At 34.7% G+C, this 72,089-nt stretch overlaps 4 protein-coding genes and 1 long non-coding RNA gene across 5 annotated transcripts; 4 read left to right on the top strand and 1 right to left on the bottom strand.

Annotated features, from left to right (window-relative positions):
* Nucleotides 1–15,006: 15,006 nt before the first annotated feature.
* LOC107774239 (uncharacterized protein At4g22758) lies at nt 15,007–18,078 on the top strand. The gene is made up of 3 exons (XM_016593729.2): nt 15,007–15,565; nt 16,402–16,612; nt 17,682–18,078. The coding sequence occupies exons 1-3, from the start codon at nt 15,233–15,235 to the stop codon at nt 17,912–17,914; spliced, it is 777 nt and encodes a 258-aa protein (XP_016449215.1). The 5' UTR covers nt 15,007–15,232; the 3' UTR covers nt 17,915–18,078.
* Nucleotides 18,079–18,483: 405 nt separating this feature from the next.
* Nucleotides 18,484–22,002, top strand: LOC107774237 (uncharacterized). Its single transcript, XR_012704515.1, has 2 exons — nt 18,484–19,885; nt 21,683–22,002. It is a non-coding gene; the product is annotated as an uncharacterized LOC107774237 (long non-coding RNA).
* A 4,034-nt stretch (nt 22,003–26,036) lies between these two features.
* On the top strand, nt 26,037–30,216 carry LOC142162012 (uncharacterized). The gene is made up of 3 exons (XM_075218310.1): nt 26,037–26,258; nt 29,242–29,300; nt 29,856–30,216. Exons 1-3 carry the CDS (start codon nt 26,037–26,039, stop codon nt 30,214–30,216), a joined length of 642 nt encoding a protein of 213 aa, XP_075074411.1.
* Nucleotides 30,217–44,709: 14,493 nt separating this feature from the next.
* LOC107774235 (ATP-dependent Clp protease proteolytic subunit-related protein 2, chloroplastic) lies at nt 44,710–49,445 on the top strand. Its single transcript, XM_016593726.2, has 9 exons — nt 44,710–44,869; nt 44,974–45,017; nt 45,111–45,183; nt 47,053–47,173; nt 47,283–47,420; nt 47,556–47,672; nt 48,602–48,670; nt 48,748–48,843; nt 49,083–49,445. Exons 1-9 carry the CDS (start codon nt 44,796–44,798, stop codon nt 49,218–49,220), a joined length of 870 nt encoding a protein of 289 aa, XP_016449212.1. The 5' UTR covers nt 44,710–44,795; the 3' UTR covers nt 49,221–49,445.
* Nucleotides 49,446–50,105: 660 nt separating this feature from the next.
* On the bottom strand, nt 50,106–54,757 carry LOC107774234 (AT-hook motif nuclear-localized protein 1). The gene is made up of 5 exons (XM_016593725.2): nt 53,994–54,757; nt 52,440–52,507; nt 51,781–51,912; nt 50,835–50,996; nt 50,106–50,661 (listed from the first exon to the last, which is right to left on the bottom strand). Exons 1-5 carry the CDS (start codon nt 54,382–54,384, stop codon nt 50,419–50,421), a joined length of 996 nt encoding a protein of 331 aa, XP_016449211.1. The 5' UTR covers nt 54,385–54,757; the 3' UTR covers nt 50,106–50,418.
* Nucleotides 54,758–72,089: the final 17,332 nt, after the last annotated feature.

Raw genomic sequence — 72,089 nt, 5'->3', positions numbered from 1 at the left:
TAATTCCTATAATTTTTATTGACTGAATCGAATTGTTTATGACTAGATTTGAGAATTTCGGGCACGAATTCGCGAGGCAAAGGCTTGTTGGAATTTAGAATTGGTTGCAAAGCGAGGTAAGTGTTTGGTCTAACCTTAACTTGAGGGATTAGGAGTTGTGTCCTATCTGTTATGTGTTATTTGTTGAGTACGACGTATAGGCATGGTGACGAGTATCTATACGTTGGTGTCAAGCATGCCCGTGAGTCTTATACTTTGATTAATCTGACTCCGTTTCGTAGTGTATATACTCTATATGATAATTTCTATTGAGGAATATGACTTGTGGAAGTATTATTGTTTTGATGTTATTTCCCTTGCCGGGATGTTATTGTTTTGATGTTGTTTCCCTTGCTGGGATTTGATTGTTGTACTATTGTTCCCTTACCGGGATTTTATTGTGATTTCATTTATTTCCTTGCCCTTATTTCTTGTGATTGTTGTTTGGGTGAGGAAGAGTGTTAAAGCACGAAGGGTGATGCCGTATATGATTTTGTGAGGAAGAGTGTAAAGCATGAAGGGTGATGCTGTGCCGCATGATGTACAATTCCGTGCCGATTATATTGATTTTATGGTGAGGAAGAGTGTAAAGCACGAAGGGTGATGTCGTGCAGTTTATATTGATTCTTATGGTGAGGACGAGAGTAAAAGCACGAAGGGTGATGTCGTGCACTTGTCCTTGATTTTTCCTGATTCTAACTGAGTTATGTTGTCCTGTACGTTTATTTACTGATTTTCCATTATTACTTGATTTAATTTCGATGTTATAGATTCCCTTACCCTATTTGCCTTGTGTTTGTTGCTTGGGTGAGGAAGAGTGTAAAGCACGAAGGGTGATGCCGTGTATTGTTTTGGTGAGAGAGTGTTAAAGCACGAAGGGTGATGCCGTGTATTGTTTTGGTGAGAGAGTGTTAAAGCACGAAGGGTGATGTCGTGTATTGTTTTGGTGAGAGAGTGTTAAAGCACGAAGGGTGATGCCGTGCACTTTCTGTTTGCTGTGTTTACTTATTATTAACAATTCAAGTGTATTAACTATTTAGATCCCTTTACTGTTGTGATCCTTTGTGTTGGAATCCATAGTGTTTACAATACCTCGCCTTATTTTTTTAATATGTTCAATACTTCAAATTTCAAGAATTGTTACATTTTTAACTCAATTGATTTCTCAACTAAAGTTTCCTTAAACCGTTTGAGGTTGTACTTTACTTAAAAAGGAATTTCTACTATGTTTTAATTTATTAATTTCTCGTATTAAAGGTAATTATTCCTTCAATATTGTACTTTAATTGAAAATGGCATTTTCTTTATCAAATGATTTCTAAAAATAACTTCAGCTTTTCTTGTTGATTTCCTAACTGGGTTGGAAGTTGTACTCTACTTTATGTTAAGTGAAGGAGGCTCCTTGAACATTCTTAATTGTATTGGGTTATGGAACCTATGAGCTGAGTAACATAAGAATATTGTTATGCAATGTGAGACAGAAATATGTGGGCACAAGGTGCCGGGGAAAATATTATAGTTTTATTTAATGGCACATGAGTTGTCCGTGCGGTTGTGACATAAATATGGGCACGAGGTGCCGTGAAAATATAAAAATGGGCGAGACCTATATTATTTATGATTATGAAATGAGGTGTCACAAGGTGACCTTTACTCGAACGAATTATATTCGAAAGATGCTTATCTGAAAGATATTTATTTGAAGGAAATATATTCGAAATATATTTATTGAAAAACATATTATCTTAGAGATTATTACTTGAAGGATTTATAGGCGAAAGATTTATATTTGAAGGACTTAATTAATTGATTGCACTTGTATTTATTATTTGTTGAGAAGCATTTATGGTGTTCTTGTCGCCTGCTATTTATATCCCTGGTTGATCATTGTTGCCATCATTGTGATGTGCTTCCTATTATTTTTGTACGCTATCTTGCACAGGTTTATTTGGTAGTATGGTCTTAGCCTCGTCACTACTTCGCCGAGGTTAGGCTAGGCACTTACCAGCACATGGGGTCGGTTGTGCTGATACTACACTTCTGTACATTTTTGTGTACAGATCCCAGTGCGGTAGACTTCGGACCGCAGTGAGATTGTTGTTTCTTGTTCATCAGGCGATCCGAGGTAGTCTTGCAGGCATCCGTAGGCCTTGACGTCTCCTTCTATCTACTATTCCTATTTCTTTCATGTATTTTCAGAGACAATGTTGTATTTCTTTCTTTCAGGCCTTTATTTGTAGTACTCCTAGACAGTCTGTGAAGTTGTGACACCAGTCTTGGGTAGATTTGTTATGGATTGGTATTAGCAGTATTATTAAATCTTTACAATGCAGTCTTCTGCTTATTCAATTCTACTGCTATCTAATTATTGGCTATTAACCGTTATCAGATTAAAAATGGAAATAAGGTAGATAGTTCAATTGGTTGGCTTTCCTAGCTTTTACTAGTAAGCGCCATCACGACTCCCGAGGGTGGGAAATCCGGGTCGTGACACTACACTTGTCCCCTCTTGCGCAGCTTTCATTTGTAAAATCTAGCTTTATCTCTAGGGTGTTTCAATATGTGTCTAGTCAAACTACTCGTACCGCTACGGTCTCCAGTAAATTTATGAACTAGTTGAGACCCTCAAGTTTTACACTTAGCCTTATTTTGTTCTCTTAGTTGAGTAAAAAAGTGCCAAACAAGAGATTTTTCAGGCCGTTTAGCAGGTTGCCTATTAAAAGTAGGGGTTACTACAGGAGGGTCAGGCGGGGCATCATTTGGGTTATTAACAGGACTAGTAGGTGTATCATCTAAATCCGATTGCGTTTCATCTAAATCATCATTTTCAAAGATAGTTTCATTAGGATAAAGAGCATTCATAACTTCTTCATTTAATTGTTGACCTGGTGCAACATCATGGCAAAATTGACTATCGAAAAATTGAAAACAAGGGTTATCACTATCAAGAATAACAGGTGGAGGAAGACGATTAACAGGTCTGGGTCGGGGAGCCGGGGGAAGAGTAGTAGCTTGGCTACTAGATTCACCAATTTTGGATTTTCCCTTACCGTTACCACCAAAAAAAATCAAAGGAAATTGCATATTAATTATAATTATACTAAATAAAACTAACAAAACTATAATATTAAAACTTAAGAGTTGGAACGAGTTCAGCGAATTGACGAACAACTTCTTGAAAATTGAATATCGTTGAAGACTTGAATACTTCAATTCACCAAATTCACAATTTTTCACGAAATTGCAATAATAAAGTAAGCAATTATAGAAGAAAATTAGAGAGAAATTGATGAATTTGTGAGTAAAAATGAAAGAATGGATGGGGTATTTATAGCTGAGAATTGGTAAAAAGTGTAATTATAAAATGTTTGGGGTAAAACAAAGTTTGGGGGCCAAATGACTATTTTTTAAAGTGCCAAATGGTTAAATTTTGATGGCCAACGGCTAGATTTTAAAAATCTGACCGTTGGTCATTTTTTTAAAAAAAATTGTCATTGGGGCCCATTTGGCCTGGTTGAACCGGCCCAGGCCCGCCTGCCGGACCCGGGCTCACGGGCTATTTGGGTTGAACCGGCCCGCGGCGGGCTTATGCACCATTAGAGACCGGCCCGCTTGAATCGGCCCGTTTGGCATGCGGTCCCGGGCCGGGCCCGAACCACAATACAGCCTTAAGGCTCGATAATCTATTGATTGGACATAAGCCTTCATTCTTTCTTTCCAATGGCTATAGTATTGACTATTGAAGTACGGTGGCCTTCTTGTTGAGTATCCCTCTTGAATTATGGTTCCAATAATTTGATGACCTGCCATGGATCTTTTCTTACTTGCTGTTAAGCAAAAAAAATAAAGATGTGAGACCGGCTCTGATACCAATTGAAAGTACAGGGGGTGAACTGTAGCCTTTTTAAATTTCTAGTCGACTAATCTTCAGACCTAGTCGACTTATACGGAGACAGCCTGCACAGAACTGTTAGTCCTTTCGATTTAAACAAGTGTTAATCACAATAAATAGTAAAGGAACAGAATATGATATAAGAGCGATAAAGTAAATGACACCAGGAATTTTATACTGGTTAGGAACCAATGTGGTATCCTAATCCAGTCCTCTTGGGTTGCAAGAGTGTTATCTTTTAGAGCTCTTCGTAAATTGAATTGAGTACAGCCTTTGTGATTTTTCAGCGATCACCACCAACGCTGACAGGGTTGGTTTTCACATGCTCACCAACAACGACCCTTTGGTTTTCACTCGCTCACCAAAGAAACGAACAATGACACAACCTCTAGGACACACTGCCTCTCCAATATTTTTCTGTCTCTCTTCTCTCTTTTGGGTACACAGTAAATCTACTAAAGTGAATTACAATGCTTGTTAAAAGTAAAATAAAGAACTTGTAGTTGGATAGACAATTGTATAGAAGGTTGCGTGTTTTCTTCTTTCCCAGGCTCTCGTTTTTATAATCTTCAATAGCTTCTGACGTTGGGCTTAATTTTGCTGATCCCTTGATTTATTCAATCAAAAGATTTTCTCCTTTGATTGAGTAGATACCAACGTGACTTCCTGATGAAGTGTCTTGCTAATGAACTCAAATATATTTCCAATTTGCTGATATTCTGGACTCCATGCCTTAAGCTCATTTGATTTCTTTTTTTGTGAAGTAGACAATATTATTGTGTATCCATAAAATGAGATCTTCCCATTTGAAGTGTTGTCAACAAATGCACCAGTATATATTGAATTTTTCTTCCTTGAAAGAGCTTGGTGATTCTCTGCCTTTGATCTTGGAGATATAATTTCTTACTATAATATTGTAGTAAGAATATTCCATACGTAGTAGATCTTGTCCAAAACTTTAGGAAGCATTCTTCCATAATTCTCCAATATTCCTTTAGTAGGTCTTGAAAAATAATCTCTTTTCCATAAAATAGATGGTACTATACCCATAATATATTTTCTTTCCATAGAAAATATATTCTTCTCCTATTATATTAAAAATATTCCTTTCTTGATCTTGGAAAATAATATCTTTCCATAATATAAATTGTACTACATCCATAATATATTTTCTTTCCATAGAAAATATATTCTTCCTTGGTTTTGTAGTATCTTTTCCATGTAGTATCTTCCTTCCATAAAATAATAGATCTTCTCCATGATTTTAGCAACTTTCCTTTCAAGATGTTGAAACGCTTTCCATCCATAAGTTCCATAGATTCTTTTTCTGATATTGTAGTAAGTCATTCAATATTTGAAATTTCACTTTCAAATATTATTCCTTCTAGATTAAATCTCTGAAAATAATCTTCCTTGATGAATTCTTCACATGATATTCTCTTTCCCATATTTGTTTGGATCTTTACCAATATTTTCTTTCCTGTACAAGAATAAGATTACCACAAGTAAATATTCTTTGATTAATAGTTATTTTGTTTTGTTATCATCAAAATTAATACGTGAAACCTTGAAGCTAATATCGTTCTCCCCGTTACTACTTCTTTATGTGTTGTACTGCTGTATTTCATCATATTGTGTTGGTTGTTCTGTGTTCGGAATGATCATGGAGTGAAATCAGACACTTAGTCTCTTATTTGGAAGCTTAAGTTGGAAAAGTCAACCGGATGTTGACTTATGTGTAGAAGTTCTCGGATGTGAATTCTGATGGTTCGGATAGCTCCGTCAGGTGATTTTGGACTTAGGAGCATATTCGGAATGTAATTTGGAGGTCCGTGGTAGATTTAGGCTTGAATTGACGAAATTGAAAATTTGGCATTTTTCGGTCGGCAGTGGAAATCTTGACATCGGGGTCGGAATGGAATTTCGTAAATTCGAGTAGCTCCGTTGTGTCATTTGTGACGTGTGTGCAAAATTTCAGGTCATGCGGATGAGGTTTGATAGGTTTTTGGATCGGTTGCGGAATTCGAAAGTTTGGAAATCCTTAAGCTTGAGTCCGAGGGTGATTTGGTGTTTCGATGTTGTTTTGAGTGTTCTGAAGTTTGGAATAAGTTTGAATAGTGGTATATGACTCGTAACTTCAAAATACTATAATTTGACAAGGTTAAATACCTAGTTAGCCCCTTAAACTTGACAGAATTTGTAAATTAGACACTTCAACTTAGTTCGTGATCAGTTAGTCACTCTTACTTGACACATTTATGTCAAGTGAACAATCGGGTTTGACAATCTATACGCGTGAATGACAATCACAGATGGCTTGTTAAGCTAACAAATGAAAGGTAAAATAAATAAACAGACACTTAAAGTTGGCATGAGCTGTCAACTAAACACTCAAACTTACCAAGTGATCATCTAAACACCTCTACTTGACTGAGGTTTGTCTCATGAAGTTCAAAATTTTTACAAATGAAACTCTAGCATAATGTGCCGGTGTTCGAAAATTTCTTTCATGTGATATATCAGTGGGAGATGTTCGAAAATCCCTTCATGGGAAATCTCTATCATGATGCATATAATCTTAAATGGGAACATCTCAACTCATACTCTATATTAATATCCATTCAGGTCTGTCAAAAGTTCTACTTGAAAGGTAAATGGCATTTCCTAGTTTCACTTCTGTCAAAACTTTCTATTTGACCATGGCAAAAAGCGAATCTGATGAAAACACGAGACTTCCACACAATGTCACGTTATATTTCAGTTAAACTATGGTCATTGTCTATGCACAAGACATAGTGATTTGTGGTTATAATTCATGGTTTAGCACATTATATGCCTTGCGTTTTACATGCTTTAATGTTAAACTATACTTTATTTAAGCATAGTGGAGTCTATTTTATATGTAGGTGTATTGAAAATAAAAGTAGAGCTAAAGGGATGCTTAAACGTTGAAAGTGCGCTCGAGAACGGTGAAAAGGAGAAGTCGGGCAAAAGCCAGCTCGACTAGGCTTTAGCCTGGCGAGGCTAGCTTAAAGCCAGGCCCAACCAGGCGTTAGCCTGGCGACGCCAGCTTAAAGCCAGGCCTAAGGCCAGGTCCAGTCCGAGTTCTGAAGGTTTTAATTATTTCCCGGCTTGACTAGGAGTTGACCTACACGTTTAGGGTTTGCCCCAAACATATAAATAGACCCAAAAATGCCATTTTGAAGGACTTTTGCAACCGGAGGCAAGAATAGCTCGTGGAACACTACTTGGGAGTTCAAATCATTGATTTCTACATCCCTCTATCTTTACTCTGTAATTTAATTATGCAAATTACTTTGAATATTGTTACTATGAGTATGAGTAGCTTAACTCATAATCTAGGGTTTTGATGGAACCTGTTGAAGGATGATTTTCTTGTTACGTTAATATATATTTGCCATAGTATTCTCTCCATTTGTTCAACTATATGCTTGTTGTTGTTGATTGAAGGGCCCTCAATTAACCGTTCCTATTTAGTGTGCATTACTCGGGAGAGAGTGCATATTTAGGTAGTTGTTGAACATCATCACTCCTAACGTATATGAGGGATCAATACGAAGGGTTTAAAGGTGGGATTAGGGATAACGAAACCTTGGGTACGATCTAAGTGAGTTGTATTTAATGCTAGCTAGCGTAATTCGGGAGGATATGTCTAGTATATTGTTGTAATTACTCGGAAGAGAGTTACGCAGTCAGAGTGCTCATGATCGATAGAGAAAACTTAGGCAAATTTATAGCAAACGTAGCGGACAAGATTCCGACAATAAGGAAAATCAGAACCTTAGATCATTCCCATCTTGTTTACAAACCGTTAGTAGTTTGTTATTAATTATTGCATTTTCATTACGTAATATTTAGTTAGTAAACATCCAACCTATTACTTAAATATCTATGAAGATTGAATACGTGAATTTGTGTAAGTCCAATAGCTGTGATTGATTGGTTAATTTCCTATGGGATTCGATTCCGGACTTGTTAACCGGAATATATTTACAGCGACCTATTTATCCTTTTTATAAGGCATAGTTGGGCGTGATCACACAATAAACATGTATCAAACTTCAACCAAATACCCTTGTTCTTGAGTTAGGATATAACATTGACACTCTTTTACCTATCTAAGGATAGCAAAATTTTCTATAAATCAGATTTTTGCTAAGGATGTTCAAGATTTAAAATATATGTATAAAAAGTAATTTTTGACCTATATATGCACTATAAAATTTTATATACACTATCATTTTTCGACGAAGGAAGTTGAACTTACCACTACCCTTTGCTCGTATTGTTTGTAGGCTTGTGAATGGTAACACATACATATACTGCTAACAAGCAGCAACAGCTAGCAACACGGGGGTCAAAGAACATAGTCTGCACCATCTTCATGATCTTAGACTACGTAAAGTAAAATATTTAAAAAAGACAGTTCCCCCACATTACTGAGAAAAGGCATTACTACAGCTTGACTAAAAGAGAATTCACACTGTGAGACTCTGTATTTCTGATTACAAAACAACACAAGCAATTCAATAGTGATTCATTAAAAAGATATATTTGCATACTATTAGAGACCTAAATAGTACCAAGAAAGATCAACTGGAATTGAATTCAAAAAATAATCATCCGTTAGAGAATATTACAATGAAAGAGCATAAATAATTCCCTAAACTTTATCTTGGTAAGGCAGAAAACATAAATAAATGGCCAAACCTAAATGACTTGAGCTTCTTTTAATCTAAAATGCACGTAATGGAGGTAAGTGCAATCCCCTTTTGATATCAGAATGACGGTACAACCCAAGTTGGGGGACAAATAGGACTAAGTGAAATGTCAGGATAAAAAGATCCAACTATCAGTAAAATAAATGTTATTAGGCATCACTCCTAAAAACTTAGAAGTGTCAATAGAAATTGATGCATTACATCCCAAAAAAATGGCTCTATGTCCCAAGATTTTAATATCTTTTACTTCTCTATTGATTACATCTAGTTCCCGGACTAGAAATTTATAGGTCTTATAACCTGTATTGGGTCCATCATAGATCTTATGGCCAGCATTAGGTCCATCTAATTTCTGATATTCAGAAAATTGTGCAATTAATAATAATTTACCTGATTCTTCAACTAGATATAGATGCTTTCTAAACGGCCAAATTATATCAGGAAGTTCTGGCCAGTTCATTGTTACTTTCATGATACGGGAAAACGGTGAAGAGAACAATAAATTTGCTTTTGAGGACATTTATATAGGAGCTTAATATAATCCCGTTTGGACAAGAATTTGGAATCCAAAATAACAGGATTTCTCCATCTGTCAAACCCAGTTCGAGTTGCTTTTGGACTTTTTTTACTTTAACTGAATATTGGGGTAACAATAAAATATGCTACGCTTCATCTTAGGAATAATAAAAAGTTGAAATAGTAAAAGCGTGAAACGTCGTAAGTATATGGAAATACTTAACGTTAGTAAGTCTAGAAATAAATGGGAGAGAATTTTCCAAAAGCTAAAATCAGAAAAAGTCAATCATAAATTCACGACCACCACACTGAACTTTTTGTTTAATTAGTTACAAGAACTAGGAACCATTGCTAATAAGTAATTAAAGTTTTTTAACTTTCTTTCCCTTTTGACAGGGAGTAATAATGACGTGATTTAGAAAATAGAAAAGGAAACAATATGACGAGATGAAGCAAAATCTTCGTCGGCAACCGTCCTTTTCAAGTTAGGAGTACAATTTTTGTTCTTTTTTTACTTTCCTTTTCTTTTAGTGGTATACAAATTGGAGAAAAAAAATTCAAACTTTGACTTTTTCATCCTTTTTTTATTTCTAATTTTCAGAAAATGCAATTTGCCCAACATTGAGAAGGAATGCTCAGAGTGAAAACTTTGGGAAGGTCAAAATACAAAGTAGAACTACAAAGAAGCCAAAGGATATTAATATACATATAAAATAAAAGTTACCTAATTATATAGTATAATTTTTTGATAAATATAAATTGACACCCCTGGAAAACATGTGGCTCTGCCATTATGTACCCTTTTAAAACGTACAGTCAGACCTCTCTATAACAACATCTCTATATAACAATCATTCACTATAAAAGCCAAATTTTTTCTGAACCGAGTTTTATATTATATTATAATATATGTCTTTTATAACAATACTTTACTATAGCGGCCAAAAAATATCGGAACAAACGAGATTGCTATAGAGAGGTTTGACTGTATAACTAAAATTTGAAACTTTTTTCTTTATATACCAAACATCTTTTTCGCATTTTGGCAATGCAAAATTGCTTACAGGGGCGGACCCACCTTATAGTAAAGGGTTCAATTGAACCCGCTGTCGCACCTCCTTTTTCCGCCCCCGCGAGGGTACAAGGAGTTTTTCCAATTAAAGGACAATCGAAACATGATTTGTTTGTTTATTTCAGAGTCGCCACTTGGGAGATTTAGGGTGTCCCAAGTCACCAATTTTAATCCCGAATCGAGGAAAAGAATGACTCCATATTACAGTCTGCGAACCAGAAATCCGGATAAGGAATTCTGTTAACCCGGGAGAAGGTGTTAGGCATTCCCGAGTTTCGTGGTTCTAGCACGGTCGCTCAATTGTCATATTTGGCTTATTTATCTGATTTTAATACAATTATGAACCGATGTGCCAATTTTAACTCTTTACCACTTTATTATTATTATTATTATTTTAAAAAAAATTGTGAACATCGTTTAAAACATGTCTTTGGATTACGTCACATGAAATGCACCCGCAATCCGGAACACATTTTTATTCAATGTTTTAGGATTTAGATTTGGGTCGCATGAAATGCGCATCCGAGTTTAAGAAGGTAAAATTAATTAAATCGCGCCTAAAGAGTCTAGCGTATCATTATTTTGGGTAGGACCGTGAAATTTGCTAAAACGGCTCCTCCCTAATTCTAAGCGATTAAATGTACATTTATTGAGGGCCCCGCAATCTATACATTTCATTAAGCGAGGCTCATCTCATTTATTTGGACAAATCTTAAAACGACTACATTTTTCTATAAAAATGAGTCTCTAAAATAAAGAAAGAAAATCCTAATTTATTACTAGCTTTTATTATTTTAAGAAGACATGACATGCTAATTGCTTGATTAATACAAATATTGATGAAAAAGGAATTTCACTCTTAATTTCGAAATTATAAATAAAATAAAAATTCAACAACTAATATTCAAAATAAACAAATATAGCTAGATTAAAACTCAGCATTGTTATTTTTTAAAAAAAAATATTGAGATTAATTATTCACAATCATTTGAAACTAGATTTAACCATAATTACTAAAGCTTATTAGAAAGTTTATTAGACTTAAACGTTCTCTTAATCTTGCTTAAGCTCAAGTCATGCCTTAATGCCTAATTTACGATGTTTAATTTAAATTCGTGTCTTAGCTAAATTTAGCTACTTGTTCATGATCAACCTATAATCTTGAAGCCTTCATAACTAGTGAATTAACCTATTTTGCCGAACTGATTTATTACAGACTAACTTATGATATTATTTTCTTATTCCAGTTATTATTTAGTAATTCATGAAATAGCTTAAATACAATCAACAAAAGGAACAAAGAAATAAAAACGAAATTAAAACTTCAAATTTTCATTCTTCATATGTATTCACGCTTCATATTTCGGATTACAATAAACAGCTTTTCAGTTGTGTACCTGATATTGGAAGCAAAAGAAAATGAATATGAGAATCAGCAACAGCAGTAAAATCAGTACAACACAGCAACAATAGCCCAGCAACAGTAACAACCCAGTAACAGACCGGTGGAGTAGTAATCCAAAAAAAAAAAAACAACAATTAATTCTGATTTCAAACAACAAAAGAAAACAGAATATTTTTTTTTTAGTTTTTTTTTATATTTGAAAGCTTAAATATTTTTCGGAATTTTCTATCTCTTAAATGTTCAGCCCTTTTCTCTCTCTTATTTTCAGATTTGTTTCTCTCTCCCGTTTTTTTTTGTCTGTGTATTTCTCCTCTCCCCTTTTATTTGTCTTCAAGACTTCACATATATAACACATCCCATAAACCTTTTAATCAATTAAAATCAACCCATTTTCTCTACCAAACCCATTATCTTCCCACTCATCCCCATTATATTAAATAAACATATCACACCACCCCATTATATTTTGTCTCCCATGCTTTATTTAAAATAATGCAAGATTCCCCTTTAATTTAAATCTTGTCCCCCTTTATATTAAATAATCATATCACAACCCACCCCATTTCATTTTGTCCCTCATGCTTCAAATAAACAATTTCAAAATGTACAATTCCTAAACTACCCCTTCCGACCTTACTGAAATTACCAAACTACCCCTAAACGTACTACAAATTTACCAAACTACCCATCAGCTATAACACATCAATTAATCAAACTTAACCAAAATATAGACAATATGATCAATTTCTAACAATGTTCAAACAACAATATGAACATGGATGAACATCATAACAACAATATCACATGAACACGATTTTAACAACATTTCAACAACAAATCACATGAACACGAATTGAACAACAAAGAACAACTAAAATTTGATTGAACAATATTTTAGCAACAAACAATCCTATTTTCGGATTCAACAACAACAACAATCAAAGTATGAAGATTTCTAAATTCAATCATATTGAACTTAAAATCAACTCTAACAACATTACAACAAACAATTCTTATATTAAACTTAAAACAAGATTATGAGAACAATTCAAGCAATAATCATAAATGGTAAACAAGAAATCAAACTATACAAAATTCGGATTCAAGATCATCCAAACAAAGTATGAACATGAATGAATCTATTTTAAGACAACAAACATGACGGATTAAACGATTAAAACAATATATTCCTTTAATACAACTAAATTCTTTAAACAAATAACAAGATCGACGAAGAAACAATTATGAACTTAAACTTGAACTTAACAATATTAACAATTTCTAACAATACATAAACACATGAAACAAATTGAAGAAATAGTTGATTAAATTTCAATTTGAATCTAACAAACATCAAACTAACAAATACTTACTTAAACAATAATACAAACATGAAATAAACATGAAAACAACTAATTAAACTTCTATTTTGAAATCTGAAAATTAATTTAACAAACAACATGAACACAATAGAAAATTATTTCAAAGATGAACAACGAACAAAACAAGGATTAAATCATTTAACGATTTTGGATCCGGAAAATATCAAACAAAATATGAACAAAAATAAAACTCAAAAACAACTAACCGGAGATGAATCAACGACGAACTTTGATTGTAAACAAATCTGTCCAAGCCTCGACCAAAGCTCGAACGAAGGACGACGAAGACGAAGAAGAAGTAGAAGCAGCGGCGGAGGAAGGAGGAGCAGCGGCAGCGTCGCGGACAGCCATGGCTGCTCGTCGCAGCTGGACACGGGCAGCAGCTGGTCGTCTACTGCTGCTGCGTTCAGCAGCTTATGGAGAAAATGGAGCAGCAGTTTGGGAAGCCATGGACGACGCAGAGGCAGCAAGAAAAAGCAACAAACATGGCGATGGGTTGACGACGAAGACGCAGCCATGGACGAGCCTTTTGAGCTTGACATGGAGAAGATGGGCTTCTTGGTGGTGTGTGCGCTTGTGTCGAAGGAGATTAAGCTGCTGGAGCTTAGCCATGGCAGCCATGGATGTGTGTTTTAGAGTTTGGAGAAGAAAGAAGAAAAGAAGAAGAAGAATGATAGGGGGGGCGGATGACTTAGGTCATTTTTAGGGTTTTTGGTTTTTTTTTTTGTTTTGTTTTGTGTCTTTGAAATGCAAGATAGGGGTATTGGGTCTTTTGGGTTATGGACTGGGTCGACCCAGTTCTAAATGGACTGGGTCGTAGGGAAGATTGGGCCATTTTTTGGGCCTATGTCTTGAAATTGAAGAAGAGGCCTAATTCCGACTTTCTTTATATTTTCGCTCTCTTTTCTTCTTTTATTTTTTCTAAAACTAAATTATAAAAATACTTAAACTATTATTAAGAACTAAATTAAGTTATAAAAGCGCAAATTAACTCCCAATAACAATTAACGCACAATTAAGTATTAATTAAGCATAAAATTGTATATTTGGACATTAAATGCTAAAAATGCAAACGATGCCTATTTTTGTAATTTTTAATTTTTGTAAAACAATTTTAATTACTAACAATTGTAGAATTAAATACTACATGCAAAATGCGACATATTTTTGTATTTTTTATTAATTTAGCGAATAAACACGCACAGACAAATACAAATAATTCTTCAAAATATCACAAAATATCACAAAATTGCACACCAAAGAAAAATCATTTTATTTTTGAATTTTTTGGGAGTAATTCTCATATAGGGCAAAAATCACGTGCTTACACCCGCTTCGTTAAAAAAATTAATTATTTTCCATGTTAATTTCTTCAGAAAATCATGAAAGTAGAGACTGTAATATGAGATGAACCCAGTTGACAGAAATGGAAACCGCGGAGCAGCGGCAAAGAGTTTACTAAGCAAGGGCGGAGGTCACAAGTTCGAATCTATGTGGGAGTGGAAACGCATTTTTTTCCTTTCTTTTTGTTGTGAATTCTTATTATGTTAAATTTCTTACAGTTATAAGTTTTTTTTTTAATTTGGTTAAATATTTTTTTAAAATTTTAAAATTCTAAAAATTAAAACTAATTGGTAATTTTTTTAAAAATTCCCAACTTCGATTTAAAAAAGAGCGTTAATGACTTTATTTTGTGGTCGCATGATGAACAAAACTGAGTAGTGAGTAATTCTATTTACCGGTACCGGTTATACAAGTCGCTACTATGCTTTTAACGAAATTCGTTTGTATAAAATTTTAGGCCTGGCCACTATTTGCTTATGGTACTACATTGGTGTAAATTAGAAGTTACACTACCCAAAAAAAAAAAGTTATTTTAATATAAAATGATGGCCTACAATGTTGTTACTTGAAGATAGTAGGTGTCTTATTATTTTGAAACAAGGGCCAAAATATATAAAATGAAAAAGAAGTTTGATGGAGTAGTATAAATGAAGGACTTTTCGGTTCTCCATTTCCAACTTAAAATTCAAGCAACTACCAAGCAACTTCCATTCTTGTCCCTTTTTCCATCCCTTTTGCTTCAATTCATACGCTTCCCCTGTATTTTTGTATACGTGTATAAGTGCACGTCCTTATACACTGTAAAAAGCACACTCAAAATACCAGTTAAATCAAGTGTATATGTCAGACAACCATATCCGGCGAAGATTTCCGGTAAGCCGGAGAGCTAGGAACAGACCACTAAAACCGTCGCTGTCGGGTCATCGGAGGTATACGCCTGTGCCGGTGAAGCGCCGATCATCGAAGCAGCATAGTAGGGATACTAATTATAGGACGCTAGAGAGATGTAAATCAGAGCCTTGTATTTTGAAAATTGGAGTCATTGACTTTGACGATGATCTCGGCCGGGATGTGACGGCACCGTCGTTAGAAATCCTTTTGCGGCCACAAACTTGTTCGGACATATTCTGGTCTCCTGATTATCATAATTCTGGATCTCCGCAGAGTTTTCAGGTACTTTTTTCCGGAAATTATGTAAAGGTATTTTAGTTGTTCGATCGGTATATCAAAAGGACTGTTTGTTTGCTTGCTATTCGTAATTGATATTTCATTATTCGAGGTATTACTTGTTTACATTTTTTTGTTTATATTCATACTATTTGAGTTTAGCTTAGAAAATGATTTTTTCTTTTTAAAAAACTAATTTAGATGTGGTTATAGTTACCTGCATAAAAAGGTAATATTATCATTAGTGTAGCATTTGTTAGTTGTTACAGTCTGTTTATTAACAAAATTAGTAAATTCATCATTACCTGAGTAATTACTCTTTGGATTGGCCTATTCAACTGCTAATTAGCTAACCTTACTCCAAATATTCATTTGGAAACTTGGATTTGGTGCATGAATGAATTAATGGGATAAGATTATTGTGATCGTCTATTCATATCATAAATATTTCGTGTCGAAAATAGTAACTTCAATTAAACTCAGTCTCATCGGCTGCGAGTCGTGCATACGGATCTAGGATTCTAGAATATGGGTGCACCATTGAAAAAGCAAGAAAAAAGAAGTATTGTAAATGAGAATCGATTCATGTTCATTTGGATAAATAACTTAGTATTCAACCAAGTGCACCATTCAAACTTTTTGGAACATGGAGGTCATCAACATATAATAGTAGATCAATTTTATACGAAATACATACTCCAGAAAGACCATGAGTTTACGTGTACCGTAAAAAATATCTAAATTCACCCCTAGAGTCGCGCGAAGTAGGCCAACCCCCGTTCTGAGCCTTAGCGTACTTACAACCTTTCTTGATATCTAATATTTGTAAAAATATTGTGCAGCACGGGTATGAGAAGGAGGCAAAAGTTGTGGTTAATGTGACAGTTGAAGGTAGTCCAGGACCGGTGCGAACCATGGTCAAGTTGGGATCAAGTGTTGACGAGACAATAAGACATGTCATAGACAAGTATAGTGAAGAAGGCCGCACTCCTCGGCTTGATAAAAATGCTGATTCATCGTTTCAATTGTACCAGTCTTACTTCAGTCTTCAAAGTAAGTCCTAATTACACCTCAAATTCACTATAGCCAAATTCTGGAAATGCTGAGTCTAAGTACAAATTTTGATACCTCTAAAATAAATTGATTCTGTATTCTTTAAGCTACATCTTTAATTCTTATGTCTGTCAAACCCAGGAAACATGTATAAACTCTTAGGGATCGTTTGGTACAAGGGATAAGGGATAATTAATCTCGGGATTAAATTTAAGATGAGTTTATCCCATGTGTAGTTGAGATAAAATCACGGTATAACTAACCTCGAGATTAGTTATCCCAGGATTGAAGTGTTATTCTTATCTCTATGGAAGGATGGGATAACAATTTCGGCATAACTAATTCTGGGATAATTAACCCGGCAGAATAAAAGTTTAGCAGATTAGTGATCTTGCGGCCTTAAGATTATACAAATTAACATCTTTCATCCGCAAACTACATTGTGACAATATATAGGATGATATTTGTAATTTAAATAAATGATGTTAGGACTAATATTTATATTTAATGTACCTAAGTCATGACTGGTATTTAAATACAGTTGGTGTATAAGCCCTTTCTTTGTTGAAAGGCCATTCTCCTGTACTTGATATAAGGTTGGCTGATGAAACATAGAAAATTTATCTTTGGCTCGCATAGTAATTGTTTAACTTTTTTGTCATATTGACAAGTTAGTAAAAGATAATGTTTGAATGAAACAGTTGCCTCTTTGTCCAGTCTCGAAATGTCATGCTACATGTTAAAATTAATACGTAGTGTAGCTATTTGTAAATTTCAGCTTGTGATTTATCTTTTTTTCTTTCAAAGGGAAATATATGTGATAGATTAGATTATAAGTTTTATGCACGGTGAGTGTAAAACATTTCCACAATTAGATCATTAAAATATAATTACATGTGAATATCTGTAAAAATCATTGTCTAGTAACCTCAAGAGAAAAGTAACCTACTAAAATCAGTTGAATTATACTGATGGTGTAAACATTCTTTATATTATAATTTTCCTTTTGTTTTATCTTCTTTTTCACATTTTCTTCCTTCTTTGATAATTTTGTATTTCATTGATATAGGCTTGAATAATACAGATGTGATTGGAGATGTTGGAAGCAGAAGTTTTTATCTTCGAAAAAGTAATAGTAGTAATGCAAGTTACCAGGAAATAGCATTAGAGATTGCTCCGGTTAAGGCAAATTCCCATCCACTCGTTATTTCCCATGGATTCTTTGGTCGCAAGATAAATAAAATAATTAGAAGATCATGTAAGCTATGGAAAATCCTTGGTTGCATGCAGTGTTCTGGATGACACAATATTACTACAACACAGGTGAATCCAGAATTTTATATTAGTGCGTGACTTATACGTACTACTATTCTATGATAGAGTAGCATGAGTATTAGATTTGCTACTCAACTTAAAAGAATTTTAATATATAATGTTATGAGAAGAGATAGACAATTTAACGTGTACTCCTGGATTTGGTCAAGGTGCACAAGTTTAAACACCGGTGTATTGGTGTTCGGACCAATGGATTTACAATTTGCTAAACCACTGGTGTTATGAGAAAAGATATATACAATTTAACGTGTACGCCTGAATTTAGTCAAGGTGCGTTCGTCCGAACACCAGCATATCACCACCGTTATTTTTTTAAAAAAAAAATTGTATTAAAATATATCGAGCTCAATATGTGTAACTATATATATAAATAATTATGCTATCATTGAGGTAGGAAAACTATTTAAACATTTGTCTATAGAATGATAAATTTTTATAATAACAATATTGATTATTGTTTACTTGTCAAGTTATTGTTATGGTAAAATTTTAAAGGACCAAATAAAATGGTGGTCGCATAGCAGTGCACCCATCCTTCTGAAATCCCGGATCTCTGAATCTTTCAGCTATCAAGACGTTAGTCTACGAAAACGTTTAGTGTCCATAATCTTTTGTGGTTTAAAGATTGAGTCGTCTCTAGAGGAGTTTCACTTTTACCTTTTCAAATATTGGATACAAGTGAAAAATCTTGTTTAAATATCTGGTGGTCCAGGTTAGGTCGGATAATTAATGGGCGTTTATTGCTAATTATAACATTATTAAAGTGACGGCCAGGGAAAAAACATGGATTAGCTGTAAACTTGACTACTACACTTAGGACTCATTTGATACGAGGGATAAGGGATAATTTATTTCGTGATTGAATTTAAGATGAGTTTATTTCATATTTGGTTGGGAATTAGGATAAAATCGTGGCATAACTAATCCGGTATTATAATATTATTTTATCCCTATGAAAGGGTGAGATAACTAATCTCGGAATAATTAATCATAGAATAACTTGTTTTCCGATCGAACGGCCCCTTAACTATATATTTAAGATGTTAAGTGTCAAACAGACCTCTATCGGTAAAATAACTATTCCCTCCCGTCCAAAATAAGTGATTTTTTGGCCATATTTTTGTGTTTCAAAATAAGTGATTTTTTCATATTTCAAAAATGAATGAATTAATTATTTTTTTCCTACATTGCCTTTGGAGTAAATAGTGTTGGAATACGCTACGAAAACAACTAAAAAATCAAAGTAATCAATTATTTCAACAGATTGAAAAGTATAGGAGCAAGTAATAATTTAGCAAAACTTGAGGGGACAGAAATAGAGAACAGCAGCACCAGCTATTTCCGAGAAATTTCGCACCCATCAACACAGTACAAATCCATCAACTAAAATGATTTCATATGGCCATATATCTGCCAAATTTCATTATCACCAAACCCCTCCATTTCTTACGTAATATAACTATCAATCGAAACACAAATATTACATCCAGAACATTAAAAAAATATCCTCGTACTAATACTTTATGATATATTCTATCAACAGAATTATATATATTTCTTCAATCCATCGCCTGAGAAAAAAAATGACATCGTCCCCGTCTCCAGTAAACCGTCGTGCTACCACCGCGCACGGCAGCAGAGCGGCGCCGAGACTCGCGGTTGCCCACACAAATCCGGCCGTTATAGATGTCCAGGCCGGAAATGTGACGACCGCGAGCAGCGCTCGTGAGAAGCAACACAAGTTAACGAAGTTGTTGCTGAGTGTGAATATTCAGAACAGTTTGGGACCGGTGCATGTGGTGATATCGCCGGAGAACACCTTGGGAGATTTGATAAGGGCGGCGATTGAGATTTACGTCAAGGAGAAGCGGCGGCCATTGTTGATTACTAATGATCCTCGGTGTTACGAGCTTCACTACTCCCAGTTTAGTTTGGAGAGTAAGTTTCAGCCACCCATAATTTAATGGTAGTATTATTTTTTAAGCCAACTTTACTTCTATACATTATCAGTAAATTTTTGACAAGTGAACTTAATTAATTTATAACCTGTAAATTAAAAAAAAATTAAACTATTAATACATGCAAGTACAATACTACTTTTTAAAGTTTTTTTTTTGGTCATCATTTAAAGTTGATTATAGTTGAATTGAATCATGTACTCCAACAAAAACTCAGTGTATGTACGATGCATTCATCAACTTAAACTCAGAGGCGGAGCCAGGATTTGAAGCCTATGTGTTCGAGTACTAATACTTTTAGGGGTCATTTGGTATGAGGTATAAGAAGATATAGTGCTGGTATAAAAATTTAATACCATCTTAATACTTCGTTTTGTTAGCAAATCAGGTATAAGTTATCCCATGATTAAAATTAACATCGAGATAACTTATACCTTATAGAGGGTGGGGTAATTAGCACTGGTATAACTTATACATTCTTCTTACAAATTATGCAATTGTTATATTTAATACAACATACCAAACAATGGATAAAAAACAATCTCAGCATAACTTATTCCATTATAACTTATCCCGGCATAAGCCGTATTCAAACCAAACGACCCCTTAAGTTATTGGATTTTAAATAAATAATTTGTACATATTCACAGATTTTTTAAGACAAATACATGGATTGGACCAAAGTGATTGGGTACCGCCGAACCCGTACTCGATGGGCTAGCCCCTGCCCCTGCTTAAACTTGAAATATATGCATGTATTTTTAGAAGTATGTATATACAAAAAGAGTGCACTTGATTGTCCTAAAAATTTAGATCCTCTGCATGTAATGTTAATAGTTTTAAAGTGAGCCCTCTTATTAGTTGTTGTTAAAGGAAAATGAACAATTAAACTATTGACATTGAATTTGGATGAAAGCAATGAATAGAGTTATTATCATGATTAATTTCGTAGTTTGTGTTGTTGTGCATCATATTCCATGTATGTGTCTTGACTGTCTTCCCTACAGCAACGTCAACGAAGACAATCTTTTGCACATGTCAAAATTGCATAGCCACATGGTTATGTGCGAAATATTTTCTTCGTTTAAAGATCTCGGTCGATTTTGTTTAAGAATTGAGTGTTATTTGTGCTTTAGTTTAACTCTATTTGATATAACTAAACCATTAAGGCGTATAGTTTAATTAGTTAAACATGACCTTAAACAATCATGGTTTGGTTCATTCACGGGTTAATCGGGAATTATCTATTAGTATTTTTTTGTACGATAAAATCTCTTGCACGGTAAAAATTTACTTGCGCGTGAGTGTTTACATTAATCCATATTCAACGTACTATGGGTAAATGATTTAACAAAATAAAAATAAAGTCAAACCTCTTTATAACAATATTCCTAAATAAAAGCCATTTTTTTATTTTGGAATACGATCTTTATGTTATGTTATGTTATAATATATACTCTCTATAAAAGCTCTTCATTATAGCAGCCAAAAAATATCGGAACAAACGTGATTGTTATAAAGAGGTTTGACCGTATATAATTAACCGTAATTAGGTGAGAAAAATTTATATGTAAACACATGTCGTATATTTATTAATTTTATGTAAATATTAAAATTTAAAACCAACACGGTATGATTCGCGTAAAAAACGTGTCATTTTCTCAAAACTCGTTTATACACAAGCTTTGCTCCATCTATAAATCTAAGAAAATGAAGGTGTCATATAAATGGCAATATTATTATAAACTATGTTGACATGTTGATCGGTTATACGCAGGTTTGAAGACAGAGGAGAAAGTGTTGAATTTGGGATCTCGAACTTTCTTTCTTTGTCCAAAACCAAGCACTGCTGTCAAAGCAAAGGCAACACCAACATCTCCACTTCGGTTAACAAAGCTCATGGATTTCCTTCTATAACTTTTTCATATTCTAAACTACTATATATATTTATTTTTTTTTCATTTGAATGTGTCAGCTTTCCGATTATTGTCGAAATTGAATGTCCTAAAATATCTTGGGCTGAATTAAAATATTCATTTAACTTTCGACCACTTATATTTGCATCTATACCCGCTTTTTGGGTGACGTTTTAATTTATATCCGCTTTGCAAAATTAATTACAAATGTATCCACTTTTTCGCGTAACTTCAGCCAGGGGCGGATTTAGGGGGCACAAGGGTGTTCACCCGAACACCCTTCGCCGAAAAATTACACTGTATATATAAGGCAAAATCTGTTTTTTATCTCTATATATTAAGTTTTGAACACCCTTAACACAATCCAAAAGTGTAGTTTAGTGGTCAAGGGTGTTCAAATCTACATAAGGTCATGAGTTTAATTCCCACTAGCTACAAAAAAAAAAAATTTGAACCCCCTTCGTGGAGATCCTGCCTCCGCCACTGACTTCAGCATAAGGGCCTGAAGTAGCAAAGGCAATCACGCAAACTTCAGCATTCTAGTAGACAGGCCTGAAGTAGTAAAAATTGTTGAACCAAGTGTGCTGAAGTTTTTGTTTGTAATTGCTAAACTTAAGCATTCTAGTAGCTGAAGTTTTGTTCTCTATTTGCTGAAATTTTTGTTTGTAATTGCTGAACTTAAGCATTCTAGTAGCTGAAGTTTTGTTCTCTATTTGCTGAAATTTTTGTTTGTAATTGCTGAATTTCAGCATGTTTTAGCTGAAGTTTTTCACGTAAACTTAGTATTGGCTGAAGTTTGTAATTGCTGAACTTAAGTATTCTAGTAGCTAAAGTTTTGTTTTCTATTTGCTGAACTTCAGCATGTTTTAGCTGAAGTTTTGTTCTATATTTGCTGAACTTCAGTATGTTTTAGCTGCACAACTCGTGCTCTCAAGATATGTCTATGAATTTTCTGCTAGAAGGGATTCATTATAGTTTGACTATTTTTACGATGGTAGTCATTACTCAACTTTCTGCTAACATCTTCAGGCTTTAGATTTTTCTTGTGCAATTAGTGTGATGATGGAAAAAAGATTCTTTTTCTGTGTTATTATTAAAAGGAAAAACTAATGAACTTTCATAATAAGAGATATGAATGGTGAAAGAAATCAGAGATCTTTGATGTTCAAATTGTGTAGTCTATGTATATATAACTGGTAATTACAAACTTAAGTTGGGGTTGAAATCTTAATGACTTATGCTAATCAGAACACAGAAAAAGTTGTAACCTATGAACTGAAGTTTCATAGCAGCACCAACAAAAGAAGAAGAAGAAGAAGAAAGAAGGAGAAAGAGGAAGAGAAAGAGGAATGTAGTTGTTTAAAAAGTATGGGTACAAGTTAAAACTTTTATTAAAAAAAAGGGTATAGGTTAAATGGGGGTGACCAATAGAACGCCCGTGCAATTTTTACTAATAAGTTTTATGCCAAAATTAAAAGAAATTTTACAATTGATCAAATCAACCTGTCTCACTATTTTAATTCATTTTCGTCCAAAAAATTTGAAGGGCCAATTTTAATTTACTTACTTTTAACAATTTTTAATAATGTCACTTATCACTGACCCAACTAATTAATATACCAACTGCAAGGTGGGGATCTGTTGTTATTATTATTATTACATGAAAGTATACATTTATACAAAATTTTCCCAACTAATATACCATCTGCAAAATACAAAACTAACATGTTTGAAACTTCAAGTTAATGGTACAAAACTACAAATCACCAATCAGATTTTTTAAAAGCTTATCATACTTCACTGATGTGAAGCCTAAGATCAAATTACGTGTTGAACTATCTTATCAAGTTTTTTTTTTCCTTTTTCTAAACAAATGATACACAATGAAGAATAGTATAATTATGCAGTCTGCCAAAATATTTGAGAATCAGTGAGCTGCAACTTGAGCTATCTTGCGTTATCAACAATTAAATAATTTCTGGTTTGAATGGCTGATCAAATTTGTAATTTATAGTGTTTAGTACGTATAATTACCCAGTATGCTAACTTTAATTAAAAATTATGAAATCAATCGTAAAACTAAAAGCATAATGATCTGATATTTATATTTCAAAACCCAGTTATTGTTTTTTGGTGATTTTATCTCTTTTTTTACACATGAGAGATTTACTTTTACACGTAAGAGATCTGTCTTTTATGCATAAAAGATTTAAAAAGATTATTTTCTTATTTTTAAAATTATAAAAAGAGGAATGATATACAAATAGCACTTCTTTTTTTATCAATTGTGGTATTCCTTTAATTTCTACGCTAAGAAAAGGTACTACATGGGGATAATTGTGTATTGGGAGAAATTACATTTATATAAAGATGACGTACCAAGACACGTGGACTGGTCAAATAGTCAAAGAATTACAATTAATCAAGAGGCACGAGCAGCAATAGAAACGAGCAAGGACAAAGGAAGAGGCACGGGTGGCCCCATACCTGTTTAAATCATTTATATCCAAGAATCAAAATGAATGGATCTGACCATAGTAAAGATCGCAGATACAGAATTTGACAGGCATTAAATACTGGATACATTAGAGAATTTGTATTGATTATAATGATTATGTAACGTAGCATTCAATGTCTTTAATTATTCTAATAGCCTCATTATGATTTGGGGAAAACACATATCTTCAGGATACCTATAAAAGGGAGGTATCTGATCAATTGTAGGGAGGAGAGATATCATCGGAATATACTTTAATTTACTTGTTTTTCTCTTGATTACACTCTATTACTTCAAATTACTTTCCTTTGCATATTCTTTTGATTATCAGTAACCCGCGTTCTTCTAAATTCTAGCTTTGACTAAAATTCTATTTTTTGGTTAAACAAATTGGTTCCGTTACCGAGAATCTGATAATCTATTTTCTTTTCACTTGACCTTCCTTGTTACATCAATCATGTCGAATAACAATGACAACACCCCAGGAAACCAACAGAACCAACAAAGTCAGGGAGGTCCACAGAATATTAACATTCAAGTTCCTACTCCGCAAGACTCTCCACGGCAATCTCGTGAGGGTACTCCTGATGGGTCTCAAATAAACGAATATGCTCAATTTGAAATTGCTGAAGCTGTTGATGAAGCTTTGCAGAAATTAATTGCTGCTTAGGTCAATAAAGCTGTTGAGGCACTTGTTAACCAGTTACCTATTGCAACACCCACACCTACTCCAAATAATAACACTGTGGAAAACCCTCGTTCTGGACTTGTTAATTCAGGTAGCGGTGGAACTCCCAGTAAGTCACAGGAGAGAGAACCAGGTAATGTAATTAATTTTGATTTGCAAAATTTAGTACTAACCTTGCAGAAACAGCTCAAGGAGCAAAGTGAGCGCATAGAGCAGATACCCGGGGTGCTGCCCATAATCAAAAGGGTAGATATGGATAGATATTCGCAACAACCCTGGAAGCCAAGTGTTGCTCCACTCCCAATACCAAAAAAGTTCAAAATGCCTGATATTTCAAAGTATGATGGAACAACAGACCCACGAGATCACGTGATTGCGTTCACAACGGGTGTAAAAGGCAACGATTTGACTAAACAGGAGATTGAATCAGTCTTAGTCAAAAAAATTGGTGAAACACTCACCAAAGGAGCATTAACATGGTATTCTCTTTTACCCGAAAATTCTATAAATTTTTTTGCTGAGCTTGCAGATTCTTTCATCAAAGCACGCTCGGGAGCTCAAAAAGTAGAGAAAAGAATGGAGGATATTTTTAAAATCAAGCAAGGGGACTTGAACTGCTTAGAGAATTCGTGGACAGATTTCAAAGTGAAAGAATGACATTGCCACGCGTACCTGACAACTGGGCAGCGATAGCTTTCACAAAACTGCGAATGCTTCTAATTAATTGAATCTTTTTTTAGAATCCAATTTTCTTATATATATAGCAGAGTGATGTCTTTATGACAATTCGTCAAGTAAACCTGCGCCCAAAGTGCTTAATTTGACTAAAAAGAGTTCGGAAGCTACGAGGAGACTTAAGGAAAGCCTTCGAGAATTCCCAGCTACAACGTGGAATGATGTTTATAACAGGTATAGCACGAAGTTAAGAATTGAGGAAGATACGGTTCCGCAATTCTAAAAAGATGAAAAAATAAGTTTGAGACGGGCAAAGACCGAAAAAAGGTCCGGTAAAAACAGGTACGAGTCTTATATGGGACTTCCGGGAAAAGACTCACGGTCAAAGCAGGATAATCAAAGATACGATCATAGATCAAGAAACAGAGAATTAGGTTCTTCATCAAAATTCAGGAACGAGCGAAACAGCAGAGAGTCACGAGATGACGATAGAAATTTAAAAGCAAGATTCGGTGGTTATAACTTCAACGTCGGCACCTCTGAGCTCGTGGCTATTTTGAGAAGCATGGGAGATAAGGTTCGTGGCCAAAGGAAATGAGATCGAATCCAAACAGGTGCAACCCTGACCATTGGTACGAGTTTCATAATGACCACAGACACAAAATAGCAGATTGCAGATTCTTACAAAGTGAAGTTGATCATTTATTAAAACAAGGATATCTTACTGAGTTGTTCAGTGAGAAAGGCAAGCAGGCTTACATGAAGAACATGCAGGATCCTCCAAAACCACCTTCTCCCAAAAGAACTGTTAACGTTATAAGTGGGGGTGAAAACGTCAATAATATACCGCAGCAAACAAAATTTCCAAAGTAACAATTACCCAAGGAAAACAGGTGCGGCATGTTTTAGAGGAAGACGGTATTACATTCAATGATGAAGATACAGATGGCATATTAACCCCTCATAACAATGTACTGGTAATATCTTTAATTGCACATGATACTAATGTGAAACGAGTTTTGATTGATCCAGGTAGTTCCATCAACATTATTTTGCTAAGAGTATTACGTGAGATGCAAGCTGAAGATAGAGTAATACCAAAGGCGCATACTCTATCTGGATTTGATAATTCCAGTGTTGTCACTAAAGGAGAGGTAATACTTACCACATTTGCTGAAGGGGTCGTCAAAGATACAAAGTTCCAAGTAGTAGACATGGAGATGACTTACAACATGATTCTTGGGAGACCCTGGATCCATGAAATGGATGTTGTTCCTTCGACCTTGCATCAAGTTATTAAATTTCTATCGCCATGGGGAATATGTCAAATTCGTGGAGATCAATATATATCCAGGGCTATCAACTCTGTTGCAAATACAAGCATGAGAAGTGAAGGTAAATAGCAATCACAGAAGGCAGTTGAGGACTTCACAACACAAACCTCAACTGAACAAGGGCAAACAGATGTAGACTCAAGGCCTAATACCATTCAATAACCAGAAGAGAATGAAAATATCAAAACAACGATAGAGGAATTAGAGTCTGTCGTGTTATTTGTTTAATGGCATGATAAAAAAGTCTATGTAGGAGCCAATCTTGACCAAGGAATGAAAGGTAAGTTAATTGAATTTTTGAAAATTATCATGGACTGTTTTGCTTGGTCCCACTCTGACATGACAGGAATACCACCAGAGGTGATGACTTATAAACTAAATGAAGATCCATCATACACCCCTGTGAAGCAAAAGAAAAGAAAGGAAGGAGCTTTCAAGAATCAGGTGATTCAAGAAGAAGTCCAAAAATTGCTAGAAATTGGTTCCATTTGAGAGGTAAAGTATCCTAACTGGTTAGCGAACACTGTTGTGGTTCCAAAGAAGAACGGTAAGTGGCGGGTTTGTGTAGATTACGCAAATCTTAACAAAGCCTGCCCTAAAAATTCTTTTCCATTACCACATATAGATCAATTGATTGATGCAACTGCAGGTCACGAGCTATTAAGTTTTTTAGATGCATATTCAGGTTATAATCAGATTAAAATGGATCTGGAAGATGAAGAAAAAACTTCATTCATAACAGACAAGGGGGCTTACGGTTATAAAGTAATGTCTTTTGGTCTAAAGAATGCAGGTGCAACGTATCAGAGGTTAGTTACCAAAATGTTTCAAGAACATTTAGGAAAGACCATGGACGTATATATAGATAATATGCTTGTTAAAACTCAGTACTCAAAGGATCACATATCACACTTATCTGACACATTTTCGATTTTGCGCAAATTTAATATGAAATTAAATCCTGAAAAATGTGCATTTGGCGTTGCTTCAGGTAAGTTTTTGGGTTTTCTTGTTTCTAACCATGGTATTGAAGTGAATCCTACACATATTAAAGCCATTGAGGAAATTCCTAACATACTTTCAAACAAGAAAGAAGTTCAAAGATTAACAGGAAGAATTGCAGCCTTGGGAAGATTCATTTCTAGATCATCAGAGAAGTGTTTTAAATTCTTCTCAGCCCTTAAGAAGCAGGATTATTTTGAATGAAATGAGGAATGTCAACATGCACTTAGGAATTTGAAAACGTACTTATCAAATCCACATTTACTGGCAAAACCAAAGGCTGGGGAAAAACTACTTATTTACCTTGCTGTTTTGGAAGTGGCGGTAAGCATTGTTTTGGTCCGAGAAGAACAAGGTAAACAATCCCCTATCTATTACGTAAGTAAATCTTTGTTAGGTGCCGAGATGAGGTATCCTCAGTTAGAAAAACTTGCACTTGCGTTAATCATGGCATCTAGAAAGTTAAGACCTTACTTTCATTGTCATCCTATCGTTGTAGTAACTGCCTTCCCTTTACGTAACGTTTTACATAATCATGAATTATCAGGTAGGTTAGCTAAGTGGGCAATAGAGTTAAGTGAATACGAAATTGCATACCAACCTAGAACTGCTATAAAATCACAAGTATTAGCTGATTTCGTGGCTGATTTTAGCCAGGGAATGCAGTTAGAAGCAGAAAAAGAATTGCAGGTATTCAATGGAGCTAACCCAGGAACTTGGACTTTATTCACTGACGGCTCGTCTAATGTAAAAGGAGCAGGTTTAGGGGTCGTATTGGTACCACCTACGGGTGAAACCATTCGGCAAGCTATTAAATGTCATTCCATAACTAACAATGAGGCAGAATATGAGGCTATGATTGCAGGTTTAGAACTGGCACGGGAACTTGACATAAATCAGATTATAATCAAGAGTGATTCACAACTCGTAGTTAATCAAATGCTGGGGACTTATACAGCCAAGGAAGCAAGGATGCAACAGTATTTAGAAAAGGTACGGGAATTGGTAAAACAATTTCAAGATTGGAAAGTTAGACAAATACCCAGGGACCAAAATCTTGAAGCAGATGCCCTAGCTAATCTCGCATCTGCAGCCGACGTGGCAAGTGATGCAAATGCCTTAGTGATACATTTATTTCATTCAGTTCTTGATCCTGATGTGAATGAGGTAAATTTTAATAACTTAACATGGGATTGGAGGAACGAAATTGTTGCTTTTTTGCAGTATGGAACTGTCCCTGATGACAAGCAAAAGGCTTATGCGCTCCAAAGAAAGGTTGCTCGGTACTGCTTAAAACAAGGCAATCTATATCGTAAAATGTTCGGTGGTCCCTTAGCAAGATGCCTTGGACCTTCGCAAATAGAGTATGTAATGAGATAAATACACGAGGGACATTGCGGGAATCACGCAGGTGGAAGATCACTGGTAAGAACCTTAATTAGGGAAGGTTATTACTGGCCTAAAATGGAAGAAGAGGTGGAAAGTTTCGTGGCCAAATGTGATAAATGCCAAAGGTATGGTAACAATATGCATAGACCTGCAGAATTATTACATCCGGTCGTTGCGCCATGGCCATTTATGAAATGGGGAATGGATATCGTGGGTCCATTACCATAAGCAAAAGGATAAGTAAAGTTTTTGCTTGTTCTCACTGTTTATTTTACTAAGTGGGTGGAGACAGGTGCATTCAAACAAGTGTAAGAAAAGGAAGTCAGAGATTTTATTTGGCGGAATATCATATGTCGATTCGGCGTACCAAAGGAGATCGTATGCGATAATGGCCCTCAATTTATAGGAGCTCAGATCACGGAATTCCTTCAAAGTTGGCAAATTAAAAGGATAACATCTACGCCTTATCATCCAGTGGGTAATGGGCAAGCAGAATCAACAAATAAATTCATTATCAACAATTTGAAGAAACGATTAGAAGAGTCAAAAGAGAATTGGCTAGAAGTGCTACCTGGTGTTTTATGGGCATATCGTACAACGACGAAAACTAGTACGGGAGAAACACCGTTTTCATTGGTTTATGGAACTGAAGCTTTGATTCCAGTCGAGATAGGAGAACCGAGTACCCGATTTATACAGGCGACACAAGAATCTAATGACGAGGAGATGCGGGTCAACCTAGATTTACTCGAAGCAAGGAGAGAAACTGCACTAATAAGAATGACAGCACAAAAGCAGGTCATAGAATGATACTATAATAGAAAAGCACGCCTCAGGTTCTTTAAAATTGGGGACTTCATGCTTAAAAAGGTTTTTCAATCTACAAAAGCAGCTAACGCAGGAAAATTAAGTCCAACATGGGAAGGACCCTACAGAGTTCGTGATGTTGCAGGAAAATGAGCATATGAACTAGAAACAATGGATGGCAAAGTACTACCTTCACATTGGAATGTTGTTCATTTGAAGAGATACTATTTTTAAGGGAAACCCACAGTCAGGTATAACCATTTTATATTTCATTTTTGAATTGTTAAAATTTTACTAATGATTTTAGATGATAGGCAAAAAGCTATCCCGTACTAAATAATGAGTCACGGCCTGTAAGGCACACAGAGTAACCTAAAATTCCTGGCCTAGGGTTACAACTATTCTGATAGAAATAAATACGGGGTATGCAGTCTTCATCTATAATCGCCCCTCCGAGTCACGTGTGTTTTTCCTTTTCAGGAAAAGGACCAAATGAGAGAACTATCAAGTGTTTGAGGCTTCATATTTCAACACTCAAACACTTAGGGGACTACATAATATATATAGACATGTGTATAAAGAAGGCAAAGAAGATTGAGGGAAAATCAAGCCTAAAAGAGTCAAGTGCAGAGTAAAAGTTACGAGATGGAGCCACAAGCTGAGGCTAAAGAGAAACAAAAACCTCATTATAGTTAGGGTATTAGGGTAAAGGCCATATACTAAAACGAGTTATAAGGAAAAACCCCGTACATATTACTCTTCTTTTGTAAAAATCTGTTACAAGAAAAATAGTTACGAGAAAGTTATAGATGTACTTCAAATACATGTAAAGAATTATAAGTTCCAATAACAACTTGTCAAAGTTATTTCAAAGAAACATGTGTGTTCCTATTTCTTTTATCGTATGTTAACACCATTATAAAGTTGAGACGTCTACTTCATTAAGTGTCGAAATATAAAAGGGCCCTCTTTTATAAAACTCATGTTCAAATTATTTAGTCATGAGGATAACAGAAGCATTTTCGAAGAATAAAAATGCAAATTATTCTGTAAGTCCTTAAAAATTAAGGCAAGAATAAAGGAAACATAAGTTTATAGATTGCCCCATAAAAGACTTGGGGACTTACGACTTCAAAATTAACCCTCAAATAAAGTTAAGGGCCTGATTATAGTTTTTCAAAACAAAAGCAAAATCACTAGAATGTTCAAAACCGGTCAGTGAAAAGTTTGAGGAACCGAAGCAGGAGCATCAACAACAGTGGGTTCAATTTGGGTAGCTACATCAACAGATGCGGTTTCAATTTGGCTTGTAACAACAGATTCGATTGGGCTTGAAAGAATTGGGATACCCATATCAGCTTCAACATTCACGGGAGCTTCAGCCATGGGAGAAGGGAAGTCCTGAGTTTGTTGAGCCTTTTCAATGGTTTTGTTGATCTTAGCTAACTCCAACTCCAGGTTGAAGTTTTCTTGACCAGCTTCAAGTAGGGTATCACGACGACAATTCAAAAATGCCCAACTTGTCTCGACAGTACATTTTTCTTCAAGGATCTTATAATCCTTTTCCCAAGCAGCGATCTCATTCTTTAGCTCTTCATTTCCAACCAAGGAAGAGTTGCGGGAAACTTGAAGAGAGGCATGGGAGCATTCTAAAACACGCACTTTATTAGCAGAGATTCTAAGATCCTCTTGTGCTCGAGTCAAGTTTTGCACGAGCTCCCCAACGTAAACTTCCTTTCGGTCCAAAAGAGCTTTTAACTCTCTAATTTCTTCACTAGTTTTAGATAGTTGCTCTGAGAAGGAGGACTCGAGACGTTCTTTGTCTTTTTCTGCTTGGCTTAAAGAAGCTTTTGCAACCGCCAATTCTGAAGTTAAAGCCCGCACTCGCTACTCTAAGGTACTTTTGCTCTCTTGTAAGTCTTCTATATCAATCTGTGCACTCTCAAATTGCTCCTTCCAAATGATTGCTTCCGAATGAGAATCACGTGTGCTATCTTCTCCAAGGGGGCGATTCTTTTCAGCATTTCTGTGCCAATAAGGTTGGCCTGAAAAGGGGAAAAGGAAGTAAGAATCCTCAAAGATAGTCGAATTATAAAGCAAAAAAGGAAGAGAAGGAAAGTACCTTCAAAGTAGCATGTACAATATCATTCATTAAAGTTAGGGAACTATATCTCTCCAACTTGGCTTTTTCAATTGGGCCGATTAAAGGCTCCAACCATGCATCTGTCTAACCTGACTTTCTCAAAAGGCTGCTCTCGGCAGGAACTTCAATAGTTACCCGCCTCATAGCGGCACTTCTATTTGAAGAGCCCGCTTTTGTATGATGAACGATAGGAGGGGGAATAGTCAAAGGAGGAGCCGGAGAAGAGGTGAAAGCAGTAGAAGAAGGAACGGAAATAGCTGGGGCAGGTAAGAAAGGAACCACAAGCACGGGAGTTGGAAAAGAAGATAATGGTACTTCGTCTAAAACAGGTCCAACATCTTCACGGCCAAATCCGCTGATGAAAAGTTGGTCAATAGACTCACGAGTATCGTGGGGAGTGATGTCATCGTCAGGAATTATTATTGGAGTTTCAACAGGTTCGGTAAGAGAAACCAACACTTCAGCTTCATCATCAGATACGATGTGTCTCCTAACTCGAGGCCTTGTCACCAGGGAGCCCTCATCTCCCTCTTCTTCAGAGTCTTCCTCTTATGCAGCTTTCCTTTTTGCAGAAGAAGAACCCAAAACTATTTCCTGGGCTCTTTCTAGAGAGATATGGGTTCCTGAAGGAGTACGGGTTCCCGAGGAAACACGAGAAGCTGCAACTGCTTCAGCAGTAACTCATCGAATAGCAAATTCTCACGAAAAAAGGATAGAAATTAGAGCAATAAAAGAGAATATAGACACGAAAGGCACAAAATATAAATTCTTACCATGAGTCTTTACCTTCCAACCAAAACGGTTAGAAAGTGTGTTTTCCAAGACCTACCGTCTATCGGTGCGATCTTCAGCAATTTATCTACCCAACCACGGAGGTTGGGAACATCCCCCACAACTCCCATGGTAGCTAAAAAAAATAACAAAAGCAAAATTAGAGAAGTTGGCAAACTTGAAGGAAAAAGGTACGAGAAGGTTAAAAGACTTACGTGCAAAATTTCACTTCTCAGGGAAGGGAACATTATCCTCACCCACTAAACCAACAGTGGGGGCAGAAACAAATCAGGTATACCAGCCACGGTCTTTATCATCTTCGGGACTCACCAAACCCTCTTACTCCTGGCTACTAGTGTAAAAACACCATTGGGAAAAAGCCTAGGTGAGTAAAGATGAATCAAATGGGGGAAAGTAAAAGGAACTTCGACTTTAGTGGCTAAATGCCTTAAACAGGCAACAACCCTCCATATGATCAAACCAATTTGGCCCAAACAGATGTTGAAGAAATGGCAAAATTCGAGAATGGCTGGGTCAATCGCTGGTCTGAACCCTAAAGTAAAAGGGTTTGTGTAAATAAAAGAAAACCCGGTTAAATAAGAAGTTATCCTTTGATTCGGATTAGGGATAATAATGGAAAAATCTTTACTCCAATGACAGTCCTTACGAACCACAAGAGTCAAAACTTCTGTAATTTGAGTGGGGTAAGTATCGACACGATCTAAAGCGGCAGTCTGGTTTCTAAGAGATTCCCTATCGTGGTAAAAAGATAATTCTGTAGGGACTATCTCTTCTACTAAAAGTTCGCATAATGGTTCAGAAGGTTCTTTACTACTAGAAGAAGATTTGTGAGAAAGGGAACCTGTGGTTTTAGAAGAGGGACCAAAACTAGAAGAAGGCATAAACGAACTACCTTGAGTAGATCCTAAGCTACGAAACCTACTTCCCCTTCTATGCCTAACAAGGGCATTGAGGAAAGAATCAACAATGGAGACTTCTCGAGGGTAAGGGTAAGGGTTTGGTGAAGACATAGCGAAGAGGAATGATGTAAAGAAGAAGTAAACAGAGAATGGAGAAATTAAGTGTTCAGTAAAACTTTATGAGGTAAAAGACAGGGAAGAAGTTATATTTATATTGATAATCGACCGCCAAAGGTAAAAGTGCAGTGAAGGAAGGATCACAATTATGATAACTGGCACTTCGTAAATAGTGGAACCGTAAAAACCTTGAAAGAGGCTGCAAAAACTGCAGAACCAATGAAAAATTGATACGTGTACGAAGTATTAAATGGAAGTGACAATTGAAGCGTCAATTTTTTCATAGCATTAATGGTGACAAAAATTCTCGTTTTAATAAAATCCACTTCCCAAGTATTCAACTGATGAATGAATGGAAAGTGGGGGGACTATCTGTATTGGAAAAAATTACATTTATATAAAGATGACGTGTCAAGACACGTGGACTGGTCAAATAGTCAAAGAATTACAATTAATCAAGAGGCACGAGCAGCAATAGAAACGAGCAAGGACAAAGGAAGAGGCACGGGTGGCCCCGTACCTGTTTAAGTCATTTATATCCAAGAATCAAAAGGAATGGATCTGACCATAGTAAAGAGCGCAGATACAGAATTTGACAGGCATTAAATACTGGATACGTTAGAGAATTTGTATTGATTATAATGATTATGTAACGTAGCATTCAATGTCTTTAATTATTCATAATAGCCTCATTATGATTTGGGGAAAACACATATCTTCAGGATACCTATAAAAGGGAGGTATCTGATCAATTGTAGGGAGGAGAGATATCATCGGAATATACTTTAATTTACTTGTTTTTCTCTTGATTACACTCTATTACTTCAAATTACTTTCCTTTGCATATTCTTTTGATTATCAGTAACCCGTGTTCTTCTAAATTCCAGCTTTGACTGAAATTCTATTTTTTGGTTAAACAAATTGTGCATTTGACAAAACTCAGATGCTTTATGGTCTTTTTAATATAAAGTTTAGGGCGACAATGTGGAAATTCAGGAATCTGAAACTCCTCCCTTCTACATTGAGTGTCGATGGTGGGTATGGGTTTAATAAGGTAGCTGGACGGTACTTATATATATATAATGTATTAAATATTTTATATACACATATATAGAGTTGTACATATAAATAATTTGTATTGTAGTTTTGTATAAAAGTTATATATACATTATATTCTAGGTTTGGCAATGCACTTTGTGTATATTGAGTGTATTTCTAATGTGTTTGTATATCCAAAGCGTATGTTGAATTTTTTATACATGATTATATAGTGTATATATACTACACAATATGTATATATATTGTGTATGTATACTATATAATATCTATATATACTATATACAAATTATATATATAATTTATGCATGATTGATATATATTGTGCAGTTATATATTTGTATAAACAATTGTATATAAAACCGTTATATATGTATAGAAGATGTATATTTACAGTTCAACAGTATATAAAGGTTATATATACAATATTTCCTGAGTTTGACAATGTATTCTTAGTATATTCCGAGTTGTTGTGTATTTTAAGTGTATAAAAAAATATATTGTTCAACGATGTATAAAAAACGTATATACACTTTATACTAGTGTATAATATGTATAGTATGTGTATAACCTATATATCACCTTGTTCTTCTTCTTCTTATATCATGGGTATTTTTACTTATGTAATATTATATTTTCTACATTGGATCACTAAAAATTTAAAATTCTTTGTAAAAGTTAAAAAGGAAATTATAATTTGTGTATAATAGGAAGAAGTATGGTGGTTGTGGAGAAGACACTTGGGTTTGATGAAATTTTGGGGCTGAAAGGATAGTGTTTGACTGGGATTTCACTGGGTATGAGGGATTTTGGGTAGGGGTGTACATAGGTCGGGTTGGTTCGGATTTTACACTTACCAAACCAAACCAATTGTGTCGGGTTACTAAATCTAAAAATCAAACCAATAAAACTCGGGTTTTTCACTCTCGGGTTTTTCGGGTTTTCTCGGATTTTCGGATTATTCGGGTTTTTTGGAATTTTTATCCAGATAAAATCTTCGTAAAACAAAACAAATAAATTGTGCTCAAAATATTTCTTTAGCCCTAGTAAGATACAACTATATAAAGTATTTTCCAAGAAAATAATATAAAATATGAGATATGTCATGACATTATCCTAAAATATTCAACAATAAAGACAATAAAATTATGTAATATAAATATTGCTAATTAAAAAGTTATAATAAAAATAAACATAATTTAAAAGTACTAAGTCATGCTAAAATAAGTAAACTAATAAGGGAGTATTAATTACATGACTAAACGCTAAAGGAAAAATAAAAATAGGTTATGCATTTTTATCTAAATTTTTGCAAAACAAAAAATAGATATTTAATACATTTCGTAGTATTGAATTGAATATCTTTTGTCAACATTAGTATTGATTTGATTTTGGTTTGGGATTTTGCTAGCACTACTTAATTTACTAATGTTAATGGCTATAAAACTTATTGGAACATTCAAAAGTTCTAAGTCCAACCTTGAAATAATGTCTCAAAAGATAAAATTATGAAATCTTTTAAGAAATATTTATAAATTACATCACAATAATTATATTTATATATTAAATATATCTAAAATTTCTATATATGTAATGTCGGATTGGTTTGGTTTCAGTTTGACTTTCTTTAGTTAAAACCAAACCAATGGTCGGGGTTTTTTTTTCAACACCAAACCAAATCAAACCAAATCATAGTCGGGTTTTTTTCTCGGTTTGACTCGGATTATCGGGTTGGTGCAGTTTGTTGGTTTCCTTTGTACACCCATAATTTTGGGGGTCATTTGGCGAGATTTCAATTTTTTTAACTATTAACATTAAGTTTAAAAGAATGTTAGGCGACTGTTAGAGGCTGGGCTAGCAACTATTAGGAATTTTTACATAGCTATATACTATTGGAAACTTTATTATCTTCCCTACTCAAGTTTTAATTTAATTACATCCTATATATAAATTTACCAATTATATATACTTTAGAAATTAAATGAGTATCCATTTATATTAGGAATCAATTATTTCTCATCCTTATTCTCTCTCTCTCTCTCTCTCTCTCTCTCTCTCTCTCTCTCTCTCTCTCTCTCTCTCTCTCTTTACGTCTCTTTCTATCTCTCAATCCCTAATTTCAATAATGTAAAGCAAAGGAAAAGAGAGCAGCAATTCCACCATTGACAGCCATTAAAAAGCTTTGAAGCTTTGAATTTGAATTTGGGTTTTCAAAAATCATTATTTGTTTGGATTGGGTGTTGTTGCAAATAATTAGGAATATGGTTTGAAGTTTATATCTCAATTTTGAGGGATTTTGGTGAAGATTGACTTGATTTTGACTAAATTTCAACCATTGACAGCCATTAAAAAGCTTTGAATTCAAATTTGGGTTTTCAAAAACCATTATTTGTTTGGATTGGATGTTGTTGCAAACAATTAGGAATATGGTTTGGAGTTTATATCTCAATTTTTGAGGGTGTTTTGGTGAAGATTAGACTTGATATTGGCTGAATTTTAGATTGAAACTCGAAGAAGAAGAAGAAGAAGAAGAAGACATGACATACATTATGCTTGCGAAGTTGTAGTAAAATTATAGTAAAATTGTAGAAAAATTATATTTTGTTTATATAGTAAAATTATAGAAAAATTTTATTATGTTGTTTATATATATTTTTTATTTAAATATTGTATGAAAGTTGAATAATATTGTATAAAAATTGTATTTAAGTTATATGATATTGTAGTTGTATATAACTGAGTAGAAATAATGTATGAAAATTATAGATAAGTTGTATAATATATATTTAGTTGTATGAAATTTGTTTATACTATGTATAAATCAGATATAAAATATACAAAAGACATATTGTATAAAATTTATATACAAATTGTATTTAAGTTGTATGATATTGTAGTTGTATACATAATTGGGTAAAATTAATATATGAAAGTTGTCGATAATTGTATAGTATATAATTATTAGTCCCATTAGTCTTTGACCGTATCCTTTTATAATCACTTGCGAGTTTGTACACGAATTTCTAAATAAAAATTTAACATTATGTAAGTAATCTTGGTAATTTGGTTACCGCGCAAACCATCCCATATCGTCTCTTAATCTTCCTTCATTTCGTAAGCATGTGAAACAATTATCAGCACGTTCTTATTCTTTTTTTTAAAACCACTTTGATGATATAAATTAATTTCTGCCAACAAAAACATGTTCAGCAATATTTGGATATACATACCAAATGTTAAACTGTATCTAAAATAAAAAACTCAGAAACCCAAAACTTAATTAACCATTTACACCAACAAATTCTGGAGGAACCAATAACAAATACCAAGCACATACATACAAGTTGAAACATAGGCAAATCAAATTCAAGAACAAGAAACGAACATCAAACAAATACCAAGCACATACATACAAGTTGAATAGAGATAAATGCAGAAAAACTATCGATCCTTAAATAGAATTGAAGCAAACGAACCCAATGCTAATCCAATGATCAGTATTGAGACTATATAAAAATAGAGGACCTCTTTTGGTAATTAAAAAGAAAAAGTTGGAAAAGTGTAAAAAAACCATATTTTTATTTTTTCAAAATTGGAAACTAAAATCAAGGGATACAGTAGTTGGCTTAAATTGCTGCAAGGGTGGAAGATCTGGAGAGAAAAGGAGAAAGAGGAGAGAAAAAGGAAAAATATATAACTAAATCTTTTGATTGAACGCACTAATAATGCATTGGGAGCCTTTTAAGGTGGAATGTATATATTTTGTAGATAAAATTTGTTTAGGTCGGGTAATTAACTAAACTTAGATATATTTGGTAATAAAGTTTCAAATTGTATATGGACGAAAAAATCCCCAGCTATTATGGTTGCATTAAGGAGCCAGAGTCTATCGCTGGTTTTTTGGATTTCATTTGCTAGCCTTTATAATAATTGGTTTTGCGCTATGAATTGTACGTATGGGTGGGCATCGGTCGGTTCGGTTATGAATATTATCAGTTTAGCATATCGGTTATCGGTTTACAAATATGATAAACCGATAACCAAACCGATAAGATATTAGTTATCAGTTATCGATTAATCGGTTCTCGATCATTATCGGTTCGGTTATCGGTTTAGCCGATAAGATAACTCAATCTAGAGTTAAGTAATAAAGAGAAGACAATTCACTCGAGTTAAGCAAAAAAGAAAAGAATTCACCTATAGTATACTACCCAATTCTGCGTTCTAGCTACAACTAATATTTGAAGAATGTTTCATTTTGACAAATTCATGAGCTGTGCAATCTCAAAAATTGATACTACAACTCCACAAGCATTCCATCTCCATTTCACTGGAAATATTAGTTAACAGGAACATAAATTACAATTTTTTGGGTTCCTGCCAAAATATAATCAAGAGATCAATCATTTTCCAAAGTCCAATGGTAGCAAAAGCAATAAGAGCACTAGTAACTCAAAAGTTGTCCAAACACAACTGAAATACTGTTAATTCTTCAAACATCCTAATACATTAATAACAGTACAAAGTAGTAGCAATTTCACCTTAAAATTAAAAAGTATAAACATAGTACTAAAACATGAGCACAAAATAAAGAATCGAAAACAATCAAAAATCCTATATTTTTATTATCGAACTCTACTGTAAAACTCAAAAGAAAGGAACAAAATTTGTTCTTAACAAAGAAGTAATTTTGGAATACAAATTTATGCTAAGATTCTAAGAATGTGGTTGTACATTGAAATTTGAAGAAGAACTTTCAAAAATTGAATCAGAGTCTGAAGAGTGAACATTGAAACTTCAATCTTGAATGCGGCTGGGAAAATTAGGAGAAAAAGAGAGAATGAAGCCCAAGAAATTGGATAAAATCCTAATTTTATTAAATCTTATTGAGTTATCGGTTAATCCGTTAAGAAATGGGGCAACCCGTGGTCCGAACCGATAACCCAATAGTGAAAAAATACAAAATCGTTACCGAAATATTATCCTGATTACCCGATATAGATACCCCAATAAGCTTTTATCGGTTCGGGCTATCGGTTATACCCGATATGTGCCCAACCCTAATTGTACGCCTTGTTTTGTGGCTACAAGCTGTCATTAGTTTTCACCAATTTCTCTCTAAAATATTCATTCAACTTTCAATGATCACTTATCAAACATTTTCTTGATATATTTAATTAGTTTTATGCCAAAAAGAAATTTACAATTGATCAAAAATCAACCCGTCTCACTATTTTATTTCATTTTCGTCCAAAAATTTGACGAGCCAATTTTGGTTTACTTACTTTTAACAATTTTTAATAATGTCACTTATCACTGACCCAACTAATTAATATACCAACTGCAAGGTGGGCATCTATTATTCTTATCATAATATGAAAGTGTACGTTTATACAAAAATTTAGCAACTAATATACCAACGGTAAAATACAAAACTACAACAAAATATTCTATATTTTATTTTATATTTTTTTTATTGCCAATAAAATACAAAACTAACATGTTTGAAACTTCAAATTAACGGTACACATCACTCATCAGATTTTTCAATTCACATGGCGCTATCACTATTTCAAACATTCTTTATTATGTTTTTTTAACAATGTTTTAATCATAAATTGTAATTTATAGTGTTTTGTATAATTAACCAGTATGTTAACTTTAATAAAAAATTAAGCAATCAATCTTAAATTTAAAAGCATAATGATCTGATCGATCTTTATATTTCATAATCCAGTAATTCAATTGTGGTAATCCTTTAATTTCTGCGCCAAGAAAAGGTGCTACAAGGGGGGTAATTGTGCATTTGACAAAGTTTTGTTGCATTATATGGTCTTTTTTATAAAGTTTAGGGTGCCAATTTGGAGATTCAGGAATCTGAAACTCCTCCCTCTCTCTCTCTCTCTCGAGTTTTCTCTTATGGTCCCACCAAAAACATTCTCTTTGTGATTCACCGCATCATTTCTCTTCTTCCAGTTTCATCCCAGGTCAGGCTCCTTTTATTCGCATCTTTAAACTTTTTTTCACGTTTTTATTTTTCCTAAAATTTTGATTTTGCTATTTTTTATTTGATGTAATTTTGTTCTTATGTAACTAGGATTAGAGTTAAATAAATTGTTGGTAACCCTGCTCTTATATTGAGCTATTTTGTAGATATTTGCTTCGAATTATTGTGCTTCACTTCTTTCGCTTCAAATTATTTCGAATATTGTAGGACTTTGTTGAAATATGAAATGCTGACCTTAATTGTTAGAAATGAAATTAAATGAACCTGAATGGAGGTCTCATATAGCCGACACAAATTGTGAGCTTAATTAATTTTTTTCTTTTTTAAATTTTCCTATCACATTAGGGAATCAGAGAAGGATAATGGGGAAGGCAGAGTGAGAATTTTGTTCACACTTATTATGTGCAAAGGCGAAGCCAGGATTTAGAATTTATGGGTTCTGAACTTGTCATCAAACCTGTAGCTTGTTTTAATTTCTTAGTTCACAATCAAATATTTATACATTAAAGGGTTTAATCAAAAGCTATGGGTTTGTTCGAACCAGTCCTGATTGTGTGGAAGACTCTCGCTGTTACCACTAGACTATAAGCCTTGATGACCGAACTAATTTGAAAATGTGGCGGAGTTGATAGATTGATTGATATTTGAAATGCTGGTCGTCATACTTTCTCTTATGTCCTCTATCGCAGTGGTAGAAAAAACTTGAGAATTGAGTGATATTTTGATGCTTATTTGAGATTGAGTGACCCTGCAAACAGACTATTCTTAGGTGTAGCAAAGCTCCCAGTTGGCCTAATCTCTTCTAGTTTTAATGGGGATTCTTTAGTTTCAGAACTTTTAGGAATATGCAGATATCAAATTCTGCTTGAACTGATCAACTTTGCAGTAACATTTCTCGAATTCTGATTGGTTATAGAAAGCATGTACTTAGCACCTTGAAATGGTACATCTTCAATGCCTTTTTGGGTGGCATGAAATCGACAATGTGGAAGTGATGCGATATGGATGTACCTCTGGCTTGAGATATTGCATATATGTAACTTTCCGCCACAAAATCTGAAATAGCGGTCAAGGATCTCCATAGAATAAGTAGGGTTATGGTTGAGGAAGAGGTGAAAAATGCAATACTGGTTAAAGCCCAAATTTCTGGACTATTTTAGAAGTCCTTCCATTTGAAGTCTAAATTTCTAAGGACTTAACACCTCCTTTCCTCAGAGAAAAAAGAAATTAAAGGAAGGAGAAGAATGAAGAAAGTACAACGACCTCTAAGATTTCACCTTTTCATCTAATTCTGTTTACAATCTGTGGACTGTGGTCTTATTTTAGGTTGGAAGTTCCCTTCATCCCTCTCTCTTCTTTTTTTCTTTTAAAAAAAAGAACGTCATAGTATTAGTCAAAAACATATTTTCATAAATCAACTGTTTGCTGGAAAGCATTTTTGGCTGGAAGTAGGGAAGTTTAGTTTCAGCATAGCTGTCGCAGACTTATTACGCCTTTATCTTTGGATGGCTATCTATTTTTCACTAATTTCTGTCGTTCGTTTTGCAGCTCAATCTTTGAGTGTTTGTTTTGATATGTGATGGTGAAGGCGAGCAAAGGATTGTTCATATCATGGTAAAGAACTATCTATGATAAACAAAACAGAATTCATTGGCAAGCTAATGGTTTCAAATCTTCAGCAGCTAAGTTTTGTTCAGCAATCTTCGTTTCAAATACTTGTCGCTTCTTTGATGCTGAGGTTTGCTTTCTTCCTTTGCAGTGATGTACCTATGGCGCAGTTTATTATCAATGTGAATGCTGCACTGCCACAGTCACAGAAGTTCATTTTACATGTTTTGGACAATACACATCTGTTTGTTCAATCCGATGTGGCTGGAATGATTCGTAGTGCTATTGCGGAATTTAGAGAGGCGAACACATATGAGAAGCCTTCTTAGTGCTGTTTGCTGAAGTTGAGCAACCCTGTGTGTGCACACCAGATGCCTTGTTACCATGTTCAGTATTACCTAGTACCATGTTTCATAGTATTACATAGTACCATGTTTCATAGTACCAATCATTTTAGAAGTTACCATTTTACAAAAAGAAACATAGTAAATCTCCAACTGTTCTTTCAGAAATGATTTGTCACATTTGAAAGAGGCAGTTATGTAAAGACATTTGAATCTAACCTTTGATTTGCAAAACTACAAGTGACTTATCTTTCTTGTTTCCTTATTTTCCTCTCCTAGATTACAATAGCTAGAGCCTTGGCGTAACCGGTAAAGTTGCTGCCATGTGACCAGGAGGTCACACGTTCGAGCCGTGGAAACAGCCTCTTGCAGAAATGCAGGGTAAGACTGCGTACAATAGACCAGATGGCAGCAACCTTCCCCGGACCCCGCACATAGTGGGAGTTTAGTGCACCGGCTGCCTCTCCTAGATTACTATGTCTAAAAGGTTAGACAGTCCTCTCAGTTGTAAAGCAAAATGATACTCCATTAGCTAACTTTAACCATCTATTTCCCCTTTTCTCTCTTAGCCGACAAATGAGATGTCTAATTTTGATGAATTTTATAATACTAGTCTTAGATTAAAATAGATCTGAATAGAGCGGAATGGATACAAAAAAAAAAGGCATAATTGATTGTGCTGAAGCTTATGCGAGTTAGGGCCGAACCTAGAATATCGGGAACGGATTTGGCCGAACCCAGTAACTTTGGCTCAAACCTGGTATTTATCTTAAAAAATCCGTTGGGTATGTATAAATTATTAATAAGAATCCAAAAACTTAAAAATTAGAATTTTGAACCCATAAACTTTAAATCTTGATTTAGCATGTGATGCGAGTTTGGCTCATGCAACTGTAAATAAAATGTTTTTTTTATGCTCTTTAATTTCTGAATTTCATTATATGCTCGTTGGAAAAAGATAAAGGGCAACATTTTTCGTTTTTCACTTTACATTTCTCCTAACATTTGAAAGTGAAAATTAGTAAAGAATTTGAATCTATAACATCCAATCCTAATGAAATAAAACGCTGAATCACACCACCATGGAAGTTTAAAGCTATTAATCTTCATCTAAATATAATATAAAAGATTTATCTGAAAAATCGCATCTTTTTTGTGGAACAAAAAGAACATTTAATCCATCCTACCTAATTAATCATACCCTCTATAAACATTTAAGAAAATCAAACTATTAGAGCAAAATATATAAATTTTATTCTTTATTTAATGAGCAACTAGTACATCCTTACACCTTTTCTTCACTTTTTGTGAAAAAAATATATTTTATTTTTTTAATTAAAAAATGTTTTGTTGTAGTGCTTAAAGGAAAAGAACACAACAAAAGGGGAAAAAGATAAAACGCTACCGATTCTCTTAGAACAACCCAAAAACAGTTCCTCCCAAACTTCAAATATTAGTACTAGAGCTAGAACAAAGCAGAAGAAAGAGAAAGTGTGTAGTAATGGGTCAAATATTTATCCGGGTCGGGTACCCTTTCCTATCCAAAACAACCAGCTATTTTAAGTTTGACAAACCGAATTTCATACACTCTCCCTTCTTCCTTCACCAGAGCATCAATGGCAGTCACTCTTCCGACCACTTCTTCCTCGTATCTAAACTCGAGAACTAGACTCCCTCAGCCTTCTTTAAGGTACCATTTTCCCCTTTTCTCAATTCAATTCAGTTTTCTTATTTTCCACTATGTAAATATCAACAAAGTTAACATTTTTTTTCTTCTTCTTACGTTGTTTTCAGCTGTGCCAGCAAAGTTTTTGTCGGATTAAGAGTTCAATCTCCAAGTATGTTTTATTAAATCATTGTTATTTTATATTTTGCTTTCTTCTTGTTTTAATTGGATAACTGTTTGTTTCTTGGCTTTTTTGTTAAAGCAGATTCTTTTGGGATTGCAACGCCTAATGTTAATGTTGAATTTCACAATAGAGTTTACAGAAGTATTGAGTCCGGGTAATCTTGACCTTCTTATTTACTGGGTGACTTTCACCCAAAAAAGTTCTTGTCTTGAATAATATTGTGTTGCTCTTATATATGACCTAGTATATATAGAGTATATGCAGGGAAGAACTAGCTTGAGGAAGGAGGTTAAATTGAATCTCCTTTGTTGAAAAATTATTGCGCAAATAGGCAAAAACTAGTTTTTCTGTTTATATATAAGCTGTTGAATCTCCTTAATATAACAGAAAGTTCTAGTAAAGTGGCATAGGGGGGTTTAAAAATTGTTTTAGGTCATAGGTTCAAATCCCAGGTAATACATTTTTGAATCACCTTGTGTAAATTTCTGGATCTGGCACTGGATATATGCCGAATTTCACAATACAGCTTACAGAAGTATTGAATCCAGGTAATCTTGTTCTTCTAATAAGTAATAACTGGGCGACTTTTGCACCCAAAAAGTTATTTGTCTTGGATAATGTTGTGTTGCTTTTATACATAACTTAGTTTATATAGAGTACATGGTCTATAAGGGTGGATTGATGACAGAGGTGAAGCTACAGTGGTGCCTACGGGTTCGGTAGAGCCCAGTAGCTTCAGCCCAGACCCTATACTTTTATAATAAAATCTACTTAATATGTATAAATAATTTATCTAGAACTCAGTAAGCTGCCTTTTCTAGAATAAGAAATCCAAATCAATCCATGAATTCAACATCCTAGCTCTGCCTCTAAAGAGGACTTAGACTGGTGGGTTGATTCTCTTAACAAATACCAATTCTAATGGATTTTTCGACATGAGCATATAAAGTCGGACTAAAGGCAGTGGATTCGGACGAACCTATTGCTTATATACTGGGCCTACAGTTTTAGCATGTCGTGAGAATTGTAGAGGATGTTGAATTTAGAGATGAATGGCCATCGTAGTTCTGATAATTTAAGTTAATATATTGGGCTTGGAACTGTATATGTTGGTTCTGTACAGAAAATCTATTTTAGAAAATAGCATATCCTTTTTTCTTTCTTCCTTCTGCCCACGCCTATGCATATATTTTCTTTTAGTTCCTCGCCATCGCATACGGCTTTAGAGCATATTTTCTGTGGGAAAGGAGGATTGTGCTGGCTAATCTAATGGGTTTGAAGAGGGAAAAAGGCTAATTTTCTGTTGTAAAGTATGAGCATTTTTGTTTCGTTCATGTTCATATTGGACCCCAGCTACTAACAAAAAATGCCTTACAGACAAGTTGCAACGGCCTAGTGCCCAGAAAACAAGGAACTGGGACGACCTATATGATTTGACGATTAATGAAATTCCCTAATAACAACCTAGTGTGTAGAATTTGACTCAAACTTGTGCTGAGCTATTCTTCCCATTGCTGAGCTTTGTTTAATCTCTGCACTTTCTTGCTGCTGTCTTGTTAATCTCACACTCAAGCCTTCAGATTTCTCAGCCTTGTTTTCTCTTTCAAGTTTGTGAGTTTATGCTTACATTGCCTCCATCTTTAAATTCTGTCTATCAGGAACTAATATCTAGTATTAAGTCAGTATATTTTATGTAGTATCAAATATCAAATCTTTCCACAGTTTAAATCAGAACATTTAAACTACTTTATCCAAACACACTCACACAAAAAAAAAAATGATGTCACCAAATCTCAATGAGGTGTAGCACTTACCTCATTTTGATAGTCACTAACAAGCCTGTGCCTTGAATGTTCTCCTATTCTTAATTATACTATTATTTATCGTTTATTTCTGAGTACATCCCATCTTTTATTGATTAAAATCTCCATTTTCCTTTGGATAGAATTTTTTTATATTTTTTCTCGAGTTTCATTTGGCTGCTGCTTGTGTTTGTAACCTAACCTAGAGTTCATACTTCCAGAACTAGAAACAGTAAACCAACACGTGCACGAGTTTCCATGATGCCCATTGGGACACCAAGGGTGCCCTACAGAAATCCAACTGAGGGAACGTGGCAGTGGGTTGATTTGTGGAATGCTCTTGTAAGTAACATGTTTTCAGTTTCGAAGTACCTTTGTTTCTCCTTTGGCTAATTGGATTAATAATCAATACTTTTGATCTGGGAAAATATCACTGAATTCTTTGATGCAGTACCGTGAACGTGTTATTTTCATCGGACAACACATAGATGAAGAATTTAGCAACCAGATATTGGCAACAATGCTGTACCTTGACAGTATTGATGATTCCAAGAAGCTCTACCTGTATATCAATGGCCCTGGCGGTGATGTGAGTTCTTTACTAATTTTACTTTGTAGTCAAAGTTTCCTCTTTTATTAGAAACACCTCTTTTTTCTTCTTAATTTTGTGCTCAGACTGCTTTCTTTCTTCTTGTTATTTGCTTAATGTTACTTCTATTTACAGCTAACTCCGAGCATGGCCATCTACGACACAATGCAAAGTCTGAAAAGTGCTGTTGGCACCCACTGTGTGGGCTATGCCTACAATCTTGCCGGTTTTCTTCTTGCTGCTGGAGAAAAGGTACCGTAGTTCTCTCCTAGTGATAAAATGTGGGGAAAAAAAAACTTGTGCTTATCGACAATGTCTTGCTTAGACTAGCTTTCGGAGTTGTTGCGCCTGATTATTTTATGCAAAGATGGGATTGAGTTGTCTGGATATATTGGCGAGTTTCGTATTTTGTTATTTCTTTCTGCAGCATTTGGCATGAAAAGAAATTTGCCAGTATCAGCCACTTGTGATGGCATCCCAAAGAACTGTATTTTATAAGAGTTCATTTTATCTTATTTTAACCTAGAGATTTATTTGCCTGATTATGAGTTGGTCTTGTCTCTCTCCAAAGGCCTCCATCTAGAGTTGTGATCCTATATACTAATGTGCAGTCAAACCTCGGAATTATTGGGGTTGGGGTTGAACCGAAATTTGAGGGTCAAGTTATGGAACCTGTCGTACATCCTTGTTCAGTGTTATGCTTCTCTACTGAGGCTGTACCACCTGGTTATCTATTGGAGCATCATAAAATGGTGTACTGAACAAGGAACTGCCAATAGTTGTTTCCTGTGGGGCTAGCCAAGATCCATGTCCAAAGTTAGCCTAACAGTCACTTCCCATTGGGACTATAATCACTTCGGTGTCAGTTCGACAACCTTCCATACTTGACAGTGGGAATTTATCCCATTTGGTTGCACCCTTTTGTTATGAAAACTATTAATGCAAAGACCACAAACAATGAGATATAGATAAACATGTTTAATTATCTCTTCTTATTTTAGAAGATGATATAATAGTGGCAAACACTCTTGGGAAAAAGTTCTCCAGGATTCTTTGTTTTGGCCAGTTTCTTTTGTTAGTGATGTGATTGTGCCTCCTGTTGTAAAGATGATAAAGACCTTATTTTACTGTGGAAAGGCAACTAATGCTCAATGTTAATTTTACGTATTTCCATTGTGAAGGGCAATCGATTTGCGATGCCTCTTTCAAGGATTGCACTACAATCTCCTGCTGGAGCTGCACGTGGACAGGTTTGTCTCCTCGACATTTTGGAAGGAAATGATGATTTTTCCGAGACTACATACTTATTCATTTTCATATTTGGCAGGCTGATGATATCCGTAATGAAGCAGATGAACTTCTCAGAATTAGAGATTACCTTTTCAAGGAGTTGGCTGAGAAGACAGGCCAGCCTGTTGAAAAGGTATATATTGCCCTCATCTGAATTTAAATATGTTCTTTTAAGGTATATAAAGTATACCCCCTCAAACTATGATTCAAAATGAGTCTCCACCTAAAAGTATTAGTTGCAATAGTTAATCACCTTGCCTTATTGCCTTTATATGGACTCTCGTTACATATTGGGCAAGGTGTGATGAGTAAATTTGATCTCTGCATATCAAAAGTATTGATCATTGTAACTTCATCTATTGAAATATGCAGGTTCACAAGGATTTAAGTCGGATGAAGCGATTCAATGCTCAAGAAGCTCTTGAATATGGTCTTATAGACCGTATAGTTAGGCCTCCCCGTATTAAGGCGGATGCTCCACGAAAGGATACCACAGCAGGTCTTGGTTAGTCCATATGCCTTGTAAACGGAATGGCTGATAGTGGTTGTACGACTTGCAGTCTTATTTTGCGATTTTTTAGTTCAACCTACATGTGTACTCTTTTGATTTACTTATTTAGAAAAAAAAAATTTTCTACATGGAAATTGACAATACTAGTTCCCTTTGTTTAATGTTATGAATGCAAGAAATCCATTAATAGCTGATATGTCTACAAAGATAAGTATTTCTCTTTCTGTTAGATTCCCTTTTCTGATTATCAATCAAGTAGCCCTCTGGGTGCATATGTTTTGGTATTTTTGACCAATGTTTTGGTATTTTTGACCAATTTTTATGTTAGGATCTACTATAATTCTCTAAAACACCAAATTGAAACTTTTGATCCGCAAAAGAATAGGAACCATCCGTCGGTAACCATATTATCCATGACTTCTTGAATATGATTACTTTTGGGAGAATTCCTAATCTCCCAAACTTGGGAAACCCTCAATTTGAGGCTTTACAAATATGAAAGTTAAACTCATTGGTTATCCTTAACATTGGTTATTCATTTTCTAAATGGATAATATGGTTCTTATCCATATTTGACCCGTTTTTAAAAAGTTTATTATCCAACCCATTTTTTAGTGGATAATATGAGTGGTTAACTGTTTTCTTTTAACCATTTTGCCACCACTAATTGACGCCATTATACGCCTTTTCCAACTACTTTTTTTTTTGGTATAAAATCTGAGATATATATAAAATTATAGACACAAACATGTTTTAACTTTATCTACATTAACCTCTAAGAGCCTTTTCTGTCAGCTGCTTTCTTAAGGACATTGTTAGTATATGGAGCATATGTGGATGGATTGGGGATTTGGACAGATATAAAAATCGAGTAACAATAAAAATGGTCCAAAGTACAAATGTACCACGAAATGAAGAGGATTAATATGCCTGTTAAAACTAGACATAAACCCTTAACTAAGATGGATTCATTTCATGGAATCCATCATACATATGTAATTCTACAGCCAAATACCAGAATAAGAAAGGCTAACTAGAGAACTAGCTCGGATTACTGCACAGACCTAAAAATGGAAATTGACATGCTGGCCCAAGTTTACACACAAACAGCAAATAGACGGGAGGAAGATCAAGGGGAATTTTGTAAATGACATGCAGTCCTTGTGGTTTACAGTAAAAATCCATTCAAATTTCAGCTTATGCAGGTAGAGTAGTTACATTTATTTCAGCTGGCTTATTCCTCGAATCGGGGGCCAAAGCTGACCAATTATCTGCACGGAACGAAGAGGAAGTTGGCACAGTTTGTTTTACTGAAGAGTGATAAGGATGGTCTTCCATCTCTGTGGTCGGTAGAGGAACAGCAGCGACAATGGAATCCGATTTGTTTTTCTTGGTCCTCTGTTCATGCTGGTCTCCAGCAAGAAAGCTGCCAACGACAATCTGTTTAACAGCAGCAAAGTTAGAAGGCCCAATGTCATCATTCGAACAACTAAGTTGTATGATAGGTAATTTGCTAAAGTTGGTGGAATATCCAAGACACTGCTTTTGTTTGTCAAACAAGCATAAATTCACTTTCGTGTAAACAAAACAACTAAGTTTAGGCAGATCACTACCTGCACAGGACTGGCAGCTACTAACAGACCGGCAACTCCACCCCCAACAACACGTCCGTCAGGACTTGCTAGAGAAACACTCATTCCACCAGATCTGTTTCTCATTCCTCCAGTCTCTGATGGCATAAATGATCCAGTCAAAGACAGTATCTCAAACCGACCCTAAAGGAACAACGAAAGGGGAAGGTTATACATAACTGCCTACCATTAACAACATATATGTACAGAGAATGCCTAGCATCAATTTCAATACAACGAAGGCTTTAGCTTCAGATGTCAAAATATGAGTCTGTTTCATCGAGAATTCATGTGTCATCTATACTCCTAAGCACTAACACAAGGGTTTTAAGAAGTTCAGATGACACAGATATACATGAATCGTACAAGACATATGCTCCAATATTATAGTGCCGGAGAGCAGTTAAGAAGGGTAATGGATGGTGTACTCGTTAAGATTTCAAAAGAATCAGCAATACAACTGCTAGTTTGTGTACTCGTTAAGATTTACATCTTATTCTACCAGATGAGAAATCAGTTCTGAGCAGTGTACTCATTAAGGTTTGAGTTCTTCCATGACACTACTTAGAGTGAAACACTAGTAGCCTCAATGTATCTCTGTCACTTGAACTAGTGCGAATTAAGATCAGTAATTCTGGACTAAGATCTTGTTTATTTCAATAACGAAGAGAACTAAGCTCTTCACAAGTAACTAACCAGTAACCAGAAGAGACATGCCACATATAAGGGAATATTAACACTCCTAAATTTGGCAGGACGCAAAAGTGTAGAGTCCGAAATCTATTTGATTACAGAAATAGGTACCAGAAGAAGATAATAATTTCACATTTAGAAGCAATGATTAGAAGCTTATAGCACTTCAAATATGACATCAATAAACATGAATAAGAATATTAGCCATAGCAAGAGAGAAAACTAGTTGCAGCACCTCATACGTCAATGTGCCACCAGAGGAATCTGGCTGACGAAGTGTAACGCTTGAAATTACACCATTTGCTGAAAGAATGCATATTGCTCTAGGCCCTTGTTGAGAGAATGATATAACCTTCATGGTGACATCCTAAAGGAAATCGAAAGCACAATTAGCAATGCACGTTCAGTTCAATATATATAATGGTCATTTATACATGCTTATGTCTATGTTTACAATGAGAAAATCCTGCTAACTTATGGAATTTACCAAAAAAAGAATATTTTTTTCAAATATGTACTAAATACAGCAAACATCCCCCTTTTTTCTTTTTTTTTTTTTTTTGGGGGGGGGGGGGGGGGGTTTAAATATGGTCTCCATCTGCTTATACAAAACATTGCATGCACCATGTATAGTTCCAAATTTAGAAATTTCTGATTTAGCATGTGTCATCAAGTTTTCACAGGATGAGGTACAAAGTATTACCAAGATAATAGGCTGTACCAGACTACCAATAATATAAACTGGTAAAAACTGCAAGGCGCACAAACAGAAAGAAAATTGCCTGTGATCACATATGTTATGCGAGCAACATACCACCTTATATATGCAGATTTAACATTTAAGTCATTGTAAAGAAAATACTTCCATATGTACCAGCTTCAGCTAAGATTTACCTCTCCAGTATTTACAGTAATAATATGAGGTGTAAAATTGGCACCAACAGAGCACGAAACCCATTCACCTACAGAAAGTAATTCAATTATCAGTAATTTGAAATAAACCTTTAACATAAACCATTAAACTACAAAAGCATATTTCATGTTCAGCGTGTAAACAAAACTGAGTTGGGATCGTTTTTCGTTCTTCTTCCGAGTACGAAATTCTGGTATATGGCCTGAAACTTCATCACACAAAAAATCACGAATCATGTGTTTTAAACCGACTCCAACTATATCCATATAAATAACTACAGACGTATTTTCTGACAAGTCACAAATAACAAATGATTATTACAGAAGTCTAGAATAGTACCTCCACCCTCCTCCAAAAGGAAAAGGAAAAATAAAGTAGAAATGCTCAGTTAATTGTATCGTGAAGTTATAAGGAGACACCTAACGGCCCCCCCCCCCCCCCCCCCCCCAAAAAAAAAGAAAGAAAAGAAAGAAAAGAAAACCAATCCCAACTACCAATAAATGAGGGACCAAAGAAGAGGAAAAACACTTCAATGCACATATACAACCAGACTCAAAGAAGAAAAAAGAACAAAATGAAACAGGAAAAAGGGTTGCGGATCAAAGTAACAATGGCACTTACTATGAAAAATAACAGGGAAAACCGCATAGAAACATGGGAGGACAATTAGAGTTAAATTTCCAGGTGTATACACATGCATGTTTAGTACGACGATCCATTTATTTGGGGAGGCTAAAGAAAGCGCAAAATATGACAGAAGCCTCAGCTTAAGGAACTCCAAAAATTTTAGGGAATTATAGTCCAATTGGGAAGTAAAAAGTAGCTCAACAGTTAGGTGACATCAAAGATTCTGTTCTTTTTTAACAAGGTAAACATCAAAGATGCTGTTAACAAAACTCCTTTCCCATAGAAGCAGCAGATCATAGAGTTCAGATTCACACTACTTGTTATTTATTACTCCTTCGGAGACCATATCTGGAAATACAGGAAAATAATTTCCTCCGCAAAACTCCTACCAAAAGGTTGAAAATTGCCACAATGACATCCTATAAGCTTAAGATTCTCCAATTGCAGACCAACCGAAAAATAACACCTGACATTCAGAGCTGCCCATTCACATCAACATCATAGTTAAGGCATCTATTAACATGTCCCACATCTACACTATTTTCCCATAACTTCACAAAACCACACACTTTTCCGGGCGCATCTCTATTATTCCACTAAGTATATATTACCTTCCACCAGCACAAGTATCGAATTACTCAATAAAACTAAGGCAAATGAAAACAAATCATATACTAGTTTTTTTTTTTTTTTTTTTTGCCGAGATTTGAATCCCCGATATCCAATGATTTTCGTCCTACTACATTGACCACGACGTCACATCCTTTCGGTACAAACCACGACACCAAACACTAATTAACTCAACTAAGCAAACAGATCTATAGAATAGGACCAATTAATTAATCAACATGCATGTGAAAAAAGATTAGAACTTTAAACAAACAACACAAAAAAGTCGTTATCTTTACCTGGAGTGGCTAAATCAACTTTAGGTTGATGATGATGGGGTTTAATAGTACTAACTAACCCAACAGGCCGGACTTTACCCCGTTTCTCCGACGAAAAATCAATCACCGGCGACGGCGCAGATGATGAAATTGGCTTTGGAGATAAAACATTATTACTACTAGTTACATTTACAGACCCATCAGGTGCATATTTTCTTGGTCTACCTCTCTTCTTCTTCACATTAACATTAACATGAGCTGCTGCTGCTGCTGCTGCTGTTGTTGTAACTGCTGCTTGTGTTGTTGTACTAATAATCTGCTGCTGCTGAGGATTAGGATTATTATCAGTGGTCCTTGCTGCCACATGGTAATCTGATGGTGCATCTGATCCCACTACTGTAACTCCCTCCATATTCCCCCCAAAAAGAAAATATTACACAAAAAATTTCCTTTCTTCAAAAGAAAAAGGCAGAAATTTTGAGAGGTAAAAGCTCAAAAATAGAAAAACAAATGAAGCTTAATCACTGCTAATTTTGAAGTATTACCAGAGCTTAGCAAGAAAACAGAGTAAGATTAAACTGGCAAATAGCTCAGAGTACTGTTCATTCTTCTTTTTTTCCTTGGAAATTTTAAGGAGAGAACAAAGCAGGATTTTTTTTCTTGAAAAATTTAAGGATTAAAAAATGAAAAATGTGGAAAAGATTTAATTTTTTGGCTTGGGAAGTGTTGAGAGAAAATATGAAAAATGGAGTTTTTGAGAAGTTAAAAAAAAAAAAAGTAAATTGGGTTCTTGACTTTCCTCAGTTTGTCTGAATCGTAATTAAAGGAAAATAATAATGACGAAAAAAGAGATTAATTAAGTATTAAACTCATTAAATAAAGAAGTTAATTAATAATTGATTATAGAAAGGATGGAACTTATGTATTTTGTTTAAGAAAATGGTTTGGAGTCCGGTTGGGAAAAAAATATTCTGATAAAGAGAAAATTGTGGTTGGAAAAGGTGAAATTAGGTTACAAGGCATGAAGACAGCCATCACTTTCTTTTACAAAAACAATGAAAAGAAATAATATAAAAAAATAGAAATGAAAAATAATAAAAGTATATACTCTAACATATACGTGACATAAACATTACATCTTATTATTTCATTATTAGTCTTATCAATAATTAATGTATGCTTTTCTTGGTAGTGAATACAGACAAAAAGGTACAAACATGAATGTAAAAAGATGAGAAATAGGAGGAAAATGTAATTTTGCCTTTACTTTATTATTTTTTAATTTCTTTTTTAATATCTGTTCTTTTCTTTTTACCTCATCCAAAGTAAACTATTTTCCTAGTTTAGTTGAATTGCCATATTAATCTTTACAACTACAACATGCTCTTTTGCTGTTAGTAGAAGTCACTGCAAAAACTAACTTATGAATGATATTTACATTAAATTATACTTTAATAAACTTATCATATTAAGTGGAGTAATAAGTAATGCAAAATATACGTGTAATATATTTAGTCATTTAGTGTAAATGCATTAAAATATTTTTTTTACCTTAATTATTTGGACCTTTTAGGACGAATGTTCCTAAGGGAGGGGGGGGGGGAATAATAAGTTTTCTATTATTTTACTCCTTAAAAAAACATCAATGGAATACGAAACACGAACATGATAAATTGACATTGTATAGCCGCTTTTAAAATAATAATCGAAATATATATAATTTTTGCATATTTTTGTATATATATACAAAAAATATAGTATAAATTTATACACTTTTGAAGCTACCGGATATAAATAGTTTTGGCGGCAGACTAAAAGTGATTTGTGCCCTAAAAATATTCAAACTGCAGTGTCCATTTGAACATCTATTCCTTAATTTTTTTTTGAAATAATATTTACCAATTTTTGCAAAAATTATTATAATCTATACTTTTTGACAATTTGGAATATTAAAGAAATCTTCTTAAGTAAAATCATTTGACTCCTTAAATTTTGCAACGAGTCAAATTACGTCACATAAATTAAAAAATATGAATTTTTTAATAATAATATCTTATAAGATGAGAAAAACTAAATTTTTTATTTTAGTTTTTCTGGTTTGATCTTTTTCCTCTTAAAGAATTTCTTTACAATGATTGAAGTAGAACAGCGTGGGCATATCTTTGGAGTGTCAAATTAGGGTTTAGCATTCTCACCCAATATAATGGATATGACATTTTAGCAAAGCAATGCTCCCAACTTATACCAAAAACCTTTTTTCTTCATTCGAATGTGTATATGTAATAGCTGCAGCTAAATTGTTTAGATATTTCCAAGTTGCTCTTTTTCATTTGTTTTTGAACTCTAATTATGATTTTCTTATTTTTGAAAAAAATGGAAAGTTTCCACTGTTGCGAAATCAGGTGAACAATAATATTAAGAGCCCGTTTGAATTGGCTTTAAAAAAATAATTTTTCAGCAGAAATAGCTTTTAAGCCAAAAAATAAAATAAGTTGGGATTGCCGAGCTTACCCAACTTATTATTTTTGGCTTGTTTTAAACAATTTTTAACTTATTTTAAGCATTTTTTAACTTTACCAAACACAAAAAAAACTTTAAAAAACCAACTTAAAAGTCAATTCAAACACACTCTAAATAATTTGAAATAACTTGTTTCTCACCGAAAGGGAAGGTTTAGATTGTTGTGAAACCAAGATGGATAATAATATATTTAATTTCCAATTTTGTTTGTTAGTATAATAGAATATATTAAAAGCAATTTACGATATTTATGCTCCCTATTTATTTTAAGGGAGAAATTTGGCCTTTAGTGGACCACAAAAGTTGACCAAGGCAAAGGAAACACACAAAAAGATGTAATATTAAGAACCATATTAGAGGGAGAATTTTTTTCATATAGATTACTAATTAACATTATGATAATAACATATTCTTTTTCAAAATTATTAGGCGTTTGTTTAATAGTTTCTGGTGAGTGGATGTAAAATTATGTAAGCTACTGCCCCTTCCTCTGATTATTCAAAAGAAAATGTACATTTACAGGTGTGAAAGCCCATATTTTAATTGTTTTTTTTTTTGTGTTCTTTTTTGGGTTATTGAACTTTGGCTTAAAGTTTCTGCAAATTCCACATCATGGTTGCAAGTGGAAGGGAATAAATAATTACTTGACAAGGTATTCTGATAACTTTGATTACAACCTACTTTTTTCCAAAAAATTAATTAAATACTTAATTAGTACTTTGATTACCACTTTGCAAATTGGCATTCCTGTACCTCCACTATAAATATTTAAATTATACTATTCATATTGTACACCATTTTATTGATACTTCATAATTATTATCCCAATAACTGTCGCGCTTCCTTTTTCTAAAAGCGAAATCGGGTTATGATATTTGGGAGGACAACTCGTTCCCTCTTGGGAATTGGGTTTTTGGGTTGAAGAGTCGCCACCTAATGATTAAAGTGCATTAGGACACTAAAGAAGAGTTCGAGTGGAAAAACCAGAGTTCGGGTAAGGGCTAGAAATTATCTCGAGGGGAAGGTGTTAGGCACCCCCCAAGATCCACTAGTGTGGTTCCTGGCCATGTTACAATTGTGACTTTAACTAACAAGTAAGCAAATAAAGGTCTCAAAAAGAAATGGATTTACACATAATGTTGCAAGTAAATTGAAAGTTTGAAGAAAGATAAAAAAAACAGAAATCTTAAGCAAATAGTCTGGACAGCTAAAAAAGGGATAATAAGTAAAGGGGAAGGGGTCCTAGGTTTACAAACAATATGGATCACATCAATGCAATACCCGACAATCACTCCTCAGAAGAGGGGTCGCATGTGGTATTAACGCACGGGTCATCATGTCCATATCTACCCGTTAAGGTATTAAACACGGAATAGTGTCGTTACTTATTGCATGCTATTACCCGTCCCGATCCTATCAGTCCCGGAGGCATTTGAGAACTACTAGTCCTAAAGAGAGGGAGGTTGAGGCTTTTCTGAGTTTTAAAAGGACAAAATTCTAATGCAACAAACAAAACACATAAGCAAGTAGGGGGAAACAAATAGCAATTTAAGAGCTCAAACAAGCCTCCCCACTTAAAGGAGCAAATTATTTAGCATGACTTCAAATACTGGTTATAGTCTGAATTAAATTTAAAGCGTTAGAACATGCTGCTTCATCACATATTTCTCAGATGAGGAGTCCGAATTAGGCCTTGTCTGGTTGCAATTTATTAAAACTGACATAGTTAAACAATTACCTACTGCTTACCTAGGTAGAAGTATACTGATTTTAAAGAAGGGTTACTGATTTTAGAACCAATTAAATTGTGCCGATATTAGACAAACATTACTACTGATTTTAGACTTATAGATAAAATAGACGAATCAGATTCAGACGACTGCTCCTATATGCATGATTTCTAAGCGTCATTGATTTTAAAACGATTATGTAAGTGCAGGAGCCCTACATGCATGGTATCTAGAATGAAGTTGATTATTATTAAACCTATGATTGTTTGTCTAACGACATATGAATATGCAGAAATGCAGAAACAAAACTATAGTCATGATTTCTATATGCAGAAACTTATAGGCATGGTTTCCAATGCAGTAATGAAACAACTTATATGTAAGATTTCTACGTGTAATGCATAACTTATAGGCAAGATTTCTAAATGCCTAAGTGCAGAAACTTATACATGATTTCTATATGCAGAAACTTATAGGCATGATTTCTAATGTAATAATGAGACGACTTATAGGCAGGAGTACTACATGATATGTATAAATGCAGAATTTGTAATTAGAAATCCCTATGAGCATGCTGTCTACCCATATGCATACATAAATGACCCTCCCCTATTTCACTAGAACCTCATAGTTATTACAAATTATTACAGACCCGAATGAATAAAAAAAAGTATATCAGAACTTCCAACTACAACCAAACAGCCTAATTCAGACTCAAGGTTTAACAATATGAGATAAACCAACTTCCAGGATCCGTTTTCCAAAAAGCCTTTCTCTTATTTGGGTTGTGTCAAAGTTCTCGAGAGTCTCAAAGGGACTCAGGGCAGTGCTTACACCCTAAACACATTGAAGAATTAGATTATAGTGCAGTGTGGAAGAGTCAGCCCTCAAATGTCCAAGTTTAGGGGGAACTCAGGGTCCCAAAGCATGACTCATAAGAGGGGGACAGAACTTAGAATCTAAGAGTAAGTGTATGTGCATAGAGGGGGATTAGGGAAGGCCATGGCAGACTGGTGGTCATGCCCAGCAATTTAAGAGTGCTGGCACACCCTGACCAGCCTGTCAGCCAAAATTGGGAGTTAGGATCCATTGAGGATCAGGTTTGGACCTGGGCAGTAATTTGGATACTGCCAGGCCATGAACCTTAACTCAAACACATAGAAGGGAATATGGGTAGGGATTCATAACAGAAAATAGATGCAAGGAAAGAACACACATAGTTAACATTAATCATGAATAACAAAGTAAACAGGATTGCAGAAAACTATAAATAAACACATAGGGGTGAGGCAGGAAAGCTAAATTAGAACATACCAGTTTCAGGAAAAAACAAACAAGTAAAAGTAGTTTTGAAAAAGCCAAGTTGCAAGCAAAAGTTCCAAGATATCCCAGAAAAGAGCAGAATGTTGTAAGAGTATTGAACTCAAAGCAATAAAGTGTGTAAGTAAGTTGAAAGTATTGATCTAAAAGTTCGAGGTATTGAACTCGAAGTGGTCTTAAAAGTGCAGAAGGGTAGTCCCTTTTATAGTGCAGAGAAACAAGTAAGAAAGGCAAGGAAATATCATTGAAATCGATCTCTCTTTGTTTAAAGGATTCTGATTCCAACAGGTAAAAGCCAGTTAAGGAAATAAATTTTAATTAAAACCTTTCAAAGTAGCACAAAAGGGGTAAATACATAGAAGTTATTTAAGGAAAACCCTCAATGGTACACGGTTTGTACCAAATATGGTAAGAGATCAATCAAACAGCCATGAAACCAAAATTACAGGTTCAATTCGAATGAACCAAGTCAAGAAAGGTAAAAGAGGTTCAATCGAAGAAAAATCAATGACAATTCGTCAGCCTTATTAAAAGGATTTTAGAATCAATCAATCAGTTGGTAAAAGCCTTTTGAAAGAGAAATTTCACATATATAAAGCATACCAGTCAAACGAAAGGAATCGTCAGGTTACTCAGAAAAAGAGTCTAACATTGAAAGCCTTAGAGTCACAAACAAAACGGAATCGAGTTCAGTTACAGACTCATAGTGAGTCTGAAAGCCTAGGGTCCCAAAGTGGAACCCTAATATCACTTGCCAAAAAATCCCCCTAAATCCTAGGGTTTCGAATTGAGTCAGACATAGAGGTGACAGAGCATGTCATTGAAAAAGGCTCAGAAGTCTCTTCCAAAGACTTTATGAGAAACAAACATACATGATAGAAAGGACTGATTCAAGGTCATGAGAACATGTTTGAGAAAACTCGGAGTTTAAGAAAGTTCAGAAGAAAGAGATGATACGAGCTTAAACAAAAGCAGGTGAAATATGCTTAGCAAGAACACAAACAGAGCTAAATAAAGTGAACAAAATCAAAGAACTCACAGTAAACACATATAGTAGAAGAGTAAGGAAAACATAACATGGATTAACATGTGAGTACAAGAGTAACATGTATAGTAGAAAAAGAAAGTAGAAGAACAGTACATGCGTAGTAAAAGAAGTCATACGAGCATAACACAGACAAACACACATAAAGAAAGAACAAAAAGAATCAGAAAGATGTTTTTGAAAAACCTTTCAGAAACCCTAAATCGAAATTAAACGATTTTGAAAAGAGAATTTGGGGAAAACCTTTAAAAAGTTCAATAGAACACAGACATTTTCCAGATCTAAGAAAATAGGCAAGTAAAGAACCTCGGACAGCTTAGGGTTTCAGAGAAAACCCTAGAAATGAGAAAGGTCTTGAGGAAAGTCAGATCCTGAGTCAAAAAGGCTCATAGTGCTTGAATATGCCGGAGTAATGGCCGGAGAAGCCATAGATCTACAGATCTGAGAAGGATCTGAAGGAGAACCATCGAGGTCAGGTCTCGAAGCTTCGAACAACCATGTTTTACTGATGGAGGGGAGTGAGTACCAACCATCCATGGCCTAAGAAGCCATGGATTCCGGTGGAGTGGTGGTTGAAGAGGGGTAGAAGGAGGCTAGGGTTTTGGAGAGTTTGAGAGAGTTTGAGAGGTTTCAAAGGTGGCTGAGAGATAGGAAATGAGGGATTAGGGTAGTCGTTTGGGGTTAAAAAAGGTAAGGGTGGTTTATGGCCGTTGATCATTTGATCAACGGCCTGGATCAATAGTAGGAACCGGGCGGGTCATTTGAAATTGGGTCGTGGGTTGGGTCCAAATGGAATTGGGATGGTTTAATTGAGTCAAATTAAGGGTTACAATTGAAATGTAATAGGGCTGTTATTGAAATAAAAATGGGGCTAAATATTAAATAGCCAATTTCCCTTTTTATTTTATAAAAAAAAGTGAAGACGATTTTAAAAAGTAAATTAAAAGTACTGAAACAATTAATAGTATATAAATATTGATTTAAAAATACTGGACCCAATTTTACGATTATAAAATGCTATTAACCTTAAAGTAGGCTATAATTGCAATTATATGCAATTTTGTCTTTTAAATACCAAATAAATTTGTAAAAATATACAAAAATTACCTTAACTATATTTTAGTATAAATATAGGAATAAAATAAATTATTCACCAAAATTGATGATTTTGGAAGTAATTATTGGATTTTGTACTGCTAAAAATAGAAGAAGAGTTAATATCTCCATTAGCTAAACCCTTTCTTACCCTGCCTTTGGATTCGTATTTTGTTCGTACACAATCAACGGAGGCCTTCCCGACATATGTTGCAACGTCTCCAATAGCATGCTCTTACTTCGTCTTTCTTCCTGTCAATCCAAAAATGTTAGAAAGAGAATTAGATCTAATCTCGTCAAGTGGGCTTATTCAATTTCTGAAGTTAGATTGAAGATTGAGAAAGCCAGCCAGTAGTGCCTTTAGCGAATGCGTTCACGAGGCCGGTCCCCGGTGGCTAAGAAGCTTGATCACTTTGTTGTATAAAGTCAGTCCCAGTGTTGGGTAGAGCCCATTGTCAAAGGATCGTTTCGCGGGAATATTTGCTTGAATATAGCTACTCCCATTAAAAGGAATTTTTCACTCTATACGGTATGACTACAAACTGAATGAAGAAGTCGGAAGCAGTTCATCGCCTGTGGGTCATAGGCCGCAGCGGGACTACCATAGGAAAGCCCGCCCCCTAGATTGATTTTAAAATCTTAAGAATTAGAAAAAAAATACCAAAACTCTTGGACATGCTTATATATGTATGTACATGCTATTTTGAAAGTATTTTGTATATACAAATACATAGAGAAAAATTGAGTATCAACAATAATAACCCCCAAAATGTATAGATAAAATATGAAGAAAATATTGGAATTCATGTCTCGGAAGATTATAGTATGGATTTCCTCTTAGACATGAACTTTTTCAAAATGCATCAGGATAAAATTACAAAATTACAAGTTATATTTCTTACGGCCTTTTTTTTTGTCTTCTTCTTCCTTTTTGGTAAAAATAGAAAAGGCTATTAAATTTGACTAGTAATCTACGATTCATGTTTATTTAACCTTGCAAATATCTAAGCAATTAAAGATTCAAATTAGATTTATATTGAAGTCAATAAATTTATATTGTAGTTACAATTATGGGATGTGAATTTCACAAAGCGAGCAAAAAAATATTAGTTGAGTTACCTTTAATCTAAATTTGTTTTAAGAAAAAAATTTATCGGCACCAAAGTGATGTTGCATGTTTGTTAGCATCTTTAGAAACTCTTAGAACATATTCAACGATACTAAACTTCTCATTTTGTTAAAAGATGCAAGCTCTCAACAAGTCATATGGTCAATATCACCTGAGAAAGGATAGTGCCACCTTTTCCTTCTAGGTTAAAGCATAAATCAAAATCGAAACCATTCTTCTCGAAGGAACCTTTCACTTCTATTAAAGAATATAGATCAAAATCATTTTTCTTGAAGGAAAATCTCAAGTATTTTAAAATTTTATTTAAAGGTTGGCAAGAGGAATTCTTCAAAATGAAGGAAACGGGTGCTGTGGAGATTATTTGTGAAGATTTTTATAGTATATTATTGAAGAATTTAACGTATAAGATTTTGACATTTAAATTTAATTTTTCATATCAAATGAGTTTAATGAACTATAGTGTGTAATATTATTTGATGCAATATATTTTACGTATCAAAGTAATATTTGGGATCATTTGAATCCATGGACCCTTTTGTATGGTAAAAATTGCACGGGGCACCCTATTTGGTTGCCCCCATTTAACCTATACCAATTTTTTAAATTTTTTTTTAACTTATACTCACTTCTTAAATAACTTCAGCCTCCTTTCTCCTCCTCAATTATTGAATAAACATTGACTTCAACATATCAGAAACTCAAAATTCTCCTACAAACTCACTTACAATATCTGTTGAAAGAATAAGGCAATATAAGAGATTTTAAAAAAAGAGAGCGAAGAAAGACAGAGACAAAGTTCCCTAATTAAATGAAGCATGTTTAATTTGTCATCTTTTAATATAACTTCATTTTGGTGTCTTTTTCTTCTTTGTCATCAATGGGAATGAAACGTTAGTTTCCCCTCACACCTGCACACGAAGTAAATTGCCATAAATGCTACATTATATGTAACAGCTCTAAAATTCAAAATGGTGTTGCTGCCACAAAAACAATACAATGTACTTCAGCTCTAGAGCTGAAGCTTACAAACAAAAAGCCAGTTACAACACAAAAACTTCAGCTTTAGAGCTGAAGTTTCCCAGTTACAACGCAAAAACTTCAGCTCTAGAGCTGAAGTTCCAGTTACAACGCAAAAACTTCAGCTCTAGAGCTGAACTTCAGGCCAGGCTACTAGAATGCTGAAGTTTTGCGCGATTGCCTTTGCTACTTCAGCCCCGTGTGCTGAAGTTATGCGAAAAAGCGGGTACGCTTGCAATTTTTTTTACAAAGCGGGCATAAGTTAAAATATGACACAAAAAGCGGGTATAGATGCAAATCCCCTTTTGTATGTGTCCAAATTCCTCTAGTGGGCTGCATGAAAACAAAGCTTATGTCTCTAAAACATCCCTTAGTCAAACTCTTTCGGTCCCTAATGTGCTTTAGGACAACTTCAGCTGTAATATCATGGTTCCTGTGGTCTTAAAAATATTTACATTATTAGTCGCTAACCATGTGATAATAGCTCAAAATTATGATTGTGCACTAATATAAAATTCAATACAAACATTGTTTTAAAACCTAAATAGTATGATACTAGTATTTATTTGAGTCATACAGCAGCAAGGGCGCGAATAGTCGCAGAGCAAAGTGGAAGAAATCCCCTTCATTCAAAAATTATATTGTGGAAATAGGATAAAACCAATTAATTTGTTACATATAAACAGTGATGAATCCCCTTGATATAAGGAAAAGGTCCAAATAGCAAAGGAGATCACAAAGTTACTTCAAATAACACGCTTGTCATTTTTTTAAAAAAAATTCACCTATATAAATTTTTTATCCTGCCACTGAATCATTTCATGGTATTCTTGCTAATTGAAAGGTCGAATGTTAAATTCCATTCTTCCAATATATGGTGATGTCTCTCAATAATACCAGACAAAGTAATACAATAAGGAGTCGTTTGGTAGGGTGCATAAGAATAATGCTGAATATGATGTATTAGTAATGCTGATATTAGTTATGCTTGTATTAGTTATGCTGGTATTAATTATGCTGACATATTTCTTATCTATTGTTTGGTTTGATGTATTAAAGCATTGCACAATTTCTAAAAGAATTGTTTGTTTACAAAAATACCCTCAAAACTAGTTCACACTCTAACTTTTTAAAAGAAATATATGTTGAGAAATATTTTTATATGAAAAAGTTTACAAAAAATTATTTGATTTGTCTACCTATATTGTAAAATAAAATTAAATATTTATTTATAAAAAAGAAAATATGCTAAGTATTTATTTATTTACTAGGGATATAATTTTATTTCTCACTATTTGGATTATTTTGAACTTGCATTAATATACTAACTAGCATATTTTAATCAAACATAAATTTTGAAGGACAATTTTGTCTTTAACTAAGCTAATGCATGCATTAAAACTCATTGCATTGCTAATACCATTGTTTTCTATGCATTAGTTATGCATAGGATAATACCAAATAGGATGTATAGCTAATGCTTGCATAACTACTGCATAGGTTTAAAATGTGTAGCAAACAATGTATTATTAATACATAAAGCTAATGCATACATTATTTTATCTAATGCATCCTACCAAACGACCCCTAATTATAATAAAGCAACGAGTGGACGATTATAAATACTTGCACATTATAAAATTTTCTCATACTTATTTTTATACATAAAGTAAAGTACATAGAGAAAATAGCATCACTCTACTTACAAAAACTTTATATATTGGCTTAGCTGATCTTCTGCTCATGTGTTAATTTTGAATGGCAATCCTCAAAACTACCATTACTATAAATTATAATCGGTGATGGAGCAAAATTTTAATAAGGAATTCGAAAAGGTACAAAAGTACCACACATTGAATTTGAATCTATAACCTAAGATAATACTCTTTTCGTCTCAAATTATCTGTCATTATTTCCAAATATAATTGTCTCAAATTATTTGTCATTTTAGAAATTCAAGAGTAAATTAATTACTATTTTTTTTTCTATTCTACCCTTAATATTAATTATTCTGAAAGTCTACAAATACCTTAATTGTGAGTAAGTATTAAATGAAGAATATTATATCTTAAGACATAAATAAAGATAAAATAGTAAAAAAAAATCTTTCCTATTTTTTTGAACAACAATAACAACGACCCAGTAAAAATCCACAAGTGGAGTCTGGGGAGGATAGTGTGTACGCAGATCTTACCCCTACCCCGAAAGAATAGAGAGGTTATTTTCGAAAGATCCTCCGCTCAAGAAGACGGAAAAGACGAGAAGAGAAGGGAGAGAGTATTTCCTTATGTCAAAGAAATTCAATTGGTTTAAGTAGGGGAGTATGTAACGACCCGACCGGTCGTTTTAAGCATTTGCACTTCGCTAGCTAGTTCTCGGGCATGACTAGACCCGTATGATGTAGTATGAATTATGTAAATCGTCGGTTTTTGTTTTCAGATTAATCAGAACTAATATGGAAGAATGATTCTCAACTTGAAGCTTTAAATTTGAAAGGTTTGACCACGTTTTGACTTTTAAGTATTCAATCTCGGATTTGGATTTTTATGATTTGGTTAGATCCATTAGGTGATTTTGGACTTGGGGGTGCGTCCGGATTGTGATTTGGAGGTCTGTGGTAGAATTAGGCTTGAATTGACGAAATTGAAAATTTGGCGTTTCTCAGTCGGCAGTGGAAATTTTGATATCGGGGTCGGAATGGAATTCCGGAATTTGGAGTAAGTTCGTAGTGTCATTTGTAATCTGTGTGCAAAATTTCAGGTCATTCAGACGAGATTTGATAGGTTTCGGCGTTGTTTGTAAAATTTGAAAATTTAGATGTTCTTAAGCTTGAATCCGAGGATAATTTGATATTTTGATGTTGTTTTTAGTGATTCGAAGGTTCGACTAAGTTTGAACGATGTTATGGATGTGTCGGTATGTTTGGCTGAGGTTCTGAGAGCCTCAGGTGAGTCTCGGGTGGTTAACGGATCAATTCATGGCTTTAGAAGTTGGCAAATTTCTGGTATTTTGTTGCTGAGAATTCCTTCTTCGCGTTCGCGAGGAGGCTATCGCATTCGCAGGGTTATTGAGAGCAAAGGGATTTTGTTATTTGCGGTCGCGAAGGGGAGGTCGTGAACGCGAAGGTTTGATTTGAGTATGCACCGCGTTCGCGATGGTTGAGCTGGTTAAGGTACGCATTCGTGAATGGGGCATCGCGTTCACGTAGAAGGATTTCCAGGTCAGAGACAGTTATGCTTCGCAAACACGAGGGCACTACCGCGTTCGCGAAGAGTAAAATCTGGGCAGCAATGTTAAATATCAAAATCGAGGGTTTGAGCCCATTTTTCATATTTTGAATTAAAGACCACGAAATTGGGCAATTTTTGAAGGCAATTTCAGAGAGATGATTGGGGAAAGTATTCTTTACTTGATCTTGGTTAAATTCCATGATTGTGTCTTGATTTTTGTCATTTAATTTGGTAATTTGAGGTGAAAATTGGGGAAAATGGAAGAAAATTTGGAGAGTGAATTTTTGGGATTTGGATGACCATTTGACGTCGGATTTTGGTAAATTTGATATGTATCGACTCGTGAGAGGATAAGGATTCTAGTATTGTAATTTTTATCAGATTCTGCGACGTGGGCCCGGGGGTTGGGTTCGGCCAATTTCGGGAATTTTGGTTTAATTTGATAATTTGTATGTGGGCTTTATTCTTTTAGCATATATTAATGATATAGTACTGATTTTGGATAGATTTGGGGCGATTTGTGGTGGAGTCGAGCGGCAAGGGCATTACAGATTAGATTTTCGTCCGGTTCGAGATAAGTAACAATTGTAAATCTAGATCTGAGAGTATGAAACCCAGGAATTTCGTACTATTTTGATAAATAAGGTAACGCACATGCTAGGTGACAGGCATGTAGGCGTGCACCAGTAGGGATTGTGACTTGGTCCGTCCCGTGGTAACTGTAAAGTTGCATATTTTGATAAACTCTATATGATATCTATGTGTTTTAGAAATGATTCTGTTAACTTGGGCTGAATGCCATGTTTGGGGCCTTATGTCGTACTGTTTGGACCCTCAGGGGTATTTTACTACTATCCTCATACTGTTTTGATTTGAAAGCATATCCTCAGTCATGACTTTTACATGTTTATTGTTTGATTCAGTTTCATTACTCTATTTTTAAATATATGAAAGTTGTTTGGGCTGAGTTCCCTGATTTTTCACTAAAATGCCTGAGTGACTTGTGAGGTTGATGACTGAGAGAGGCCGAGCACACACACACACACACACACACACACACACACACACACACACACACACACACACACACAAATATATATATATATATATATATATATATATATATATATATATATATATATATATATATATATATATATATATATATATATATATATGTGTGTGTGTGTGTGTGTGTGTGTGTGTGTGTGTGTGTGTGTGTGTGTGTGTGTGTGTGTGTGTGTGTGTGTGTGTGTGTGTGTGTGTGTGTGTGTGTGTGTGTGTGTGTGTGTGTGTGTTGGGCTACAAGCCGCAACGATATAGCGCTTGGGCTGTAGGAGCCCCTCCAGATCTGCACACCCTCAGTAAGCGCAGTCGACTATATATTTATGGATCGGGCTGCACGCCATAGCGGTTATTATAAGGTTCCTATTGAGCGTGAGTGTTGAGTGTGAGTGTTGATTGATGAGAGTTGAGTCACGAGTGACTGAGAGGCTGACTCTCTCTCTATATATATATATATATATATATATATATATATATATATATATATATATATATATATATATATATATATATATATATATATGAGTGATATTTTCCCCGAGGGGCTTGTTTATGAAATTACTGTTTTTACTCTTCTTTTATACTGAGCCTCTATTGAAAATGTTGAACAAATGTTTAAACAACTTTAATTGAAACTGGAATTTTTACGATATGTTCGAAATTTAATTATTGATTTGAATCTTGTTATTACACTAAGGTTTTTATGTTATGAGATGAATATGATTTTAAATGCTCGTCACTACACTCAACCTTTATTTATATTTGTTACTTACTGAGTTGGCGTACTCACGTTATTCCTTGCACCTTGTGTGTGGATCCAGGTGCCAGGGCATCCGAGTGAGTGCTGATTCTTCTTTAGATTATCTCGGAGCTGAGCAAGGTAGTTGCACGGCAACCGCAACCTTGTTTTTCTCCCTCCTATCTTATAGTCGTCCAGTTTTATTAGACTCTTTTTGTCATTTGAGTAGACTGTATTAGACTTGTATTTTAGTTGCTCATGGCTAGTGACACCGAGGTCGGGCCGTTTTATTGATTGGAACCAACCCTACACCACTGCGAAGTGGCGAGAGAAGTCGAAGCAGCTTTTACTCGAGATGGTTGGGATCGAATCCACAGGGAGTTAGAAGTGGGAGTTGAATTCCTATCTAAACTAGAGATGCTTAGTGCTCTTAATTGCTTTCCAATCATCTTCTGGTTGGTTCTTACTTCTAATATTTATGCTAATAATATGCTAAATTAAACTAAGAATGATTGCTTGTAGGGTTTTCTAATTAGTTAAAGAGGCACTAGGGAAGTGACTTTCTCCTAGGTGAATACTTGACGGGATCTAAAGCCTAAGGAAAAGGCGTTATGTTGGGGAAGTGATATAGCCAATGCACGGAATTACTCACTCTATATCTCTCGGTAGCTTGAGTGACTTTGCCCTAATTGACTTTCTCAAGACCAATTGGGTGTCCAAATTGTGCAAGCAATATAGGCTCAAGTCAGGTATTACTATCTCTAGGTTTAACCCTTTAATTGGGGCTATCAATCTCTTGATTACACCCCAATTCCTTGTTGGACTGATTTTCCTAGACTCAAGCTCTTTTTCTCAAGAAGAGCCCAAGTCAAATAGGTACAAATTAATATTTGCAACCACTAATTCAACATGAAAAACACAAATCAGTCCAAATATCAACTACCCATAAACATCTAAGCCTAAAATCAAAAGACCCATATGAAGAATAGCCCGTAAGATTTAATTACAAGCTAATAATTGAAGATTCAATGATAAACCCACTATAAAATTACTCAAAATAGTCAAAAATCACCGTTCACGTACTCAACTGAAAGTTTGATTACAAATGATGCCCTAAAAATGTGAAAATAAAGTATTTATACTAGGCCGAATTTTTTGGACAAAAATACCCCTGACGAGGTAGTGCGGTCTGCACAAAATGCACCGCGGCCCGAAATGAGGTTTCTTGTCTTAATTGATCATTCTCTGAATTTGGCCACCGCGGGCCGCATAAAATACACCGCGGCCGCGGTGGCTTCAATGCGGTCCGCACAAAATGGCTTGCGGACCGCGCTGGCTTGAATCTCTATTTTTCATAACTCTCTGAATCTCATCTCCGCGGACCGCACAAAATGATGTGTGGCAACGGTGAGGCTACTGCGGTCCGCACAAAATGGTTTGCGGCCGTAGTGCTTGAGTTACCAAAAACTGCACCTCTCTGAATCTCCTCACTACGGACCACACTAAATGGATTACGGCCGCAGTGGATCTGTTTTAACCGTGCTTGGACTTGTTCTTTGTACGTGTGCATGTTTTATTCCTTTTTGAGCTGGTTTTGACTAATTGTCACCTTTTTTACCAAACCCTGCAAACAAGTACAACATGTAAGCGTTTGGGACTATTTTGAATACATTTTTAATCAAAACTCAAGTAAAAAGGAGTGTGAAATGAACTAGAGTCTCTAGTTATCAACTCCCCCAAACTTAAGCTTTTGATTGTCCTCAAGCAAACAAAATAAGACTCACCTCTTAAGAGTAAATCCAAGAAAAGTCAGCTGACCTAAAGTGACCTCATCTAGCATCAATTGGGACTAACAATTGCCCTCAATTCAAATGAATCATTAACTACATTCGACCTTCTAAACACCATGGATTTAGTGCGACACAAGAGCATCAAGAGTTGACTCAACCCATCAAGAAACTCTTTCTACTACTTTGGTCATTGTGGAACCCAAACTCATACTCCTCAACTTTTCCTAAGCAACCCTCACTTTTAGATTGTAGCACTCAGAACGAGGATTGTGGAAAACACACTTATCTCTCTCAAAGAAAGGTCACAAGTCCGGCTCTAAGTACCATAAGCTTGCCCCTTATGTGAGTCACCACTAATGTAAGCTTTATTCAACTCAAGATCATATAGGGATTTAGTGGAGATATAGTGAAGGCTTTTGGTTTAGGGTAGGAAATATTTGGTCTGGGTGGGTTCCATCTTCCCTTAAGCATTTCATTTGCTTCATTTTGGCACACATTCTCTTGACTTTTTGAGACATTAACTTCTTTTTTAGGGGTTAGAGATACACATTGTCACTCTTTCTTGTTCATTTCAAACCTTTTTCTCCTTTCTCAAATTTCCACACTTTTCATCTCTTTACTTTTATTGAATCCCTTCATTTTTTCTACATTGATCATTCTTTTTGACTTTTTGATTTTCTTTCTTTTTCATTGCCTTTCCTTTCTTCGTTTTGTACCTTTCTTACCACTTTGTTGCATTCCTCGTCTCTCCCCTCAAACTTATACTTTTACCTTGTGCCAAGGAGGGATAGGGTGCCAAGAGAGGGTCTTTTTAGAATGGGTGAAGGCTTGTATCATGGTTTTTTTTTAAAGAAAAAGGGCTATGGCGCAAAAGGGTTGACTAGGGATATTATCATTGGTAGGATATGGAAGTTTTCAAGACATCATTCGGATCAAGGAGAGCCTATAATCACATCTCAAGTCAAACTACACTTAGAATTTCACCTAGACAAACATTCAGGGCAAGTTCTAGACTAATGGATCGGGACTTGGACTTGCAATTCAAATTCTCACCACACAAGCTATAGGATTGCTAAAGAGACAGAGTCGGAGACCCACAACAACCTTAGCTAAGATTTGAGCAACACGAATGGTCCCGAAAAACCACTTGATGATTATCGTCCAACACAAAAGTCTCAAGGTCACAACTTTCATCATCCTATACACAATAATTTGTTTTTAACCATAAGATCAAAGGCAAATGTGTTAGGCCCAAGTGAAGCTTTTCTTGAGGCAACCTTACTGACTAGCTACTATTTACACAAAAAGCAAAAGAAAACAGACTCAAACCCTTAAGAAGGTTGTCATGCCATCCATAATCGGGAAGAGCCACCCGGTTCACACAAATTCCACCTTTAGAAAGAACCGTGACATTAAGAAAACCAAAGGCTTATTGAA

The sequence above is a fragment of the Nicotiana tabacum genome, chromosome 1, assembly GCF_000715075.1.
Source record: "Nicotiana tabacum cultivar K326 chromosome 1, ASM71507v2, whole genome shotgun sequence".
Classification (NCBI taxonomy): Eukaryota; Viridiplantae; Streptophyta; class Magnoliopsida; order Solanales; family Solanaceae; genus Nicotiana; species Nicotiana tabacum.
The sequence above is the reverse complement of the archived record's forward strand: the minus strand, read 5'-3'. Positions and strand labels throughout refer to the sequence as shown.

Coding starts and splice junctions, on each gene's coding strand:
- LOC107774239 (XM_016593729.2), top strand. CDS start 15,233: ATGTCAGACAACCATATCCGGCGAAGATTTCCGGTAAGCCGGAGAGCT. Junction 15,566..16,401: donor GATCTCCGCAGAGTTTTCAG/GTACTTTTTTCC, acceptor AATATTGTGCAG/CACGGGTATGAGAAGGAGGC. Junction 16,613..17,681: donor GTCTTACTTCAGTCTTCAAA/GTAAGTCCTAAT, acceptor TCATTGATATAG/GCTTGAATAATACAGATGTG.
- LOC142162012 (XM_075218310.1), top strand. CDS start 26,037: ATGGGACTTCCGGGAAAAGACTCACGGTCAAAGCAGGATAATCAAAGA. Junction 26,259..29,241: donor TGAGAAGCATGGGAGATAAG/GTTCGTGGCCAA, acceptor GCTTTTTTGCAG/TATGGAACTGTCCCTGATGA. Junction 29,301..29,855: donor CTCCAAAGAAAGGTTGCTCG/GTACTGCTTAAA, acceptor GCAAATTAAAAG/GATAACATCTACGCCTTATC.
- LOC107774235 (XM_016593726.2), top strand. CDS start 44,796: ATGGCAGTCACTCTTCCGACCACTTCTTCCTCGTATCTAAACTCGAGA. Junction 47,421..47,555: donor TCAATGGCCCTGGCGGTGAT/GTGAGTTCTTTA, acceptor TTCTATTTACAG/CTAACTCCGAGCATGGCCAT. Junction 48,844..49,082: donor CAGGCCAGCCTGTTGAAAAG/GTATATATTGCC, acceptor TGAAATATGCAG/GTTCACAAGGATTTAAGTCG.
- LOC107774234 (XM_016593725.2), bottom strand. CDS start 54,384: ATGGAGGGAGTTACAGTAGTGGGATCAGATGCACCATCAGATTACCAT. Junction 51,913..52,439: donor TTACTGTAAATACTGGAGAG/GTAAATCTTAGC, acceptor GATTTCCTTTAG/GATGTCACCATGAAGGTTAT. Junction 50,997..51,780: donor GTGGCACATTGACGTATGAG/GTGCTGCAACTA, acceptor TTGTTCCTTTAG/GGTCGGTTTGAGATACTGTC.